This window comes from Scyliorhinus torazame, chromosome 7, assembly GCF_047496885.1.
Source record: "Scyliorhinus torazame isolate Kashiwa2021f chromosome 7, sScyTor2.1, whole genome shotgun sequence".
Lineage (NCBI taxonomy): Eukaryota > Metazoa > Chordata > Chondrichthyes > Carcharhiniformes > Scyliorhinidae > Scyliorhinus > Scyliorhinus torazame.
Genome location: NC_092713.1, coordinates 5,067,637 through 5,138,519, shown reverse-complemented (window position 1 = coordinate 5,138,519; position 70,883 = coordinate 5,067,637).

Below are 70,883 nucleotides of genomic sequence, written 5' to 3'. Positions count from 1 at the left end.
TGGACTTCAGTAAGGCCTTTGACAAGGTCCCTCATGGTAGACTAGTACAAAAGATGAAGTCACACGGGATCAGGGGTGAGCTGGCAAGGTGGATACAGAACTGGCTGGGTCATAGAAGGCAGAGAGTAGCAATGGAAGGATGCTTTTCTAATTGGAGGGCTGTGACCAGTGGTGTTCCACAGGGATCAGTGCTGGGACCTTTGCTGTTTGTAGTATATATAAATGATTTGGAGGAAAATGTAACTGATCTGAATAGTAAGTTTGCAGACGACACAAAGGTTGGTGGAATTGCGGATAGCGATGTGGACTGTCTGAGGATACAGCAGGATTTAGATTGTTTGGAGACTTGGGCGGAGAGATGGCAGATGGAGTTTATTCCGGACAAATGTGAGGTAATGCATTTTGGAAGGTCTAATGCAGGTAGGGAATATACAGTGAATGGTTGAACCCTCAAGAGTATTGAAAGTCAAAGAGATCTAGGAGTACAGGTCCACAGGTCACTGAAAGGGGCAACACAGGTGGAGAAGGTAGTCAAGAAGGCATACGGCATGCTTGCCTTCATTGGCCGGGGCATTGAGTATAAGAATTGGCAAGTCATGTTGTCAATGTTGCGGGGCAGCTCTATAGAACCTTAGTTAGGCCACACTTGGAGTACAGTGTTCAATTCTGGTCGCCACACTACCAGAAGGATGTGGAGGCTTTAGAGAGGGTGCAGAAGAGATTTACCAGAATGTTGCCTGGTATGGAGGGCATTAGCTATGAGGAGCGGTTGAATAAACTTGGTTTGTTCTCACTGGAACGAAGGAGGTTGAGGGGCGACCTGATAGAGGTCTACAAAAATATGAGGGGCATAGACAGAGTGGATAGTCTGAGGCTTTTCCCCGGGGTAGAGGGGTCAATTACTAGGGGGCATAGGTTTAAGGTGAGAGGGGCAAGGAGTAGAGGAGATGTACGAGGCAAGTTTTTTACGCAGAGGGTAGTGGGTGCCTGGAACTCGCTACCGGAGGAGGTGGTGAAAGAAGGGACGATAGTGACATTTAAGGGGCATCTTGACAAATACATGAATAGGATGGGAATCGAGGGATACGGACCCAGGAAGTGTAGAAGATTTTAGTTTAGTCGGGCAGCATGGTCGGCACGGGCTTGGAGGGCCGAAGGGCCTGTTCCTGTGCTGTACATTTCTTTGTTCTTTTGTTCTTTGATGTTTACGGGATCTTGCTGTGTCGACAATCACATTGATGTTTCTGGGACATTGTTGTGCGGACAATCACATTGATGTTTCTGGGATCTTGCTGTGTGGACAATCACATTGATGTTTCTGGGACCTTGCGATGCGGACAATCGCATTGATGTTTCTGGGACCTTGCTGTGCGGACAATCACATTGATGTTTAAGGGATTTTGCTGTGCGGACAATCACATTGATGTTTCTGGGACCTTGCTGTGTGGACAATCACATTGATGTTTATGGGATCTTGCTGTGTGGACATTCACATTGATGTTTATGTGATCTTGCTGTGCGGACAGTCACATTGATGTTTATGGTATCTTGCAGTGCGGACAATCACATTGATGTTTCTGGGACCTTGCTGTGTGGACAATCACATTGATGTTTATGGGATCTTGCTGTGTGGACATTCACATTGATGTTTATGTGATCTTGCTGTGCGGACAGTCACATTGATGTTTATGGTATCTTGCAGTGCGGACAATCACATTGATGTTTACGGGATCTTGCTGTGCGGACAGTCACATTGATGTTTACGGTATCTTGCAGTGCGGACAATCACATTGATGTTTACGGGATCTTGCTGCGCGGACAATCACAATGATGTTTACGGGATCTTGCTGTGCGGACAGTCACATTGATGTTTACGGTATCTTGCAGTGCGGACAATCACATTGATGTTTACGGGATCTTGCTGCGCGGACAATCACATTGATGTTTACGGGATCTTGCTGTGGGGACAATCACACTGATGTTTACGGGATCTTGCTGTGCGGACAGCCACATTGATGTTTACGGGATCTTGCTGTGCGGACAGCCACATTGATGTTTACGGGATCTTGCTGTGCGGACAATCACAGTGATGTTTCTGGGATCTTGCTGTGCGGACAATCACACTGATGTTTACGGGATCTTGCTGTGCGGACAGTCACATTGATGTTTCTAGGACCTTGCTGTGCGGACAATCACATTGATGTTTACGGGATCTTGCTGTGCGGACAGTCAAATTGATGTTTACGGGATTTTGCTGTGCGGAAAGTCACATTGATGTTTACGGGATCTTGCTGTGCGGACAGTCACATTGATGTTTCTGGGATTTTGCTGTGCGGACAGTCACATTGATGTTTACGGGATCTTGCTGTGCGGACAGTCACATTGATGTTAACGGGATCTTGCTGAGCGGACAGTCACATTGATGTTTCTGGGATCTTGCTGTGCGGACAATCACACTGATGTTTACGGGATCTTGCTGCGTGGACAATCACATTGATGTTTCTAGGACCTTGCTGTGCGGACAATCACATTGATGTTTACGGGATCTTGCTGTGCGGACAATCACATTGATGTTTACGGGATCTTGCTGTGCGGACAGTCAAATTGATGTTTACGGGATCTTGCTGTGCGGACAGTCACATTGATGTTTACGGGATCTTGCTGTGCGGACAGTCACATTGATGTTTGCGGGATCTTGCTGTGCGGACAGTCACATTGATGTTTCTGGGATCTTGCTGTGCGGACAATCACCCTGATGTTTACGGGATCTTGCTGTGCGGACAGTCACATTGATGTTTCTGGGACCTTGCTCTGCGGACAATCAAATTGATGTTTACGGGATCTTGCTGTGCGGACAGTCACATTGATGTTTACGCGATCTTGCTGTGGGGCCAGTCACATTGATGTTTACGGGATCTTGCTGTGCGGACAGTCACATTGATGTTTACGGGATCTTGCTGTGCGGACAATCACATTGATGTTTACGAGATCTTGCTCTGCAGACAGTCACATTGATGTTTCTGGGATCTTGCTCTGCGGACAATCACACTGATGTTTCTGGGACCTTGCTGTGCGGACAATCACATTGATGTTTACGGGATCTTGCTGTGGGGACAATCACATTGATGTTTACGGGATCTTGCTGTGTGGACAATCACACTGATGTTTCCGGGATCTTGCTGTGCGGACAATCACATTGATGTTTACGAGATCTTGCTGTGCGCACAATCACATTTATGTTTACTGGATCTTGCTGTGCGAACAATCACACTGATGTTTCTGGGATCTTGCTGTGTGGACAATCACATTTATGTTTACGGGATCTTGCTGTGCGAACAATCACACTGATGTTTCTGGGATCTTGCTGTGTGGACAGTCACATTGATGTTTACGGGATCTTGCTGTGCGGACAATCACATTGATGTTTCTGGGATCTTGCGGACAATCACATTGATGTTTACGGGATCTTGCTGTGGGGCCAGTCACATTGATGTTTACGGGATCTTGCTGTGCGGACAATCACTTTGATGTTTCTGGGACCTTGCTGTGCGGCCAATCACATTGATGTTTACGGGATCTTGCTGTGCGGACAATCACATTGATGTTTCTGGGACCTTGCTGTGCGGCCAATCACATTGATGTTTACGGGATCTTGCTGTGCGGACAATCACATTGATGTTTACGGGATCTTGCTGTGCGGACAGTCACATTGATGTTTCTGGGACCTTGCTGTGCGGCCAATCACACTGATGTTTACGGGATCTTGCTGTGTGGACAATCACATTGAGGTTTACGGGATCTTGCTGTGTGGACAATCACATTGATGTTTACAGGATCTTGCTGTGCGGACAATCACATTGAGGCTTACAGGATCTTGCTGTGCGGACAATCACATTGATGTTTCTGGGACCTTGCTGTGCGGCCAATCACATTGATGTTTACGGTATCTTGCTGTGCGGACAGTCACATTGATGTTTATGGGACCTTGCTCTGCGGACAATCACATTGAGGTTTACGGGATCTTGCTGTGCGGACAATCACATTGATGTTTACGGGACCTTGCTGTGCGGACAATCACATTGATGTTTACGGGATCTTGCTGTGCGGACAATCACATTGATGTTTCTGGGACCTTGCTGTGTGGACAATCACATTGATGTTTCTGGGATCTTGCTGTGCGGACAGTCACATTGATGTTTACGGGATCTTGCTATGCGGACACTCACATTGATGTTTACGGGATCTTGCTGTGCGGACAATCACATTGATGTTTCTGGGACCTTGCTGTGCGGACAATTACATTGATGTTTACGGGATCTTACTGTGCGGACAATCACATAGATATTTCAGGGACCTTGCTGTGTGGACAATCACATTGATGTTTACGGGATCTTGCTATGCGGACAATCACATTGATGTTTCTGGGACCTTGCTGTGCAGACAATCACATTGATGTTTACGGGATCTTGCTGTGCGGACAACCGCATTGTTGTTTCTGGGACCTTGCTGTGTGGACAATCACATTGATGTTTACGGGATCTTGCTTGGCGGACAATCACATTGTTGTTTCTGGGACCTTGCTGTGCGGACAATCACATTGATGTTTACGGGATCTTGCTTGGCGGACAATCACATTGATGTTTCTGGGACCTTGCTGTGCGGACAGGCACATTGATGTTTCTGGGAGCTTGCTGTGTGGACAATCACATTGATGTTTACGGGATCTTGCTGTGCAGACAGTCGTATTGATGTTTACGGGATCTTGCTATGCGGACAATCACATTGATGTTTCTGGGACCTTGCTGTGCAGACAGTCACATTGTTGTTTACGGGATCTTGCTGTGTGGACAATCACATTGATGTTTACGGGATCTTGCTGTGCGGACAATCACCTTAATGTTTACGGGATCTTGCTGTGCAGACAATCACATTGTTGTTTACGGGATCTTGCTGTGCGGACAATCACATCGATGTTTACATTGATCTTGCTGTGCGGACAATCAATTTGATGTTTACGGGATCTTGCTGTGCGGACAATCACATTGATGTTTCTGGGATCTTGCTGTGCGGACAGTCACATTGATGTTTACAGGATCTTGCTGTGCGGACAATCACATTGATGTTTACGGGATCTTGCTGTGCGGACAGTCACATTGATGTTTCTGGGACCTTGCTGTGCGGACAGTCACATTGATGTTTACAGGATCTTGCTGTGCGGACAATCACATTGATGTTTACGGGATCTTGCTGTGCGCCAATTGACTGCTGCAATTTCTGTATTTCATCTGTGGCTGCACTTCAAAAGAACCTCATTGGGAGGGTCAGTGACGGAGTGCGGATGCAGCTGCGTTTTCGCGATCTCCAACTCTGCTCATCTTTCAATCCATCTTTTCATCTGTGTGTACATTTTGTATTTGTCTTTTCTTGGATTACATGGCCTGCGCTATGACCCAAGATGTGTTTGTACAAAGTTCTTGCAAGAAAGAACCAAGATAAAGGGCGTGATTCAGCGTGGATCCGGGCGTACTGAGCCCCAAACCGGACTCTGAGCCGGGTACAAAACCTGGCGTGGGTCGCCCGCCCCGCTCTGCCTGGCGCAATCTGGATCTCGGCCTCGATGGGCAAGATCCAGATCGGAATATTTAAATTAACCTTGCAGCTCACCTAAATATCCAGACGCCCGATTCAACAGGTGCCCGGGACACACAGGCTGCAGCTGGCAAACCTCGCCAGGGCACCGTTTAGTTCTGGTCCACAGAATCATGCGCCAAGCGTAATTGGCCAGGGGGCCCACCCAGGCCATTGGAGACATCCGGGTGGTAGGGGATAGGGCAGGGTTGCACCCTGGCACTCCCCAGGCATCTGGGCACCTTGGCACCATTGCAATGCTACCCAGGCACCCTGGCAGTGCCACCCTGTCCAGGTGCCAGGTTGGCACTGCAGGAGTCAGACCCAGGGTGATCTTGCCAGGTAGAGGGGGGAATGAAGGGAGGGGGGGTGTTTCCAGGAGGCCTCCCCAAGGTTGGGCATTGAGGGGGGGGGGGGTCTGAAGAGCGTAGGGGACCTGATGGAGACCGGGGGAGCAGTGGGGAACATCGGGGCTGCCGGACAAAATGACTGAAGCTGCTGAGAAACATCCAGAAAACATGTCGTGAAGCGGTCTTTAACTTGTGTCCATCGAATCGCGCCCAAAATTGTAAAATCCCCATTTGTCTGTGGAGGCTGGAATGGGCTGGGGTTGGGTCCTGTTTTCAGTGACTCAGTTGCTATTGGGCAGATTCCCACCTTGGCGGTGCTGTGTCATCACAATGTTTTTGAGAGAAAACTCTCACTGATGGGAGCACTTCTCCCGACTGTTGAGATTCTGAGGCCCGACCTTTAGTCCATCCTGACGGAGTTCAGGAGCAGGAGGAGATGGAGCGGGGTATTCCCGGAACACGGCCCCTGGCAAGAGGTGGTGGAAGAGTTCCTGTGTGAGTCCAAAAACTGTGTTTCCGTGATCCTGATTTGGAGGCTGGGCATTTCAGGTTCGATGGAGAACATCCTGTCCTGACTTCGAGGCCTGGGATTGGTCTGGCCTAACAATCACTCATCCTGTTCCTGATGTTCTTCATGAGGGTTTGGATTGGGTCACCCCCTCCCCCCCACCCAGGGCTGGGGTATAGACTGTAGACCCCTGGGTGTTGATGAGGACGGCATGGTGGAAGTAATGGTGGTTTCTTCTGATGTGTTAGGCTGACTGGTTCGATGTGGACTGCACTTGATGCAGGGAAGCTAGAAGCAGACGTCTAACACTGGAGAAAATCCAACACTGTTTTATTCAGCGATAAAACTGATATACATGTTCAGCTGTGGGTCGACACTATACTGAACTGACTGGAGACCTTGTAGTAGCCTGACCAGACTTACTAGCTACCGCATGGTGTTTGCACTGTGCTAGCTCGTGGACTCTGACTGTCTCAGTGGCTGGGTCCCGAGAGAGCGGGAAACCTAGTGCCCACTGGCTTTATAGTGGTAGTGTCCTGTCTGGTGATTGGCTGCACTGTGTTGTGTGCTTACTGGTCATCCTGTGCGTCAATCACTGCCTGTCTGCATCTCATTATATACATGAGTGAATATTATGACATTCCCCCTTTTTTTTTTAGATAAAAAATACTAAGGTGTGCGTATATATATATATGCCTGACTATATACAAAAGGTGTCTCGGTGAACGTATATACATAGGAAGGTGTTGATAGCGCAGATACATGGCAAACAAAACAATATTTCCAGAGGTTAAAGCGATGAAGTCACAAAATGTACAAAAGTTCAGTCTACAGATTCAGTCTCTGTGGTGGGCGACGAATTCTTGTCGATCGCCGCAGAGGTAGATCAGGAGCCGCCTGCACTTGGATAGGTGGGATCGCTGCCATTGCGGTGGTCGCGTGGGCCGGCAGGATTGCTGGTAGATCGGTGACCTTGTGGTAGGGTACGTCCGGAGGAAGCATCGTAGGCGGCGGGCATGTCGGTCAGGTAGCGGGCGTGGAACTCTTCGCAGTGCCCGTCTGTTGCCCCGTAGCAGGGATCCATCAGCCATGCGGACAAGGAACGATCTTGGGGCCACTTGTTTGAGCACAACAGCTGTGGCTCAGGCAACTGGACACGAACATAATCATTGTGGTCAGCTCGGGTAGATCCGCGGCATGGGCATCGTATGTGGCTTTCTGTTGGGCCCATGACTGCTGCATTTTTTGTAAGACCGTGAGGTGGTCAAGGTCGGGAACGTGGATGGCTGGAACTGTGGTCCTCAGAGTGCGATTCATGAGCATCTGGGTTGGAGACAACCCAGTGGACAGTGGGGTTGTCCTGTATGCCAGCATCGCCAGGTTGAAGTCGGAGCCTGAGTCTGCAGCTTTGTGCAGCAGCCGCTTGACAATATGGACCTCTTTCTCGGCCTTCCCGTTCGACTGCGGGTAGTGGGGACTGGCGGTTACGTGACGGAAGTTGTAGGACTGTGCAAAATCAGACCATTCCTGGCTGTAAAAGCAAGGACCGTTGTCGCTCATTACCGTGAGCGGTATCCCATGCCCGGCGAACGTATCTTTGCAGGCTTTGATTACCGCCTTCGACGTGAGGTCGGACAGTTTCACCACCTCTGGGTAACTGGCGAAGTAGTCGACCAAGAGTACGTAGTCATGCCCCTTGGCGTGGAAAAGGTCTACACCTACTTTGGACCATGGAGAGGTCACGATCTCGTGCTGTTGCAGCGTTTCTTTGGGTTGAGCTGGCTGAAACTTCTGGCAGGTAGGGCAGTTGAGGACTGTGTCGACAATGTCCTGGCTGATGCCCGACCAATAGACTGCCTCCCGAGCTCTGCATCGGCATTTTTCGACCCCAAGGTGACCCTCATGGAGTTGGCCCAGCATCATAGCCCGCATGCTCTGAGGAATTACGATCCTGTCGAGTTTCAAAAGGATTCCCTCCACCACCGTCAGGTCGTCTTTTACGTTATAGAGAACTGGGGACATTGTCCCTTCTGCCAGCCATTGCTGAGGGGCTGCATCACGCGCTGCAGCAGAGGATCCTTGGCCGTCTCCTCACAAATTTGGACCACGCGTTCGTCAGAGGCCGGAAGGTTGGTGGCACACAACTTCACTTGCGCTTCTATGTGGCAGATGAAGTCACTTTGTTCAAATGGTATGGTGATGGACTGGAATAGGGCATCTGCAACAATAAGCTCTTTGCCTGGCGTATAGCCAAGTTCGAAGTCGTAGCGGCGTAGCTTAAGAAGAATTCGCTGTAACCGAGGTGTCATGTCATTTAAATCCTTCTGGATTATGTGGACTAGAGGCCTGTGGTCCGTTTCTACCGTGAATTTCGGCAGGCCACAAACGTAGTCGTGAAACTTAACTATCCCTGTCAGGAGGCCCAGACACTCCTTCTCAATCTGAGCGTACCGCTGCTCAGTGGGCGTCATAGCCCTGGAGGCATACGCCACTGGAGCCCAGGATGAGGAGTCATCTTGCTGGAGGAGCACCGCCCCAATGCTGTCCTGGTTTGCATCAGTCGATATCTTGGTTTCCTTGGTTGGGTCGAAGAACGCTTGAACCGGGGCTGTGGTGAGCTTTGCCTTCAGCTCGCGCCATTGCTCTTCATGCTTGGGCAGCCACTGGAATTCCGTCGACTTCTTGACGAGATGGCGGAGGGCCGTGGTGTGGGATGCCATATTGGGAATGAATTTCTCCAGGAAGTTGACCATCCCGAGGAAGCGGAGGACCGCCTTCTTGTCCTCCGGGGTCTTCATGGCGTTGATCGCCGAGACCTTGTCGGCATCTGGCCGCACGCCCTGCTGCGAGATGTGGTCACCCAGGAACTTAATATCCGATTGACCAAATGAGCACTTGGCCCTGTTGAGCTGGAGACCATGTTCATGAATTCTCGGAAATACCTGCTTGAGCCGAGCGATGTGTTCCTGGGGCGTTGTGGACCAGATGATGACATCGTCAATGTACACTCGCACCCCCTCGATGCCCTCCATCATCTGCTCCATGATGCGGTGAAATGCTTCGGAGGCAGATATGATACCAAAAGGCATCCGGTTGTAGCAGTAGCGACCGAACGGGGTGTTGAACGTGCACAGCTTGCGACTGGACGCGTCCAGTCGTATTTGCCAAAAACCCTTGGAGGCATCGAGCTTAGTGAAGAATTTGGCATTAGCCATCTCACTGGTCAACTCTTCTCGTTTTGGTATCGGGTAATGCTCCCGCATGATGATGCGGTTTTGATCCTTCGGGTCAATGCAAATGCGGAGCTCCCCTGACGGCTTCTGACGCAGACCATGGAGCTGACCCAATCTGTGGGCTCTGTGACCTTCGATATGATGCCCTGGTCTTGGAGGTCCTGTAATTACTTCTTCAGACGATCCCTGAGGGGCGCCGGCACCCGGCGAGGTGCATGAATTACAGGGGTGGCGTTCGGCTTGAGCAGGGTTTTGTTTCGGTACGGGAGCGTGCCCATCCCATCGAATACACTGTGGTACTGCGAGATAATGTCATCTATGTCGGCTTGCAAGTTTCCGTCTGGCGAGGCTGTCGCCGGTGATGATGACATGGTGTGGACTCGCTGAACCAGGTAGAAGAGCTTGCAGGCTCGAGCACTGAGCAGGGATGCTCTGTCGGGCCCGACGATTTCAAACCGCAGCGTCGCCTTGATCGCCTTGTTGGATACCGCTTACCACACTGTAGACACCGGCGTCCTTTTGCCGGACATTGCTGCTTTAAATGGGCGGAGCCAAAATTCAGACACGTCATGACGCTGACGTAAGCGAGTTCCATGCGCCATCGCGCATGCGCAGTGCGGTCGGTCGGCGTATGCACCTACGCAGTCGGGTTGTCGGCCTCGTCGTCCACTCGGTCATGGCGCGCATGCACAGGGACCCGGGAAAAGCGCGCGAAACGGCCACTCTCCTCAATGCTCAGGCTCCGCATTTGTGCAATGGCCTGCACCCGTTCCACCTCATGGGAGGCCAGCTTCGCAGATTCTGCCGCCCTGATGTGGGAGTAACGATTCTCAGCATGCTCATGGACAACGCACGTCTCGACAGGGACAGAGAGGGTCAACTGTTTGACTTTCAGGAGCTGCTGGCGAAGGGAGTCGGAGTGGACCCCGAAAACGATCTGATCCCGGATCATGGAATCAGCCGTCGAGTCATAGGTACATGACTGCGCTAGGATGCGGAGATGTGAGACGAAGGACTGAAAAGGTTCATCCTTACCCTGAAGCCTCTGCTGGAAAAAATACCGTTCAAAGCTCTCATTCACCTCAATGTTGCAGTGGCTGTCAAACTTCAGCAGGACTGTTTTGAATTTTGTTTTGTCTTCGCCGTCAGCGAACGTGAGGGAGTTGTAAATGTGGATGGCGTGGTCCCCCGCGGGGGAGAGAAATAGCGCAATCTTTTTGGCATCCGATGTGGCTTCGAGGTCGGAGGCCTCGATGTACAAGAGGAACTTCTGCTCCCTCCACCAAGGGGATAAGTTTCTTCCTGTCTCCTCTATCTGTGCCCCTCATAATTTTATACATCTCAATCCTGTCCCCCCTCAGTCTCCTCTGCTCCAAGGAAAACAATCCCAGTCTATCCAATCTCTCTTCATAACGAACTCTCTCCAGCCCAGGCAACACCCTGGTAAATCTCCTCTGCTCCCTTTCCAGTGCGATCACATCCCTCCTATAATGTGGATTCCAGAACTGTACACAATACTCTAGCTGAGGCCTAACCAACGTTTTATACAGTTACAGCATAACCTCTCTGCTCTTAAACTCTATCCCTCGGCTAATAAAGGCAAGTTTACCATCTGCCTTCTTACCCACTGTACCCACCAGCTCTGCAACCTTAAGGGACGGGTGTACATACACACCAAGGTCCCTCTGACCCTCGGTGCTTCCCAGGGTCCTGACACCTCGCAACAACGCCACATCCGATCTCCGTGCTTGTTCCTCAGAACCCGTTGGCACCCACCAGCACAACCCATCATGCCCATGTACAGTGCCCACACATGCCACCTGCCAGAGACCCCGCTGACCCATCAAGCGTGTGGCTCACAAAGCACTCTCTTTGTCCCCACATGAGAAGATAGCCCATACTAAGCGGGAAAGAGGCAAGTCAGGGGGAGGAGCACCCAAGATCCAGTCCTCACCTGCTGTGAGGAACGGGCCCTGCAAATTGCGGACTTGTCCGAGGAGATTAAATGTTTTTAAGCTAAAGATAGATAGTTTTTTGAAGAATAAAGGGATTAAGGGTTATAGTGTTCGGGCCGGAAAGTGGAGCTGAGTCCACAAAAGATCAGCCATGATCTCATTGAATGGCGGAGCAGGCTCGAGGGGCCAGATGGCCTACTCCTGCTCCTAGTTCTTATGTTCTTATGAGAGAGCAGTCACCGACAGTGAGGTTGGCCTGTGCAAGAGAGGTGATGGTCTACTGCCCTTTCACCCAGGTGACCTGTCTTAATTGAGTTGTTCATGTCAGTCAAAATGATCCTTCCCTTGCACTGACCACATGTCCATTATCTCGCAGGATCGCCACCTGTTCAGGCCGGGCCAACCGGAGTCGAAACCCCACCCCCTCCGCCACCCAACAGACCATCTCGGAGGAGAGCTCCGCAAAGACCACCATCGAGGTGTCGCAGCTGTCACCCCCGCCATCCCCCAGCCCACAGACACACACCTCGGTGGGCGACATTAGTGGACAGGCTTCTGGGGCACAATCTGGTGAGCACCAGATGGAGGCATGAACTTCCCAAGAGACAGCAGTCGGGGTCGGCGGGATCCCAGGGGTCAGCAGTCGGGGTCGGCGGGATCCCGGGGTCAGCAGTCGGGGTCGGCGGGATCCCGGGGTCAGCAGTCGGGGTCGACGGGATCCCAGGGGTCAGCAGTCGGGGTCGGCGGGATCCCAGGGGTCAGCGGTCGGGATCGTCGGGATCCCCGGAGACAGTAGCCGGGGTCGGCGGGATCCCAGGGGTCAGCAGTCGGGGTCGGCGGGATCCCAGGGGTCAGCAGTCGGGGTCGGCGGGATCCCAGGGGTCACCAGTCGGGGTCGGCGGGATCCCAGGGGTCAGCAGTCGGGGTCGACGGGATCCCAGGGGTCAGCAGTCGGGGTCGGCGGGATCCCAGGGGTCAGCAGTCGGGGTCGGCGGGATCCCAGGGGTCAGCAGTCGGGGTCGGCGGGATCCCAGGGGTCAGCAGTCGGGGTCGGCGGGATCCCAGGGGTCAGCGGTCGGGATCGGCGGGATCCCCGGAGACAGTAGCCGGGGTCGGCGGGATTCCAGGGGTCAGCAGTCGGGGTCGGCGGGATCCCGGGGTCAGCAGTCGGCGGGATCCCGGGGTCAGCAGTCGGGGTCGACGGGATCCCAGGGGTCAGCAGTCGGGGTCGGCGGGATCCCAGGGGTCTGAAGTCGGGGTCGGCAGGATCCCAGGGGTCAGCAGTCGGGGTCGGCGGGATCCCAGGGGTCAGCAGTCGGGGTCGGCGGGATCCCAAGGGTCACCAGTCGGGGTCGGCGGGATCCCAGGGGTCAGCGGTCGGGATCGGCGGGATCCCCGGAGACAGTAGCCGGGGTCGGCGGGATCCCAGGGGTCAGCAGTCGGTGTCGGCGGGATCCCAAGGGTCACCAGTCGGGGTCGGCGGGATCCCAGGGGTCAGCAGTCGGTGTCGACGGGATCCCAGGGGTCAGCAGTCGGGATCAGCGGGATCCCCGGAGACAGTATCCGGGGTCGGCGGGATCCCAGGGGTCAGCAGTCGGGGTCGGCGGGATCCCAAGGGTCACCAGTCGGGGTCGGCGGGATCCCAGGGGTCAGCAGCCGGGGTCGGCGGGATCCCAGGGGTCAGCAGTTGGGGTCGGCGGGATCCCAGGGGTCAGCAGTCGGGGTCGGCGGGATCCCAAGGGTCACCAGTCGGGGTCGGCGGGATCCCAGGGGTCAGCAGTCGGGGTCGGCGGGATCCCAGGGGTCAGCAGTTGGGGTCGGCGGGATCCCAGGGGTCAGCAGTCGGGGTCGGCGGGATCCCAGGGGTCAGCAGTCGGTGTCGACGGGATCCCAGGGGTCAGCAGTCGGGGTCGGCGGGATCCCAGGGGTCAGCAGTCGGGGTCGGCGGAATCCCAGGGGTCAGCAGTCGGGGTCGGCAGGATCCCAGGGGTCAGCAGTCGGGGTCGGCGGGATCCCAGGGGTCAGCAGTCGGGGTCGGCAGGATCCCAGGGGTCACCAGTCGGGGTTGGCGGGATCCCAGGGGTCAGCAGTCGGGGTCGACGGGATCCCAGGGGTCAGCCGTCGGGGTCGGCGGGATCCCGGGGTCAGCAGTCGGGGTCGGCGGGATCCCGGGGTCAGCAGTTGGGGTCGGCGGGATCCCGGGGTCAGCAGTCGGGGTCGGCGGGATCCCGGGGGTCAGCAGTCGGGGTCGGCAGGATCCCAGGGGTCAGCAGTCGGGGTCGGCGGGATCCCAGGGGTCAGCAGTCGGGGTCAGCAGGATCCCAGGGGTCACCAGTCGGGTTCGGCGGGATCCCAGGGGTCAGCAGTCGGGGTTGACGGGATCCCAGGGTCAGCAGTCGGGGTCGGCGGGATCCCGGGGTGAGCAGTCGGGGTCGGCGGGATCCCGGGGTCAGCAGTCGGGGTCGGCGGGATCCCAGGGGTCAACAGTCGGGGTCGGCGGGATCCCAGGGGTCAGCAGTCGGGGTCGGCAGGATCCCAGGGGTCAGCAGTCGGGGTCGGCGGGATCCCAGGGGTCAGCAGTCGGGGTCGGCGGGATCCCAGGGGTCAGCAGTCGGGGTCGGCAGGATCCCAGGGGTCAGCAGTCGGGGTCGGCGGGATCCCAGGGGTCAGCAGTCGGGGTCGGCAGGATCCCAGGGGTCAGCAGTCGGGGTCGGCGGGATCCCAGGGGTCAGCAGTCGGGGTCGGCGGGATCCCAGGGGTCAGCAGTCGGGGTCGGCAGAATCGCAGGGGTCAGCAGTCGGGGTCGGCTGGATCCCAGGGGTCAGCAGTCGGGGTCGGCGGGATCCCAGCAGTTGGAGGTCGGCTGGGTGTGAGCCAGATACTGAGCCTCTGGACAAGGTTCTCCCGGAGCTGAGGCAGATGATAGGACATCGCTGTGAGATTCAGGAGAGAGTGTCGGCAACATTCCAGCGAGTGCCAGGCCGATTGGTGGAGCCCCAAAGCCTCCAGGCGCTGGAGGTGACCGACAATGCGCGGCGCAGAGGCCATCGCTGCTCGGGTAGTGACCACAGTGGAAAGGGGGAATGGAAATGTCAAATGTTCATATGTTAAACCTGACACATATGGAGCCCCTGTCACGTTAATTTTCACAGCGGGCCTGTCCCCAGCCCCATCCCCTGCTGCCCTCTGCTCCCCCCAACCCCTGGCACAGTGGACCAAGACCACAAGCCCCCGATGCAGAACCAGTTCAGGTGGTGGGTGTGAGTGTTCCGTCAGCAGAGAGACAGGAGTCAGACTTCAGCAGAGCTTTCCTCATAGAGATCCTCACTCTCGACCCACTGACAGTGCGACATAGGCCCATCACCCTGGGGGCATGGCCAAAGATGTGCAGGTTCGGTGGATTGGCCTTGCTCAATTGCCCCTTAGTGTCCAAAGAGGTTGGGTGGGGTTACTGGCTTATGGAGATAGGGTGGAGGAGTGGGCTTGGGTAGGGTGCTCTTTCCAAGGGCCGGTGCAGATGCGATGGGCCGAATTGGGCTGTTTAGCACAGGGCTAAATCGCTGGCTTTGAAAGCAGACCAAGGCAGGCCAGCAGCACGGTTCAATTCCCGTAACAGCCTCCCCAAACAGGCACCAGAATGTGGCGACTAGGGGCTTTTCACAGTAACTTCATTTGAAGCCTACTTGTGACAATAAGCGATTTTCATTTCATTTTCATTTCATGGCCTCCTTCTGCACTGTAAATGTTATGATTCTATGTGATGTTGCACTGATCCTTGGAGGGTGGAACATGATAGTCGGTGGGGGCAAGTGCCGGTATGTGGGAGGGTCGGGGAATGGGGGGAGGGATTGGGGGGAGGGGGCAATTGGAGGGTGAAGGAATTGTGGGGGTACTGGAGGGATTGGGGAGAGGGGTGCGCTGATGGTCAAAGCTTGGTCCTATGAGGATTGGTCCTCCGGGCATGCCGGATCCATGCCGCTATCCTCCATCCTCCAGCACCTCCTGTGACTCCTCCTCAGGCTCAGCTTCCATCCCCTCCTGGCCCGCCTCCTCCTCCCCCTCCAGGTGAGGCCGCAGGTCCCTCCTCCTTCTCCTCCAGCATGTCGCTCGCTGCTGTGCCAGGTTGTGGAGGACACAGCAGACCACCACAAAGCGGGAGACCCCTCTGGGGGGGTGTACTGCAGGGCACGACCAGAGCGGCCCAGACATCAGAACCACATTTTCAGCAGTCCGATGCTCTATACAGATTGGGTGGCAACATGGGCTTCGTTATATCGGGTCTCCGTCTCTGTCTCCGGGATCCACACTAGCATCACTATCCATGACCTCAGCAGGTACCCCTTATCCCCCAAGAGCCAATCCATCACCTGGGGTGGTCCTCAAAGATGCCGGGATCTCTGAGTGTCCCAGGGTGTAGCTGTCATGCAGGCTCCCTGGGGGGGCTGGTCACATACGATTTGAACATTCAGGCAGTGAAACCCCTTCCTGTTAATGAAGGTTACTCCCTGATGTCCCAGTGCGTGCGAGGCGACATGCCTGCCATCAATTGCCCCCTGAGCCTCAGGCATCCCAGCGATGGGGCCGAGTCCTGCAGCCTGGGCATCTTGGCGGGCCTGGTCCAGCTCAGAGTTGAGAAAGTCTGGTGCCCGGGCACACAGAGCACCCGTGTCTCCCTTCGAGCCCTGGAATGAAACGGTGGCATTTAGGTTCAGGGCTGCTGTGACCTTCATGGCCACCGGGGGGGCGGGGGGTGGGGGGGTGGGGGGGGGGGGGGGGTGCCTGCCCTCCGTCCCCACGAGGTTCTAACTCCGCGAGGGCGTGGAACGGGTGCCGCACTGTCTCTTTTTTGAGGTGGAATCTCGTGCGGCAACGAACAATGACGCTTGTACAATGACGCTTGGTAGCGAGAAAGGATCTAAAGAGAGAGCTAAGACGAGCAAGGAGGGGACATGAGAAGTATTTGGCAGGTAGGATCAAGGAAAACCCAAAAGCTTTCTATAGGTATGTCAGGAATAAGTGAATGACTAGGGTAAGAGTAGGACCAGTCAAGGACAGGGATGGGAAATTGTGTGTGGAGTCTGAAGAGATAGGCGAGATACTAAATGAATATTTTTCATCAGTATTCACTCAGGAAAAAGATAATGTTGTGGAGGAGAATGCTGAGCCCCAGGCTAATAGAATAGATGGCATTGAGGTATGTAGGGAAGAGGTGTTGGCAATTCTGGACAGGCTGAAAATAGATAAGTCCCTGGGGCCTGATGGGATTTATCCTAGGATTCTCTGGGAGGCCAGGGAAGAGATTGCTGGACCTTTGGCTTTGATTTTTATGTCATCATTGGCTACAGGAATAGTGCCAGAGGACTGCAGGATAGCAAATGTGGTCCCGTTGTTTAAAAAGGGGAGCAGAGACAACCCCGGCAACTATAGACCGGTGAGCCTCACGTCTGTAGTGGGTAAAGTCTTGGAGGGGTTTATAAGAGACAAGATTTATAATCATCTAGATAGGAATAATATGATCAGGGATAGTCAGCATGGCTTTGTAAAGGGTAGGTCATGCTTCACAAACCTTATCGAGTTCTTTGAGAAGGTGACTGAACAGGTAGACGAGGGTAGAGCAGTTGATGTGGTGTATATGGATTTCAGTAAAGCGTTTGATAAGGTTCCCCACGGTAGGCTATTGCAGAAAATACGGAGGCTGGGGATTGAGGGTGATTTAGAGATATGGATCAGAAATTGGCTAGCTGAAAGAAGACAGAGGGTGGTGGTTGATGGGAAATGTTCAGAATGGAGTTCAGTTACAAGTGGCGTACCACAAGGATCTGTTCTGGGGCCGTTGCTGTTTGTCATTTTTATCAATGACCTAGAGGAAGGCGCAGAAGGGTGGGTGAGTAAATTTGCAGACGACACTAAAGTCGGTGGTGTTGTCGACAGTGAGGAAGGATGTAGCAGGTTACAGAGGGACATAGATAAGCTGCAGAGCTGGGCTGAGAGGTGGCAAATGGAGTTTAATGTAGAGAAGTGTGAGGTGATTCACTTTGGAAGGAATAACAGGAATGCGGAATATTTGGCTAATGGTAAAGTTCTTGGAAGTGTGGATGAGCAGAGGGATCTAGGTGTCCATGTACATAAATCCCTGAAAGTTGCCACCCAGGTTGATAGGGTTGTGAAGAAGGCCTATGGAGTGTTGGCCTTTATTGGTAGAGGGATTGAGTTCCGGAGTCAGGAGGTCATGTTGCAGCTGTACAAAACTCTGGTACGGCCGCATTTGGAGTATTGCGTACAGTTCTGGTCACCGCATTATAGGAAGGACGTGGGGGCTTTGGAGCGGGTGCAGAGGAGATTTACCAGGATGTTGCCTGGTATGGAGGGAAAATCTTATGAGGAAAGGCTGATGGACTTGAGGTTGTTTTCATTGGAGAGAAGAAGGTTAAGAGGAGACTTAATAGAGGCATACAAAATGATCAGGGGGTTGGATAGGGTGGACAGTGAGAGCCTTCTCCCGCGGATGTATATGGCTGGCACGAGGGGACATAACTTTAAACTGAGGGGTAATAGATATAGGACAGAGGTCAGAGGTAGGTTCTTTACGCAAAGACGAGTGAGGCCGTGGAATGCCCTACCAGCTACAGTAGTGAACTCGCCAACATTGAGGGCATTTAAAAGTTTATTGGATAAACATATGGATGATAATGGCATCGTGTAGGTTAGATGGCTTTTGTTTTGGTGCAACATCGTGGGCCGAAGGGCCTGTACTGCGTTGTATCGTTCTATGGTCTATGTTCTATGTTCTATGTACATCTTGGGCCGTTTCTAGCATCTCCTCCCTCTGTGTTCCTTCTCGGCCTGATGGGTGGCCGGGTCTTCAGGGTGTGCGGTGCCCCCCCCTGCACATGGGGTGCCACCTCCAGTCTGTATCGATACTGCTGCCACCTTCTCCAGCGTTGGGCCACCTGGGCTGCCACCAACAACGCGGGGACAGGCCGTACGGGACCAACATAAGCAGCCATTTTGTTATATCTGGAAGGAATTGGAGAAGAAGAGAGACGGACAATCGGTTCGGGCTTCCACCCTGGGACCCTCAACTCCCCCAACCACCCTCACCCTCAGCTATCCCACCTTCTCTCAGAGCGACATCCACCGAGACAGTTGCGTTGGTAAACCTCGCTGCACACTCACCCCCGGACACGTCAGGAGCCCCTAGACCCCAGACCTCAGCGGGGAACATGAGTGAGACCATGCTCAGCTGTCTCCCCTGATCCACACACTCACCCTCTGGTGGTGAGGATATCCGCAGTGCTGACGCCTGGCTCTGGAGTGTTTGATTGTTGGCTGCTGCCTCTGTGTGCTGACGCTTCTAGAGTTCAGGCAAACTGTTCAGGGTTCAAAGTTTAATTGAAATGCAATGCAATAATGATCGTCGGAGACAGGGCACCTCTACCCACCAGAAGCTACTTGAGAATATTTTGTTTTATAATGGTTAACAATACCTTTGGACAGGATGATGAAAACAAACTACTTAACAGTCCAAATATCACACTAACCATTAACCAGGAAGGAAAAGGCACCGTGCCTTACACACAAGCACTTTCTCACCACAGGATATCGGTACAAACTAAAACTATAACAATTCATTTGGACAAAGGAAACCAAATAAACAGTCAACAGCAATCTGCAAAAGCATTTCTTCAACACCTTCATCAAGTTGCTCATTCAGGTCAAGCTGCCTCTCGCAGATCCCAGCAGTAGACTCTCAAAAGTGGAATATCAATGTCGGAAAGTCACACTGACGCACAGCACGCCAGGAGAGAGAAAGAGCTCCCCTCCCTCTTCTCCAGTGCTGGCAGACACTCACCTTACGCCCTCTCCTTCCTTACTCCAGGCCACAAAGGCAAAGGGGCAGCAGCAAATAAACACACAGCCTCCAGGTAGCTGCATTCGGATCACGCCACCTCTCTCTCCCCCTCCCCCAGCTCCCAGCAGTAGACGCTCAACAAAAAAATCACACCGGCGCAGACCACACCAGAAGAGAGAAAAAGCATCCCTTCCCGCCATTCAGCACTGGCGACAGGCCATCTTACAGCCTTCCTATCCTGACTCCAGGTCACAGAAGCAAAAGAGGAGGCAGTAAACAAACACACGGCCTTCAGGTATTTGCAGCTACCAACGGGAGCGAACAGCAAAAACAACCTGCAGCAACACTTGGGAGCTGTGAAGTGCTCTCACAACTAACAATGCCAATTCCTCATTAGTAATAACCTTCAGCTGTGAAGCTAGAGGCTGCTCACAGTCAAAGGGAGTTAAAGTGACCTTCAGCAGGCTGTGTCCTGGAAGTGTTTAGTAGGACAGACAGGCAGCAGTTGTAGTTAGCCTTGTTATGGCTCTGCACAATATTTAAAGATAGCTTGAAGACCTCACAGACAAAAATTCCCTCGCCCCTCCATGGCCCAGGGGCAACTGCCGATCTGGAAAGTCTCAGCCCCTGACTAAGGTCAACTCCCCCGCACCCCTAAGTGGGAACTCCTACATCCCACCCACATTGAACACTGGGGCAACAGCTCCGGTGCCCATGAGCTGCGTGCCGGAAAATGAGAATGTTGCCCACCTCCTCACTTCCCCTCAGTAGCCATTGCGGGAGGATCACATCTCTGAAAAAGAGTAATAAACAACGCCCGCATGAAGGAGTAATAAACAACGCCCGCATGAAGGAGTAATAAACAACGCCCGCATGAAGGAGTAATAAACAACGCCCGCATGAAGGAGTAATAAACAACGCCCGCATGAAGGAGTAATAAACAACGCCCGCATGAAGGAGTAATAAACAACGCCCGCATGAAGGAGTAATAAACAATGCCCGCATGAAGGAGTAATAAACAACGCCCGCATGAAGGAGTAATAAACAACCCCCGCATGAAGGAGTAATAAACAACGCCCGCATGAAGGAGTAATAAACAACGCCCGCATGAAGGAGTAATAAACAACGCCCGCTGGAGGAGTAATAAACAACGCCCGCATGAAGGAGTAATAAACAACGCCCGCATGAAGGAGTAATAAACAACGCCCGCATGAAGGAGTAATAAACAACGCAAACATGAAGGAGTAATAAACAACGCCCGCATGAAGGAGTAATAAACAACGCCCGCATGAAGGAGTAATAAACAACGCCCACATGAAGGAGTAATAAACAACGCCCGCATGAAGGAGTAATAAACAACGCCCGCATGGAGGAGTAATAAACAACGCCCGCATGAAGGAGTAATAAACAACGCCCGCATGAAGGAGTAATAAACAACGCCCGCATGGAGGAGTAATAAACAATGCCCACATGAAGGAGTAATAAACAACGCCTGCATGAAGGAGTAATAAACAACGCCCGCATGAAGGAGTAATAAACAACGCCCGCATGAAGGAGTAATAAACAACACCCGCATGAAGGAGTAATAAACAATGCCTGCATGAAGGAGTAATAAACAACGGCCACATGAAGGAGTAATAAACAACGCCCGCATGAAGGAGTAATAAACAACGCCCGCATGAAGGAGTAATAAACAACGCCCGCATGAAGGAGTAATAAACAACGGCCACATGAAGGAGTAATAAACAATGCCCACATGAAGGAGTAATAAACAACGCCCGCATGGAGGAGTAATAAACAATGCCCACATGAAGGAGTAATAAACAATGCCTGCATGAAGGAGTAATAAACAACGCCCGCATGAAGGAGTAATAAACAACGCCCGCATGAAGGAGTAATAAACAACACCCGCATGAAGGAGTAATAAACAATGCCTGCATGAAGGAGTAATAAACAACGGCCACATGAAGGAGTAATAAACAACGCCCGCATGAAGGAGTAATAAACAACGCCAACATGAAGGAGTAATAAACAACGCCCGCATGAAGGAGTAATAAACAACGGCCACATGAAGGAGTAATAAACAATGCCCACATGAAGGAGTAATAAACAACGCCCGCATGAAGGAGTAATAAACAACGCCCGCATGAAGGAGTAATAAACAACGCCCGCATGAAGGAGTAATAAACAACGCCCGCATGAAGGAGTAATAAACAACGCCCGCATGAAGGAGTAATAAACAACGGCCACATGAAGGAGTAATAAACAATGCCCACATGAAGGAGTAATAAACAATGCCCGCATGAAGGAGTAATAAACAACGCCCACATGAAGGAGTAATAAACAATGCCCACATGAAGGAGTAATAAACAACGCCCGCATGAAGGAGTAATAAACAACGCCCGCATGAAGGAGTAATAAACAACGCCTGCATGAAGGAGTAATAAACAACACCCGCATGAAGGAGTAATAAACAATGCCTGCATGAAGGAGTAATAAACAACGGCCACATGAAGGAGTAATAAACAATGCCCACATGAAGGAGTAATAAACAACGCCCGTATGAAGGAGTAATAAACAACGCCCACATGAAGGAGTAATAAACAACACCCGCATGAAGGAGTAATAAACAACGCCCACATGAAGGAGTAATAAACAATGCCCACATGAAGGAGTAATAAACAACGCCCGCATGAAGGAGTAATAAACAACGCCCGCATGAAGGAGTGATAAACAACGCCCGCATGAAGGAGTAATAAACAACGCCCGCATGAAGGAGTAATAAACAACGCCCGCATGAAGGAGTAATAAACAACGCCCACATGAAGGAGTAATAAACAACGCCCGCATGAAGGAGTAATAAACAACGCCCGCATGGAGGAGTAATAAACAACGCCCGCATGAAGGAGTAATAAACAACACCCGCATGAAGGAGTAATAAACAACGCCCGCATGAAGGAGTAATAAACAACGCCCGCATGAAGGAGTAATAAACAATGCCCGCATGACCTCTCGCCAGGGACGTGTTTAATTCCTGGGAAGCCATTGCATTCAACTTCAATCTCGTTAATGAGATGGGAATTCCGAAAGACATGCTGTTAGGTGAATTGGACATTCTGCATTCTCCCTCTGTGTACCCAAACAGGCGCCGGAATGTGGCGACTAGGAGCTTTTCACAGTAACTTCATTGAAGTGTTAATGTAAGCCTAGTTGTGACAATAAAGATTCTTATTATTACAATGCAAATGGGGGTTACTGATATGCTCGCTATATTTGAGCATGATTTGGAACTCACCATCAGGAACGGGCCGGTTAGATAGCAAACTGATTCAAGCCCGGTGCAAATCTCGACTTTGACCTTCCCGCTATTTAACCGGCACTCCCAGATCCGCGGCAGGTACAACACAGTGGTTAAATCATGCCCCCTATTTCTATACTCACTCGCAGGTGGCACCAGAAGTAATCCAGAGATTACTACCTGATAGCTCGTGTTTTTTAATCTACATCCTAACTCACTAAATTCTGTTTTCAGGACCTCAGCCCTTTTTCTGCTTATATTGTTGGCACCAATGTGTAATAATAATCTTTATTGTCACAGGTAGGCTTGTATTAACACTGCAATGAAGTTACTGTGAAAAGCAAAGTGATATGTGCAACACAATATCTCTCTGTTTGTCCTCCCCCTTCAGGATGCCCTGCAGCTGTTCAGTGACATCCCTGGCCCTGGCACCAGGGAGGCAACACACCGTCCTGGAATCTCTTTTGCTGGCGCAGAAACTCCTGTCTGTCCCTCTTACAATTGAATCCTCCGACCACTATCGCCCTGACATTCCTCGTCCTCCTCCCCTCCTGTGCAGCAAACCCACCCACGGTGCCATGGAGTTAGCTGTCACTGCTTTCCCAACACAGTCATCTCCCCAAACAGTATCCAAATCGGTCTATCTGTTAGAAAGGGGGATGGCCACAGGGGACTCCTGCACTACCTACCTTTCTCCCTCTGCCTGGTGGGCACCCATGCCCTTTCTGACAGTTCAATCCTCACCTGCGGTGTGAGCACCTCACTGAACGCGCTGCCCATGACCTGCTCAGCATCGCGGATGCTCCCCAGCGAATCCACCCTGAGCCTCAGCTCCGAAATATGGTTAGATAATAGCTGCAGTTGGACACAAGAGGTCACCGGGGACAACTGAAGCTTCCATGATTTACCACATAGCACAGGAGGAGCATATCATGGGTGTGAGCTCTCCTGCCCTTATGTACTCCCTTTTTTAACAAAAAATTATGTTTATTTAAGAGTACTATTATCTTACCTCCCTTACGCTAACTTTACCTCATTACACTATTTTCTCTATTTATATTAACTTATTATAATAAGCTTGACTTGCACTTATTTGCCTTGATTCTCAGTTAGTCCCTTCTTCTAAAAAAAAACACATTTTAAAATCATGACTGCTTCACTGTGACGCTGACTGCGAGGTCACTGTTCCCAGACCCCTTCACTGTGGCGCTGGCTTCAGGACACTCTTCCCAGACCCCTTCACTGTAACGCTGACTGAAGGACACTGTTCCCAGACCCCTTCACTGTGACGCTGACTGCAGGACACTGTTCCCAGACCCCTTCACTGTAACGGTGACTGCGAGGACACTGTTCCCAGGCCCCTTCACTGTAACGGTGACTGCGAGGACACTGTTCCCAGACCCCTTCACTGTAACGGTGACTGCGAGGACACTGTTCCCAGACCCCTTCACTGTAACGGTGACTGCGAGGATACTGTTCCCAGACCCCTTCACTGTAACGTTGACTGCAGGACACTGTTCCCAGGCCCCTTCACTGTGACGCTGGCTGCAGGACACCCTTCCCAGACCCCTTCACTGTGACGCTGGCTGCAGGACACCCTTCCCAGACCCCTTCACTGTAACGCTGAATGCAGGACACTGTTCCCAGACCCCTTCACTGTGACGCTGACTGCAGGACACTGTTCCTAGACCCATGAGTCAGTATTCGTGGATTAGGATGAGGGAGTGAGGCGGGCCCTGGGTTCGTTCCTATGGTGGCAGTTTCCGCGAATTGGTTTGGATGGATGCCCGCTTCCTGGGGGTCTCTCATTTATTCTGTAATCTTGGCGACCATGGTACAGGCCCTGGTTCTAGTCTGGCCTGGAGACACAGGGAGGGCCTTTTGATGTTGGACAGGTCCTCCCTCCCAGGACTTGTTTTCGAGGAACATCTTGAAGGCCCCGCTCTCTCCGGGGACAGGTATCCTTTGGCTGGGACTGGAATGATTTTCCTACAGATATTTTGGGCTTCATGGGTGTCATGTCATTCCCCTGGGGAACGTGTTGTCTGCTTGTCGGTCGAGTGGTCTATTCCCCTTTGGTTCCTGCACGAGTGCCGGATGAGTCAGGATCTGTGCTGGGTACTGATCTCTGATTACTTGGAGCCTCAGTACTGTTGGCTCTGGCTCTTCTCGCTCCATTCCTTTCCTGTGGGAGACCCTGGGACTGAGAACACCTTGGATTTGCAGCTGCCGGTACTCTCTTCATTACTTTCAGCCCATCTGATCAATCTGGGTCCTGTTCTGGGTCTGGATGGCGGTTAGATTGCATTTTGGGCAATGTCGAGAACTTCCCATCAGATCGAGGGTTTTTGTGGATTTCTTTTGTTTTATGCTGAGCTGGGTATGATGTATAAGTTCATAGCTTTTACCTGGGGGCCATTGGCTCTGTTATCTGAGAGATTGGGTTGGGTTGGGTCTGGTATCTGAGAGACTGGGTTGGGTTGGGTCTGGTATCTTTGGTATGGGGTTGGGTTGGGTCTGGTATCTGACAGACTGGGTTGGCTTGGGTCTGGTATCTGAGGGATTGGGTTGGGTTGAGTCTGATATCTGAGAGACTGAGTTGGGTTGGGCCTCGTATCTGAGAGGCTTAGCTGGGTTGGGTCTGGTAACTGAGAGGCTGGGTTGGGTTGGGCCTGGTAACTGAGGGATTGGGTTGGGTTTGGTATCTGTGAGACTGGGCTGGGTTGGGTCTGGTATCTGAGGGATTGGGTTGGGTTTGGTATCTGAGAGGCTAGGCTGGGTTGGGTCTGGTATCTGAGGGACTGGGTTGGGTTGGGTATGGTATCTGAGGGATTGGGTTGGGTTTGGTATCTGAGAGACTGGGTTGGGTTGGGTCTGGTATCTGAGGGATTGGGTTGGGTTTGGTATCTGAGAGACTGGGCTGGGTTGGGCCTGGTATCTGAGGGACTGGGTTGGGTTGGGTCTGGTATCTGAGAGACTGGGTTGGGTTGGGCCTGGTATCTGAGAGACTGGATTGGGTTGGGTCTGGTATCTGAGAGACTGGGTTGGGTTGGGTCTGGTACCTGAGGGACTGGGTTGGGCTGGCTCAGCTATCTAAGGGATTGGGTTGGGTTGGGTCTGGTATCTGAGGGATTGGGTTGGATTGGGTTTGGTATCTGAGGGACTGGGTTCGGTTGGGTTTGGTATCTGAGGGACTAGGCTGGTTTGGGTCTGGTATCTGAGGGATGGGGTTGGATTGGGTCTGGTATCTGAGGGACTGGGTTGGGTTGGGTCTGGTATCTTTGGTATGGGGTTGGGTTGGGTCTGGTATCTGAGAGACTGGGTTGGGTTGGGTCTGGTATCTGGCGGATTGGGTTGGGTTGGGTCTGGTATTTGAGAGACTGGGCTGGGTTGGGTCTGGTATCTTAGGGCTTGGGTAGGGTTGGGTCTGGTATCTGAGGGATTGGGTAGGGTTCGGTCTCTTATCTGAATGATTGGGTTGGGTTGGGTCTGGTGTCTGAGAGACAGGGTTGGGCTGGGTCTGGTATCTGAGGGATTAGGTTGGGTCTGGTGTCTGAGAGACAGGGTAGGGCTGGGACTGGTATCTGAGGGATGGGGTTGGATTGGGCCTGGTATCTGATGGACTGGACTAGGTTGGGTCTGGTATCTGAGAGACTGGGTTGGGTTGAGTCTGGTATCTGAGGGACTGGATTGGGTTGGGTCTGGTATCTGGCGGATTGGTTTGGGTTGAATCTGGTGTCTGAGGGATTGGGTTGGGTTGGGTCTGCTATCTGAGGGATTGGCTTGGGTTGGGTCTGGTATCTGAGAGACTGGGTTCAGGTGGGTCTGGTGTCTGAGGGATTGGGCTGGGTTGGGTCTGGTATCTGAGGGATTCGGTAGGGTTGGGTCTCTTCTCTGTAAAACTGGGTGGGTTGGGTCTCATATTTGAGAGTCTGGGTTGGGTTGGTTCTGGAATTGAGAGCCTGGGTTAGGTTGGGTCTGGTATCTGACAGACTGGGTTGGGTTGGATCAGGTATCTGAGGGATTGGGTTGGGTTGGATCTGGTATCTGAGGGACTGGGTTAGGCTGGCTCAGGTATCTAAGGGATTGTGTTGGGTTGGGTCTGGTATCTGAGGGATTGTGTTGGGTTGGGTCTGGTATCTGATAGACTGGGTTGGGTTGGATCTGGTATCTGAGGGATTGGGTTGGGTTGGATCTGGTATCTGCGGTATTGGTTTGGGTTGGGTCTGGTATCTGAGGGACTGGGTTAGGCTGGCTCAGGTATCTAAGGGATTGTGTTGGGTTGGGTCTGGTATCTGAGGGATTGGGTTGGGTTTGGTATCTGAGGGACTGGGTTGGGTTGGGTCTGGTATCTGAGAGACTGTGTTGGGTCTGGTATCTGAGAGACTTCACTGGGTTGGGCCTGGTATCTGGCGGATTGGGTTGGGTTTGGTCTGGTATCTGAGGGACTGGGTAGGTTGGGTCTGGAATCTGAGGGATTGGGTAGGGTTTGGTTTCTTATCTGAAAGATTGGGTTGGGTTGGGTCTGGTGTCTGAGAGACAGCGTGGATTGGGTCTGGTATCTGAGGGATTGGGTTGGGTTGGGTCTGGTATCTGGGAGACTAGGTTGGGTTGGGTCTGGTATCTGAGGGAGTGGATTGGGTTGGGTCTGGTATCTGAGGGACTGGATAGGTTTGGGTCTGGTATCTGGCGGATTGGATTGGGTTGAGTCTGGTGTCTGAGGGATTGGGTTGGGTTGGGTCTGGTATCTGAGAGACTGGGTTGGGTTGGGTCTGGTATCTGAGAGACTGGGTTGGGCTGGCTCAGGTATCTAAGGGATTGGGTTGGGCTGGGTCTGGTATCTGAGGGATTGGGTTGGGTTGGGTTTGGTATCTGAGGGACTGGGTTCGGTTGGGTTTCGTATCTGAGGGACTAGGCTGGGTTGGGTCTGGTATCTGAGTGATGGGGTTGGATTGGTTCTCGTATCTGAGGGACTGGGTTGGGTTGGGTCTGGTATCTTTGGTATGGTGTTGAGTTGGGTCTGGTATCTGAGAGACTGGGTTGGGTCTGGTATCTGAGAGTCTGGGTTTTATCTGGTATCTGAGAGACTTCACTGGGTTGGGGCTGGTATCTGGAGGATTGGGTTGGGTTGGGTCTGGTATTTGAGAGACTGGGCTGGGTTGGGTCTGGTATCTGAGGGATTGGGTAGGGTTGAGTCTGGTATCTGAGGGATTGGGTAGGGTTGGGTCTCTTATCTGAAAGACTGGGTTGGGTTGGGTCTGGTGTCTGAGAGACAGGGTTGGGTTGGGTCTGGTATCTGAGGGATTGGGTTGGGTCTGGTATCTGAGAGACTGGGCTGGGCTGGGACTGGTATCTGAGGGATAGGGTTGGATTGGGTCTGGTGTCTAATGGACTAGGCTGGGTTGGGTCTGGTATCTGAGGGATTGGATTGGGTTGGGTCTGGTATCTGGCGGATTGGTTTGGATTGAGTCTGGTATCTGATGGATTGGGTAGGGTTGGGTCTCTTGAATGAAACACTGGGTGGGTTGGGTCTCATATCTGAGAGCCTGGGTTGGGTTGGATCTGGTATCTGAGGGATTGGGTTGGGTTGGGTCTGGTATCTGAGGGATTGGGTTGGGTTGGGTCTGGTATCTGAGCGACTGGGTTGGGCTGGCTCAGGTATCGAAGGGGTTGGGTTGGGTTGGGTCTGGTATCTAGTGATTGGGTTGGGTTGGGTCTGGTATCTGAGGGACTGGGTTGGGTTGGGTCTGGTATCTGAGAGACTTGGTTAGGTCTGGTATCAGAGAGACTGGGTTGGGTCTGGTATCTGAGAGACTTCACTGGGTTGGGCCTGGTATCTGGCGGATTGGGTTTGGTTGGGTCTGGTATTTGATAGACTGGGCTGGGTTGGGTCTGGTATTTGAGGGAGAGGGTAGGGTTGGGTCTGGTATCTGAGGGATTGGGTAGGGTTGGATCTCTTATCTGAAAGACTGGGTTGGGTTGGGTCTGGTGTCTGAGAGACAGGGTTGGGTTGGGTCTGGTATCTGAGGGATTGGGTTGGGTCTGGTGTCTGAGAGACTGGGCTGGGCTGGGACTAGTATCTGAGGGATGGGGCTGGATTGGGTCTGGTATCTGAGGGTCTGGGTTGGGTTGGGTCTGGTATCTGAGAGACTGGATTGTGTTGGGTCTGGTATCTGAGGGACTGGATTGGGTTGAGTCTGGTGTCTGAGGGATTGGGTTGGGTTGGGTCTGGTATCTGAGGGATTGGCGTGGGTTGGGTCTGGTATCTGAGAGACTGGGTTGAGGTGGGTCTGATGTCTGAGGGATTGGGCTGGGTTGGGTCTCTTGTCTGAAAGACTGGGTGGGTTTGGTCTCGTACCTGAGAGACTGGATTTGGTTGGTTCTGGTATCTGAGAGACTTGGTTGTGTTGGGACTGGTATCTGAGGGACTGAGTTGGGTTGGGACTAGTATCTGAGAGACTGGGTTGTGTTGGGACTGGTATCTGAGGGACTGGGTTGGGTTGGATCTGGTATTTGAGAGATTGGGTTGGGTTGGATCTGGTATCTGTGGGATTGGGTTGGGTTGGGTCTGGTATCTGAGAGACTGGGCTGGGTTGGGCCTGGTATCTGAGGGACTGGGTTGGGTTGGATCTGGTATCTGAGGAATTGGTTTGGGTTGGGTCGGGAATCTGGGAGACTGGGTTGGGTTGGGTCTGGTATCTGAGAGACTGGGTTGGGTTGGGTCTGGTACCTGAGGGACTAGGCTGGGTTGGGTCTGGTATCTGAGTGATGGGGTTGGATTGGTTCTCGTATCTGAGGGACTGGGTTGGGTTGGGTCTGGTATCTTTGGTATGGTGTTGAGTTGGGTCTGGTATCTGAGAGACTGGGTTGGGTCTGGTATCTGAGAGTCTGGGTTTTATCTGGTATCTGAGAGACTTCACTGGGTTGGGGCTGGTATCTGGAGGATTGGGTTGGGTTGGGTCTGGTATTTGAGAGACTGGGCTGGGTTGGGTCTGGTATCTGAGGGATTGGGTAGGGTTGAGTCTGGTATCTGAGGGATTGGGTAGGGTTGGGTCTCTTATCTGAAAGACTGGGTTGGGTTGGGTCTGGTGTCTGAGAGACAGGGTTGGGTTGGGTCTGGTATCTGAGGGACTGGGTTGTGTTGGGTCTGGAACCTGAAAGACTTGTGTTGGGACTGATATCTGAGGGACTGGGTGGGTTGGGTCTCATATCTGAGAGACTGGGCTGGCTTGGGTCTGGTGTCTGAGGCACTGGGTTAGTTTTGGTCTGGTATCTAAAGGAGTTGGTTGAGTTGGGTCTGGTATCTGAGGGACTGGGTTGGGATGGGTTTGGTATCTGAGGGACTAGATTGGGTTGGGATTGTTATCTGCGGGACTGGGTTGGGTTGGGTCTGGTATCTGAGAGTCTGGACTGGGTTGGGTCTGATATCTGAGAGATTGGGTTGGGTTGGGTCTGGTATCTGAGAGACTGGGTTGGGTTGGGTCTGGTATCTGAGGGACTGGGTTCGGTTGGGTCTGGTATCTGAGGTATGGGGTTGGGTTGGGTCTGGTATCTGAGAGACTGGGTTGGTTGGGTCTCGTATCTGAGGTATGGGGTTGGGTTGGGTCTCGTATCTGAGAGACTGGGTTGGGTTCGGTCTGGTATCTGAGGGACTGGGAGGGTTGGGTCTCATATCTGAGAGACTGGGTTGGATTGGGTCTGGTATCTGAGGGACTGGTTTGGATTGGGTCTGGTATCGGAGGCACTGGGTTGTGTTGGGTCTCATATCTGAGAGACTACGCTGTGTTGGTTCTGGTGACTGAGGGACTGGGTTGGGTTCGGTCTGGTATATGTGAGACTGGGTTGGGTCAGGTATCTGAAGGATTTGGTTGGGTTGGCTCTGGTAACTGAGAGACTGGGCTGGGTTGCGGCTGGTGTCGGAGAAACTGGGTTGGGTTGGGTCTGGTATCTGAGAGACTGGGTTGGGTTGGTACTGGCATCAGAGCGACTGGATTGGGTTGGGTCTGGTATCTGAGAGATTTGGTTGGGTTGGGTCTGGTATCCGAGGGACTGGGTTGGGTTGGGTCTGGTATCTGAGGGACTGGGTTGGGTTGGGTGTGGTATCTGAGAGACTTGGTTTTTGTTTGGTCGGGTATCCGAGGGACTGGGTTGGGTTGGGTCTGGTATCTGAGGGACTGGGTTGGGTTGGGTCTGGTATCTGAGACACTTGACTGGGTTGGATCTGGTATCTGAGATATGGGGTTGAGTTGGCTCTGGCATCTGAGAGACTTGGTTGGGTTGCCTCTGGTATCTGAGAGATTGGGTTGGGTTGGGGATGGTATCTGAGAGACTGGGTTGGGTTGGGTCTGGTATCTGAGGGATTTGGTTGGGTTGGGTAAGGTATCTGAGGGATTGGGTTGGGTTGGGTCTTGTGTCTGAGAGACTGGGTTGTGTTGGGTCTGGTATCTGAAGGATTTGGTTGGGTTGGGTCTCTTATCTGAGAGACTAGGTTGGATTGGATCTGGTATCTGAGGGATTGGGTTGGGTTGGGTCTGGTATCTGAGGGATTAGGTTGGGTTGGGTCTGGTATCTGAGGGACTGGTTTGGATTGGTTCTGGTATCGGAGGGACTGGGTTGTGTTGGGTCCCATATCTGAGAGACTGGGCTGTGTTGGTTCTGGTGACTGAGGGACTGGGTTGGGTTGGGTCTGATATCTGAGGGACAGGGTTGGGTTAGGTCTGGTATCTGAGGGACTGGGCTGGGTTGGGTCTGGTATCTGAGAGACTGGGCTGGGTTGCGTCTGGTGTCGGAGAAACTGGCTTGGGTTGGGTCTGGTATCTGAGAGACTGGGTTGGGATGGGACTGGCATCAGAGCGACTGGATTGGGTTGGGTCTGGTATCTGAGAGACTTGGTTGGGTTGGGTCTGGTATCCGAGGGACTGGGTTGGGTTGGGTCTGATATCTGAGGGACTGGGTTGGGTTGGGTCTGGTATCTGAGTGACTTGGTTTTTGTTGGGTCGGGTATCTAAGAGACTTGGTTGGGTTGGGTCGGGTATCTGAGGGACTGGGTTGGGTTGGGTCTGGTATCTGAGACACTTGACTGTGTTGGGTCTGGTATCTGAGGTATGGGGTTGAGTTGGCTCTGGCATCTGAGAGAATGGGTTGGGTTGCCTCTGGTATCTGAGAGATTGGGTTGGGTTGGGGATGGTATCTGAGAGACTGGGTTGGGTTGGGTCTGGTATCTGAGGGATTTGGTTGGGTTGGGTCTGGTATCTGAGGGATTGGGTTGGGTTGGGTCTGGTGTCTGAGAGACTGGGTTGTGTTGGGTCTGGTATCTGAAGGATTTGGTTGGGTTGGGTCTCTTATCTGAGAGACTAGGTTGGATTGGGTCTGGTATCTGATAGACAGGGTTGGGATGGGTCAGGTATCTGAGGAATTGGGTTGGGTCTGGTGTCTGAGAGACTGGGCAGGGCTGGGACTGGTATCTGAGGGATGGGGTTGGATTGGGTCTGGTATCTGGCGGATTGGTTTGGGTTGGGTCTGGTATCTGAGACACTTGACTGGGTTGGGTCTGGTATCTGAGGTATGGGGTTGGGTTGGCTCTGGCATCTGAGAGACTGGGTAGTGTTGGGTCTGGTATCTGAGGGATTGGGTTGGGTTGTGTCTGGTATCTGAGAGACTGGATTGGGTTGGGTCTGGTATCTGAGGTATGGGGTTGGGTTGTGTCTGGTATCTGAGAGACTGGGTAGGTTTGGGTCTGATATCTGAGGGATTGGGTTGGGTTGGGTCTGGTATCTGAGAGACTGGATTGGGTTGGGTCTGGTATCTGAGGTATGGGGTTGGGTTGTGTCTGGTATCTGAGAGACTGGGTAGTGTTGGGTCTGGTATCTGAGGGATTGGGTTGGGTTGTGTCTGGTATCTGAGAGACTGGGTTGGGTTGGCTCTGGTATCTGAGAGATTGGTTTGTGTTGGGACTGGTATCTGAGAGACTGGGTTGGGTTGGGTCTGGTATCTGAGAGACTGTGCTGCGTTGGGTCTGGTATCTGAGAGACTGGGTTGGGTTGGGTCTGGTATCTGAAGGATTTGGTTGGGTTGGGTCTCTTATCTGAGAGACTGGGTTGGATTGGGTCTGGTATCTGAAAGACTGGGTTGGGTTGGGTCTGGTGTCTGAGAGAAAGTGCTGGGCTGGGAATGGTATCTGAGGGATTGGGTTGGATTGGGTCTGGTATCTGAGAGACTCCGTTGGGTTGGCTCTGGCATCTGAGAGACTGGGTAGTGTTGGGTCTGGTATCTGAGGGATTGGGTTGGGTTGTGTCTGGTATCTGAGAGACTGGATTGGGTTGGGTCTGGTATCTGAGGTATGGGGTTGGGTTGTGTCTGGTATCTGAGAGACTGGGTAGTTTTGGGTCTGATATCTGAGGGATTGGGTTGCGTCTGGTATCTGAGAGATTGGTTTGTGTTGGGTCTGGTATCCGAGAGACTGGGTTGGGTTGGGCCTGCTGTCTGAGAGACTGGGTTGTGTTGGGTCTGGTATCTGAAGGATTTAGTTGGGTTGGGTCTCTTATCTGAGAGACTGGGTTGGATTGGGTCTGGTATCTGAAAGACTGGGTTGGGTTGGGTCTGGTGTCTGAGAGACAGAGTTTGGTTGGGTCTAGTATCTGAGGGATTGGGTTGGGTCTGGTGTCTGATTGACAGGGCTGGGCTGGGACTGGTATCTGAGGGTTTGGTTTGATTGGGTCTTTTATCTGGGAGACTCGGTTGGGTTGGCTCTGGCATCTGAGAGACTGGGTTTGGTTGTGTCTGGTATCTGAGAGACTGGGTTGGGTTGGGTCTGGTATCTGAGGTATGGGGTTGGGTTGTGTCTGGTATCTGAGAGACTGGGTTGGGTTGGGTCTGCTGTCTGAGAGACTGGGTTGTGTTGGGTCTGGTATGTGAAGGATTTGGTTGGGATGGGTCTCTTATCTGAGAGACTGGGTTGGATTGGGTCTGGTATCTGCAAGACTTGGTTGGGATGAGTCTGGTGTCTGTGAGACAGGGTTGGGTTGGGTCTGGTATCAGAGGGATTGGGTTGGGTCTGTTATCTGAGAGACTGGGTTGGGTTGGGTCTGGTATCTGAGGGAGTGGATTGGGTTGGGTCTGGTATCCGAGGGACTGGGTTGGGTTGGGTCTGGTATCTGAGGGACTGGGTTGGGTTGGGTGTGGTATCTGAGAGACTTGGTTTTTGTTTGGTCGGGTATCCGAGGGACTGGGTTGGGTTGGGTCTGGTATCTGAGGGACTGGGTTGGGTTGGGTCTGGTATCTGAGACACTTGACTGGGTTGGATCTGGTATCTGAGATATGGGGTTGAGTTGGCTCTGGCATCTGAGAGACTTGGTTGGGTTGCCTCTGGTATCTGAGAGATTGGGTTGGGTTGGGGATGGTATCTGAGAGACTGGGTTGGGTTGGGTCTGGTATCTGAGGGATTTGGTTGGGTTGGGTAAGGTATCTGAGGGATTGGGTTGGGTTGGGTCTTGTGTCTGAGAGACTGGGTTGTGTTGGGTCTGGTATCTGAAGGATTTGGTTGGGTTGGGTCTCTTATCTGAGAGACTAGGTTGGATTGGATCTGGTATCTGAGGGATTGGGTTGGGTTGGGTCTGGTATCTGAGGGATTAGGTTGGGTTGGGTCTGGTATCTGAGGGACTGGTTTGGATTGGTTCTGGTATCGGAGGGACTGGGTTGTGTTGGGTCCCATATCTGAGAGACTGGGCTGTGTTGGTTCTGGTGACTGAGGGACTGGGTTGGGTTGGGTCTGATATCTGAGGGACAGGGTTGGGTTAGGTCTGGTATCTGAGGGACTGGGCTGGGTTGGGTCTGGTATCTGAGAGACTGGGCTGGGTTGCGTCTGGTGTCGGAGAAACTGGCTTGGGTTGGGTCTGGTATCTGAGAGACTGGGTTGGGATGGGACTGGCATCAGAGCGACTGGATTGGGTTGGGTCTGGTATCTGAGAGACTTGGTTGGGTTGGGTCTGGTATCCGAGGGACTGGGTTGGGTTGGGTCTGATATCTGAGGGACTGGGTTGGGTTGGGTCTGGTATCTGAGTGACTTGGTTTTTGTTGGGTCGGGTATCTAAGAGACTTGGTTGGGTTGGGTCGGGTATCTGAGGGACTGGGTTGGGTTGGGTCTGGTATCTGAGACACTTGACTGTGTTGGGTCTGGTATCTGAGGTATGGGGTTGAGTTGGCTCTGGCATCTGAGAGAATGGGTTGGGTTGCCTCTGGTATCTGAGAGATTGGGTTGGGTTGGGGATGGTATCTGAGAGACTGGGTTGGGTTGGGTCTGGTATCTGAGGGATTTGGTTGGGTTGGGTCTGGTATCTGAGGGATTGGGTTGGGTTGGGTCTGGTGTCTGAGAGACTGGGTTGTGTTGGGTCTGGTATCTGAAGGATTTGGTTGGGTTGGGTCTCTTATCTGAGAGACTAGGTTGGATTGGGTCTGGTATCTGATAGACAGGGTTGCGATGGGTCAGGTATCTGAGGAATTGGGTTGGGTCTTGTGTCTGAGAGACTGGGCAGGGCTGGGACTGGTATCTGAGGGATGGGGTTGGATTGGGTCTGGTATCTGGCGGATTGGTTTGGGTTGGGTCTGGTATCTGAGACACTTGACTGGGTTGGGTCTGGTATCTGAGGTATGGGGTTGGGTTGGCTCTGGCATCTGAGAGACTGGGTAGTGTTGGGTCTGGTATCTGAGGGATTGGGTTGGGTTGTGTCTGGTATCTGAGAGACTGGATTGGGTTGGGTCTGGTATCTGAGGTATGGGGTTGGGTTGTGTCTGGTATCTGAGAGACTGGGTAGGTTTGGGTCTGATATCTGAGGGATTGGGTTGGGTTGGGTCTGGTATCTGAGAGACTGGATTGGGTTGGGTCTGGTATCTGAGGTATGGGGTTGGGTTGTGTCTGGTATCTGAGAGACTGGGTAGTGTTGGGTCTGGTATCTGAGGGATTGGGTTGGGTTGTGTCTGGTATCTGAGAGACTGGGTTGGGTTGGCTCTGGTATCTGAGAGATTGGTTTGTGTTGGGACTGGTATCTGAGAGACTGGGTTGGGTTGGGTCTGGTATCTGAGAGACTGTGCTGCGTTGGGTCTGGTATCTGAGAGACTGGGTTGGGTTGGGTCTGGTATCTGAAGGATTTGGTTGGGTTGGGTCTCTTATCTGAGAGACTGGGTTGGATTGGGTCTGGTATCTGAAAGACTGGGTTGGGTTGGGTCTGGTGTCTGAGAGAAAGTGCTGGGCTGGGAATGGTATCTGAGGGATTGGGTTGGATTGGGTCTGGTATCTGAGAGACTCCGTTGGGTTGGCTCTGGCATCTGAGAGACTGGGTAGTGTTGGGTCTGGTATCTGAGGGATTGGGTTGGGTTGTATCTGGTATCTGAGAGACTGGATTGGGTTGGGTCTGGTATCTGAGGTATGGGGTTGGGTTGTGTCTGGTATCTGAGAGACTGGGTAGTGTTGGGTCTGGTATCTGAGGGATTGGGTTGGGTTGTGTCTGGTATCTGAGAGACTGGATTGGGTTGGGTCTGGTATCTGAGGTATGGGGTTGGGTTGTGTCTGGTATCTGAGAGACTGGGTAGTTTTGGGTCTGATATCTGAGGGATTGGGTTGCGTCTGGTATCTGAGAGATTGGTTTGTGTTGGGTCTGGTATCCGAGAGACTGGGTTGGGTTGGGCCTGCTGTCTGAGAGACTGGGTTGTGTTGGGTCTGGTATCTGAAGGATTTAGTTGGGTTGGGTCTCTTATCTGAGAGACTGGGTTGGATTGGGTCTGGTATCTGAAAGACTGGGTTGGGTTGGGTCTGGTGTCTGAGAGACAGAGTTTGGTTGGGTCTAGTATCTGAGGGATTGGGTTGGGTCTGGTGTCTGATTGACAGGGCTGGGCTGGGACTGGTATCTGAGGGTTTGGTTTGATTGGGTCTTTTATCTGGGAGACTCGGTTGGGTTGGCTCTGGCATCTGAGAGACTGGGTTTGGTTGTGTCTGGTATCTGAGAGACTGGGTTGGGTTGGGTCTGGTATCTGAGGTATGGGGTTGGGTTGTGTCTGGTATCTGAGAGACTGGGTTGGGTTGGGTCTGCTGTCTGAGAGACTGGGTTGTGTTGGGTCTGGTATGTGAAGGATTTGGTTGGGATGGGTCTCTTATCTGAGAGACTGGGTTGGATTGGGTCTGGTATCTGCAAGACTTGGTTGGGATGAGTCTGGTGTCTGTGAGACAGGGTTGGGTTGGGTCTGGTATCAGAGGGATTGGGTTGGGTCTGTTATCTGAGAGACTGGGTTGGGTTGGGTCTGGTATCTGAGGGAGTGGATTGGGTTGGGTCTGGTATCTGGCGGATTGGTTTGGGTTGAGTCTGGTGTCTGAGGGATTTGGTTGGGTTGGGTCTGGTATCTGAGGGATTGGCTTGGGTTGGCTCTGGTATCTGAGAGACAGGGTTGATGTAGGGCTGGTTTATGAGGGATTGGGCTGGGTTGGGTCTGGTATCTGAGAGACTGGGCTGGGTTGGGTCTGGTATCTGAGTGACTGGGTTGGGTTTGATCTGGTATCTGGGGGATTGGGTTGGGTTGGGTCCTGTATCTGAGAGACTGGGTTGTGTTGGGTCTGGTATCTGAGGGACTGAGTTGGGTTGGGTCTGGTATCTAAGAAAATGGGTTGGGTTGGGTCTGGTATCTGAGGGACTGGGTTGGGTCTGGTATCTGAGGGATTTGGTTGGGTTGGGACTGGTATCTGAGGGACTGGGTGGGATGGGTCTCATAACTGAGTGACTGGGTTGGATTCGGTCTGGTATCTGAGGGACTGGGTGGGTTGGGTCTCATATCTGAGAGACTGGGTTGGATTGGGTCTGGTGTCTGAGGGACTGGGTGGGTTTCGTCTGGTATCTGAGAGACTGGGTTGGGTTCGGACTGGTATCTGAGGGACTGGGTGGGTTGGGTCTGGTATCTGAGGGACTGGGTTGGGTTGGGACTGGTATCTGAGGGACTGGGTGGTTTGGGTCTCATATCTGAGAGACTGTGCTGGGTTGGGTCTGGTGTCAGAGGGACTGGGTTGGTTTGGGTCTGGTATCTGAAGGATTTGGTTGGGTTGGGTCTGGTATCTGAGGGACTGGGTTGGGTTGGTTCTGGAAACTGACAGACTTGGTTGGGTTGGGTCTGGTATCTGACAGACTGGGTTGGGTTGGGACTGGTATCTGAGGGACTGGGTGGGTTGGGTCTCATATCTGAGTGACTGGGTTGGATTGGGTCTGGTATCTGAGGGACTGGGCTGGGTTGGGTCTGGTATCTGAGACTCTGGACTGGGTTGGGACTGGTATCTGAGAGACTGGGTTGTGTTGGGTCTGGTATCTGAGGGACTGGGCTGGGTTGGGTCGGGTATCTTAGAGTCTGGACTGGGTTGGGAGTGGTATCTGAGGTATGTGGCTAGGTTGTGCCTGGTACCTGAGAGACTAGGTTGTGTTGGGTCCGGTATCTAAAGGATTTAGTTGGTTAGAGTCTGGTATCTGTGGGACTGGGTTGGGTTGGGTTTGGTATCTGAGGGACTGGATTGGGTTGGGTCTGGTATCTGAGAGAATAGGTTGGGTTGGGTCGGGTATCTGAGAGAATAGGTTGGGTTGGGTCGGGTATCTGAGAGACTGGGTTGGGTTGGGTCTGGTATCTGAGGTATGGGGCTTGGTTGGGTCTGGTATCTGTGAGACTAGGTTGGGTTGGGTCTGGTATCTGAGAGATTGGGTTGGGTTGAGTCTGGTATCTGAGAGACTGGGTTGGGTTGGGTCTGGTATCTGAGGGACTGGGTTGGGTTGGGACTCGTATCTGAGGGACTGGCTTGGGTTCGGACAGGTATCTGAGGGACTGGGTGGGTTGGTTCTGGTATCTGTGAGACTGGGTGGGTTGGGACTGGTATCTGATGGACTGGGTGTGTTGGGTCTCATATCTGACTGACTGGGTTGGATTGGGTCTGCTATCTGAGGGACTGGGTTGGGTTGGGTTTGGTATCTGAGGGACTGGGTTGGGTTGGACTGATATCAGAGGGACTGGGTTGGGTTAGGTCTGCTGTCTGAGAGACTAGGTTGGGTTGGCTCTGGTATCTGAGGGACTGGGTTTGGTTGGGTCTCGTATCTGGGTATGTGGTTGGGTTGGGTCTTGTATCTGAGGTATGGGATTGGGTTGTGTCTGGTATCTGAGAGACTGGGTAGGGTTGGGTCTGGTGTCTGAGAGTCTGGGCTGGGTTGGGTCTCGTAACTGAAGGATTGGGTTAGGTTGGGTCTGGTATCTGAGAGATTGGGTTGGGTTGGGTCTGGTGTCTGAGAGTCTGGGTTGGGTTGGGTCTGGTGTCTGAGGGATTGGGTTGGGTTGGGCCTGGTATCTGAGAGACTTCACTGGGCTGGGTCTGGTATCTGGCGGATTGGGTTGGGTTGGGTCTGGTATTTGAGAGACTGAGTTGGGTCTGGTATCTGAGGTATGGGGTTTGGGTTGGGTCTGGTATCTGAAGGATTTGGTTGGGTTGGGTCTCTTATCTGAGAGACTGGGTTGGATTGGGTCTCTTATCTGAGAGACTGGGTTGGATTGGGTCTCGTATCTGAAAGACTGAGTTGGGTTGTGTCTGGTGTCGGAGAGACATGGTTGAGTTTTGTCTTGTATCTGAGGTATTGGGTTGGGCCTGGTGTCTGAGAGACTGGGCTGGGTTGGGTCTGGTATCTGAGGGACTGGATTGGGTTGAGTCTGGTGTCCGAGGGATTGGGTTGGGTTGGGTCTGGAATCTGAGGGATTGGCTTGAGTTGGCTCTGGTATCTGAGGGACTGAGTTGGGTTGGGTCTGGTATCTGAGAGACTGGGCATGGGTTGGGTCTGGTATCTAAGAAACTGGGTTGTGTTGGGCCTGGTAGCTGAGGGACTGAGTTGGGTTGGGTCTGGTATCTGAGAGACTGGGTTGGGTTGGGTCTGGTATCTGAGGGACTGAGTTAGGTTGGGTCTTGTATCTGAGAGACTGGGCTTGGTTGGGTCTGGTATCTGAGGGATTGGGTTGGGTTGGATCTGGTATATGAGGGATTGAGTTGGGTTGCGTCTGGTATCTGAGGGACTGGGTTGAGTTGGGTCTGGTATCTGAGGGACTGGGTGGGTTGGGTCTCACATCTGAGTGACTGGGTTGGGTTGGGACTGGTATCTGAGGGACTGGGTGGGTTGGGTCTGGTATCTGAGGGACTGGGTTGGGTTGGGACGGGTATCTGAGGGACTGGGTGGTTTGGGTCACATAACTGAGAGACTGTGCTGGGTTGGGTCTGGTGTCAGAGGGACTGGGTTGGTTTGGGTCTGGTATCTGAAGGATTTGGTTGGGTTGGGTCTGGTATCTGAGGGACTGGGTTGGGTTGGTTCTGGAACTGACAGACTTGGTTGGGTTGGGTCTGGTATCTGAGAGACTGGGTTGGGTTGGGACTGGTATCTGAGGGACTGGGTGGGTTGGGTCTCATATCTGAGTGACTGGGTTGGATTGGGTCTGGTATCTGAGGGACTGGGCTGGGTTGGGTCTGGTATCTCAGACTCTGGACTGGGTTGGGTCTGGTATCTGAGAGACTGGGTTGTGTTGGGTCTGGTATCTGAGGGACTGGGCTGGGTTGGGTCTGGTATCTGAGAGTCTGGACTGGGTTGGGAGTGGTATCTGAGGTATGGGGCTAGGTTGGGTCTGGTACCTGAGAGACTCGGTTGTGTTGGGTCCGGTATCTAAAGGATTTAGTTGGTTTGGGTCTGGTATCTGAGGGACTGGATTGGGTTGGGTCTGGTATCTGAGAGAATAGGTTGGGTTGGGTCGGGTATCTGAGAGAATAGGTTGGGTTGGGTCGGGTATCTGAGAGACTGGGTTGGGTTGGGTCTGGTATCTGAGGTATGGGGCTTGGTTGGGTCTGGTATCTGTGAGACTAGGTTGGGTTGGGTCTGGCATCTGAGAGATTGGGTTGGGTTGAGTCTGGTATCTGAGAGACTGGGTTGGGTTGGGTCTGGTATCTGAGGGACTGGGTTGGGTTGGGACTCGTATCTGAGGGACTGGCTTGGGTTCGGACAGGTATCTGAGGGACTGGGTGGGTTGGTTCTGGTATCTGTGAGACTGGGTGGGTTGGGACTGGTATCTGATGGACTGGGTGTGTTGGGTCTCATATCTGACTGACTGGGTTGGATTGGGTCTGCTATCTGAGGGACTGGGTTGGGTTGGGTTTGGTATCTGAGGGACTGGGTTGGGTTGGACTGATATCAGAGGGACTGGGTTGGGTTAGGTCTGCTGTCTGAGAGACTAGGTTGGGTTGGCTCTGGTATCTGAGGGACTGGGTTTGGTTGGGTCTCGTATCTGAGGTATGTGGTTGGGTTGGGTCTTGTATCTGAGGTATGGGATTGGGTTGTGTCTGGTATCTGAGAGACTGGGTAGGGTTGGGTCTGGTGTCTGAGAGTCTGGGCTGGGTTGGGTCTCGTAACTGAAGGATTGGGTTAGGTTGGGTCTGGTATCTGAGAGATTGGGTTGGGTTGGGTCTGGTGTCTGAGAGTCTGGGTTGGGTTGGGTCTGGTGTCTGAGGGATTGGGTTGGGTTGGGCCTGGTATCTGAGAGACTTCACTGGGCTGGGTCTGGTATCTGGCGGATTGGGTTGGGTTGGGTCTGGTATTTGAGAGACTGAGTTGGGTCTGGTATCTGAGGTATGGGGTTTGGGTTGGGTCTGGTATCTGAAGGATTTGGTTGGGTTGGGTCTCTTATCTGAGAGACTGGGTTGGATTGGGTCTCTTATCTGAGAGACTGGGTTGGATTGGGTCTCGTATCTGAAAGACTGAGTTGGGTTGTGTCTGGTGTCGGAGAGACATGGTTGAGTTTTGTCTGGTATCTGAGGTATTGGGTTGGGCCTGGTGTCTGAGAGACTGGGCTGGGTTGGGTCTGGTATCTGAGGGACTGGATTGGGTTGAGTCTGGTGTCCGAGGGATTGGGTTGGGTTGGGTCTGGAATCTGAGGGATTGGCTTGAGTTGGCTCTGGTATCTGAGGGACTGAGTTGGGTTGGGTCTGGTATCTGAGAGACTGGGCATGGGTTGGGTCTGGTATCTAAGAAACTGGGTTGTGTTGGGCCTGGTAGCTGAGGGACTGAGTTGGGTTGGGTCTGGTATCTGAGAGACTGGGTTGGGTTGGGTCTGGTATCTGAGGGACTGAGTTAGGTTGGGTCTTGTATCTGAGAGACTGGGCTTGGTTGGGTCTGGTATCTGAGGGATTGGGTTGGGTTGGATCTGGTATATGAGGGATTGAGTTGGGTTGCGTCTGGTATCTGAGGGACTGGGTTGAGTTGGGTCTGGTATCTGAGGGACTGGGTGGGTTGGGTCTCACATCTGAGTGACTGGGTTGGGTTGGGACTGGTATCTGAGGGACTGGGTGGGTTGGGTCTGGTATCTGAGGGACTGGGTTGGGTTGGGACGGGTATCTGAGGGACTGGGTGGTTTGGGTCACATATCTGAGAGACTGTGCTGGGTTGGGTCTGGTGTCAGAGGGACTGGGTTGGTTTGGGTCTGGTATCTGAAGGATTTGGTTGGGTTGGGTCTGGTATCTGAGGGACTGGGTTGGGTTGGTTCTGGAACTGACAGACTTGGTTGGGTTGGGTCTGGTATCTGAGAGACTGGGTTGGGTTGGGACTGGTATCTGAGGGACTGGGTGGGTTGGGTCTCATATCTGAGTGACTGGGTTGGATTGGGTCTGGTATCTGAGGGACTGGGCTGGGTTGGGTCTGGTATCTGAGACTCTGGACTGGGTTGGGTCTGGTATCTGAGAGACTGGGTTGTGTTGGGTCTGGTATCTGAGGGACTGGGCTGGGTTGGGTCTGGTATCTGAGAGTCTGGACTGGGTTGGGAATGGTATCTGAGGTATGGGGCTAGGTTGGGTCTGGTACCTGAGAGACTCGGTTGTGTTGGGTCCGGTATCTAAAGGATTTAGTTGGTTTGGGTCTGGTATCTGCGGGACTGGGTTGGGTTGTGTTTGGTATCTGAGGGTCTGGATTGGGTTGGGTCTGGTTTCTGAGAGAATAGGTTGGGTTGGGTCGGGTATCTGAGGGACTGGGTTGGGTTGGGTCTGGTATCTGAGAGTCTGGACTGGGTTGGGAGTGGTATCTGAGGTATGGGGCTTGGTTGAGTCTGGTATCTGAGAGACTGGGTTGGGTTGGGACTCGTATCTGAGGGACTGGGTGGGTTGGGTCTGGTATCTGAGAGACTGGGTTGGGTTCGGACAGGTATCTGAGGGACTGGGTGGGTTGGGTCTGGTATCTGTGGGACTGGGTTAGGTTGGGTCTGGCATCTGAGAGACTGGGTGGGTTGGGAATGGTATCTGATGGACTGGGTGTGTTGGGTCTCATATCTGACTGACTGGGTTGGATTGGGCCTGCTATCTGAGGGACTGGGTTGGGTTGGATTTGGTATCTGAGCGACTTGGTTGGGTTGGACTGATATCAGAGGGACTGGGTTGGGTTAGGTCTGCTGTCTGAGAGACTAGGTTGGGTTAGCTCTGGTTTCTGAGGGACTGGGTTTGGTTGGGTCTCGTATCTGAGGTATGTGGTTGGGTTGGGTCTTGTATCTGAGGTATGGGGTTGGGTTATGTCTGGTATCTGAGAGACTGGGTAGGGTTGGGTCTGGTGTCTGAGAGTCTGGGTTGGGTTGGGTCTCGTAACTGAAGGATTGGGTTGGGGTGGGTCTGGTATCTGAGAGATTGTGTTGAGTTGGGTCTGGTGTCTGAGAGTCTGGGTTATGTTGGGTCTGGTATCTGAGGGATTGGGTTGGGTTGGGTCTGGTATCTGGCGGATTGGTTTGGGTTGAGTCTGGTGTCCGAGGGATTGGGTTGGGTTGGGTCTGGAATCTGAGGGATTGGCTTGAGTTGGCTCTGTCATCTGAGAGCCTGGGTTGGGTTGGATCTGGTATCTGAGGGATTGGGTTCTGTTTGATCTGGTATCTCAGGGACTGAGTTGGGTTGGGTCTGGTATCTGAGAGACTGGGCTGGGTTGGGTCTGGTATCTAAGAAACTGGGTTGTGTTGGGCCTGGTATCTGAGGGACTGAGTTGGGTTGGGTCTGGTATCTGAGAGACTGGGCTTGGTTGGGTCTGGTATCTGAGGGATTAGGTTGGGTTGGATCTGGTATCTGAGCGATTGAGTTGTGTTGCGTCTGGTATCTGAGGGAATGGGTTGAGTTGGGTCTGGTATCTGAATGATTGAGTTGGGTTGGGTCTGGTATCTGAGGGATTGGGTTGGGTCTGGTATCTGAGAGACTGGGTTGGGTCTGGTATCTGAGGGACTGGGTTGGGTTGGGTCTGGTATCTGAGAGACTGGGTTGGGTTGGGCCTGGTATCTGGGAGTCTGGGCTGGGTTGGGTCTGGTATCTGAGGGATTGGGATGGGTCTGGTGTCTGAGAGACTGTGCTGGGCTGGGACTGATATCTGAGGGATGAGGTTGGATTGGGTCTGGTATCTGATGGACTGGGCTGGGTTGGGTCTGGTATCTGAGGGACTGGATTGGTTTGGGTCTGGTATCTGGCGGATTGGATTGGGTTGAGTCTGGTGTCTAAGGGACTGGGTTGGGTTGGGCCTGGAATCTGAGGGATTGGATTGGGTTGGGTCTCGTATGTGAGAAACTGGGTTGGGTTGGGTCTGGTAACTGAGAGGCTGGGTTAGGTTGGGTCTGGAATGTGAGGGACTGGGTTGGGTTGGGTCTGGTATCTGAGAGACTGAGTAGGGTTGGGCCTGGTATCTGAGAGACTGGGTTGGATTGGGTCTGGTATCTGCAAGACTGGGTTGGGTTAGGTCTGGTATCTGAGGGATTGGCTTGGGCTGGGTCTGGTATCTGAGGGATTGGGTAGGGTTGGGTCTCTTGTCTGAAAGACTGGGTGGGTTGTGTCTCATTTCTGAGAGACTGGGTTAGGTTGGGTCTGGTATTGAGAGCCTGGGTTGGGTTGGATCTGGAATCTGAAGGATTGAGTTGTGTTGGGTCTGGTATCTGAGGGATTGGGTTGGGTTGGGTCTGGTATCTGAGGGACTGGGTTGGGTTGGGTCTGGTATCTGAAGGATTGAGTTGGGTTGGGTCTGGTATCTGAGCGATTGGGTTGGGTCTGGTATCTGAGAGACTGAGTTCGGTCTGGTGTCTGAGAGACTGGGTTGGGTCTGGTATCTGAGAGACTTGGTTGGGTCTGGTATCTGAGAGGCTGGGCTTGGTTGGGTCTGGTAACTGAGAGGCTGGGTTAGGTTGGGTCTGGAATGTGAGGGACAGGGTTGGGTTGGGTCTGGTATCTGAAGGACTAGTTTGGGCTGGCTCAGGTATCGAAGGGATTGGGTTGGGTTGGGTCTGGTATCTGTGGGATTGGGTTGGTTTGGGTTTGGATATCTGAGGGACTGGTTTCGGTTGGCTTTGGTATCTGAGGGATGGGGTTGGATTGGGTCTGGTGTCAGAGGGATTGGGTTGGGTTGGGTCTGGGATCTTTGGTATGGGGTTGGGTTAGGTCTGGTATCTTTGATTCTGGGTTCGGACTGATACCTGAGAGACTGGGTTGGGTCTGGTATCTGAGGGACTGGGTTGTGTCTGGTATCTGAGAGTCTTCACTGGGCTGGGTCTGGTATCTGGCGGATTGGGTTGGGTTGAGTCTGGTATTTGAGAGACTGAGTTGGGTCTGGTATCTGAGGTATGGGGTTTGGGTTGTGTCTGGTATCTGAAGGATTTCGTTGGGTTGGGTATCTTATCTGAGAGACTGGGTTGGATTGGGTCTCGTATCTGATAGACTGAGTTGGGTTGGGTCTGGTGTCTGAGAGACATGGTTGAGTTGGGTCTGGTATCTGAGGTATTGAGTTGGGTTGAGTCTGGTATCTGAGAGACTGGGTTGGGTTGGGTCTGGTATCTGAGGGACTGGGTTGGGATGGGACTCGTATCTGAGGGACTGGGCTGGGTTGGGTCTGGTATCTGAGAGACTGGGTTAGGTTGGGTCTGGTATCTGAGGGACTGGATTGGTTTGGGTCTGGTATCTGGCGGATTGGTTTGGGTTGAGTCTGGTGTCTGAGGGATTGGGTTGGGGTGAGTCTGGAATCTGATGGATTGGATTGGGTTGGCTCTAGCATCTGAGAGCCTGGGTTGGGTTGGATCTGGTATCTGAGGGATTGGGTTGTGTTTGATCTGGTATCTGAGGGACTGAGTTGGGTTGGGTCTGGTATCTAAGAAACTGGGTTGTGTTGGGCCTGGTATCTGAGGGACTGAGTTGGGTTGGGTCTGGTATCTGAGAGACTGGGCTGGGTTGGGTCTGGTATCTGAGGGGGAGAGTTGGGTTGGGTCTGGTATCTGAGAGACTTGGCTGGGTTGGGTCTAGTATCTGAGGGATTGAGATGGGTTGGGTCTGGTATCTGAGGGATTGGTTTGGGTCGGGTCTTGTATCTGAGAGACTGGGTTCGGTCTGGTATCTGAGACCTGGGTTGGGTCTGGTATCTGAGAGACTGGGTTGGGTTGGGTCTGGTATCTGAGGGACTGGGTTGGGTTGGGTCTGGTATCTGAAGGATTGTGTTGGGTTGGGTCTGGTATCTGAGCGATTGGGTTGGGTCTGGTATCTGAGAGACTTGGTTGGGTCTGGTATCTGAGAGGCTGGGCTGGGTTGGGTCTGGTAACTGAGAGGCTGGGTTAGGTTGGGTCTGGAATGTGAGGGACAGGGTTGGGTTGGGTCTGGTATCTGAGGGACTGGTTTGGGCTGGCTCAGGTATCGAAGGGATTTGGTTGGGTTGGGTCTGGTATCTGTGGGATTGGGTTGTTTTGGGTTTGGATATCTGAGGGACTGGTTTCGGTTGGCTTTGGTATCTGAGGGATGGGGTTGGATTGGGTCTGGTGTCAGAGGGATTGGGTTGGGTTGGGTCTGGTATCTTTGGTATGGGGTTGGGTTAGGTCTGGTATCTTAGAGACTGGGTTCGGACTGGTACCTGAGACCCTGGGTTGGGTCTGGTATCTGAGGGACTGGGTTGTGTCTGGTATCTGAGAGACTTCACTGGGCTGGGTCTGGTATCTGGCGGATTGGGTTGGGTTGAGTCTGGTATTTGAGAGACTGAGTTGGGTCTGGTATCTGAGGTATGGGGTTTGGGTTATGTCTGGTATCTGAAGGATTTCGTTGGGTTGGGTATCTTATCTGAGAGACTGGGTTGGATTGGGTCTCGTATCTGATAGACTGAGTTGGGTTGGGTCTGGTGTCTGAGAGACATGGTTGAGTTGGGTCTGGTATCTGAGGTATTGAGTTGGGTTGAGTCTGGTATCTGAGAGACTGGGTTGGGTTGGGTCTGGTATCTGAGGGACTGGGTTGAGTTGGGACTCGTATCTGAGGGACTGGGCTGGGTTGGGTCTGGTATCTGAGGGACTGGATTGGTTTGGGTCTGGTATCTGGCGGATTGGTTTGGGTTGAATCTGGTGTCTGAGGGATTGGGTTGGGGTGGGTCTGGAATCTGATGGATTGGCTTGGGTTGGCTCTAGCATCTGAGAGCATGGGTTGGGTTGGATCTGGTATCTGAGGGATTGGGTTGTGTTTGATCTGCTATCTGAGGGACTGAGTTGGGTTGGGTCTGGTATCTAAGAAACTGGGTTGTGTTGGGCCTGGTATCTGAGGGACTGAGTTGGGTTGGGTCTGGTATCTGAGAGACTGGGCTGGGTTGGGTCTGGTATCTGAGGGGTAGAGTTGGGTTGGGTCTGGTATCTGAGAGACTTGGCTGGGTTGGGTCTAGTATCTGAGGGATTGGGTTGGGTTGGATCTGGTATCTGAGGGATTGGGTTGGGTTGGGTCTGGTATCTGAAGGATTGAGTTGGGTTGGGTCTGGTATCTGAGGGATTGGTTTGGGTCGGGTCTTGTATCTGAGAGACTGGGTTCGGTCTGGTATCTGAGACCTGGGTTGGGTCTGGTATCTGAGAGACTGGGTTGGGTTGGGTCTGGTATCTGAGGGACTGGGTTGGGTTGGGTCTGGTATCTGAGAGACTGGGTTGAGTTGGGTCTGGTATCTGAGGGACTGAGTTGGGTTGGGTCTGGTATCTGAGAGACTGAGTTGGGTTGGGTCTGGTATCTGAGGGACTGAGTTGGGTTGGGTCTGGCATCTGAGAGACTGGGTTGTGTTGGGTCTGTTATCTGAGGGACTGGGTTGAGTTGTGTCTGGTATCTGAATGATTGAGTTGGGTTGGGTCTGGTATCTGAGGGATTGGGTTGGGTCTGGTATCTGAGGGATTGAGTTGGGTTGGGCTGGTATCTGAGAGACTGGGTTGGATTGGGTCTGGTATCTGCAAGACTGGGTTGGGTTAGGTCTGGTATCTGAGGGATTGGCTTGGGCTGGGTCTGGTATCTGAGGGATTGGGTAGGGTTGGGTCTCTTGTCTGAAAGACTGGGTGGATTGTGTCTCATTTCTGAGAGACTGGGTTAGGTTGGGTCTGGTATTGAGAGCCTGGGTTGGGTTGGATCTGGAATCTGAAGGATTGAGTTGTGTTGGGTCTGGTATCTGAGGGATTGGGTTGGGTTGGGTCTGGTATCTGAGGGACTGGGTTGGGTTGGGTCTGGTATCTGAAGGATTGAGTTGGGTTGGGTCTGGTATCTGAGCGATTGGGTTGGGTCTGGTATCTGAGAGACTGAGTTCGGTCTGGTGTCTGAGAGACTGGGTTGGGTCTGGTATCTGAGAGACTTGGTTGGGTCTGGTATCTGAGAGGCTGGGCTTGGTTGGGTCTGGTAACTGAGAGGCTGGGTTAGGTTGGGTCTGGAATGTGAGGGACAGGGTTGGGTTGGGTCTGGTATCTGAGGGACTAGTTTGGGCTGGCTCAGGTATCGAAGGGATTGGGTTGGGTCGGGTCTGGTATCTGTGGGATTGGGTTGGTTTGGGTTTGGATATCTGAGGGACTGGTTTCGGTTGGCTTTGGTATCTGAGGGATGGGGTTGGATTGGGTCTGGTGTCAGAGGGATTGGGTTGGGTTGGGTCTGGGATCTTTGGTATGGGGTTGGGTTAGGTCTGGTATCTTTGATTCTGGGTTCGGACTGATACCTGAGAGACTGGGTTGGGTCTGGTATCTGAGGGACTGGGTTGTGTCTGGTATCTGAGAGTCTTCACTGGGCTGGGTCTGGTATCTGGCGGATTGGGTTGGGTTGAGTCTGGTATTTGAGAGACTGAGTTGGGTCTGGTATCTGAGGTATGGGGTTTGGGTTGTGTCTGGTATCTGAAGGATTTCGTTGGGTTGGGTATCTTATCTGAGAGACTGGGTTGGATTGGGTCTCGTATCTGATAGACTGAGTTGGGTTGGGTCTGGTGTCTGAGAGACATGGTTGAGTTGGGTCTGGTATCTGAGGTATTGAGTTGGGTTGAGTCTGGTATCTGAGAGACTGGGTTGGGTTGGGTCTGGTATCTGAGGGACTGGGTTGGGATGGGACTCGTATCTGAGGGACTGGGCTGGGTTGGGTCTGGTATCTGAGAGACTGGGTTGGGTTGGGTCTGGTATCTGAGGGACTGGATTGGTTTGGGTCTGGTATCTGGCGGATTGGTTTGGGTTGAGTCTGGTGTCTGAGGGATTGGGTTGGGGTGAGTCTGGAATCTGATGGATTGGATTGGGTTGGCTCTAGCATCTGAGAGCCTGGGTTGGGTTGGATCTGGTATCTGAGGGATTGGGTTGTGTTTGATCTGGTATCTGAGGGACTGAGTTGGGTTGGGTCTGGTATCTAAGAAACTGGGTTGTGTTGGGCCTGGTATCTGAGGGACTGAGTTGGGTTGGGTCTGGTATCTGAGAGACTGGGCTGGGTTGGGTCTGGTATCTGAGGGGGAGAGTTGGGTTGGGTCTGGTATCTGAGAGACTTGGCTGGGTTGGGTCTAGTATCTGAGGGATTGGGTTGGGTTGGATCTGGTACCTGAGGGATTGGGTTGGGTTGGGTCTGGTATCTGAAGGATTGAGTTGGGTTGGGTCTGGTATCTGAGGGATTGGTTTGGGTCGGGTCTTGTATCTGAGAGACTGGGTTCGGTCTGGTATCTGAGACCTGGGTTGGGTCTGGTATCTGAGAGACTGGGTTGGGTTGGGTCTGGTATCTGAGGGACTGGGTTGGGTTGGGTCTGGTATCTGAAGGATTGTGTTGGGTTGGGTCTGGTATCTGAGCGATTGGGTTGGGTCTGGTATCTGAGAGACTTGGTTGGGTCTGGTATCTGAGAGGCTGGGCTGGGTTGGGTCTGGTAACTGAGAGGCTGGGTTAGGTTGGGTCTGGAATGTGAGGGACAGGGTTGGGTTGGGTCTGGTATCTGAGGGACTGGTTTGGGCTGGCTCAGGTATCGAAGGGATTTGGTTGGGTTGGGTCTGGTATCTGTGGGATTGGGTTGTTTTGGGTTTGGATATCTGAGGGACTGGTTTCGGTTGGCTTTGGTATCTGAGGGATGGGGTTGGATTGGGTCTGGTGTCAGAGGGATTGGGTTGGGTTGGGTCTGGTATCTTTGGTATGGGGTTGGGTTAGGTCTGGTATCTTAGAGACTGGGTTCGGACTGGTACCTGAGACCCTGGGTTGGGTCTGGTATCTGAGGGACTGGGTTGTGTCTGGTATCTGAGAGACTTCACTGGGCTGGGTCTGGTATCTGGCGGATTGGGTTGGGTTGAGTCTGGTATTTGAGAGACTGAGTTGGGTCTGGTATCTGAGGTATGGGGTTTGGGTTATGTCTGGTATCTGAAGGATTTCGTTGGGTTGGGTATCTTATCTGAGAGACTGGGTTGGATTGGGTCTCGTATCTGATAGACTGAGTTGGGTTGGGTCTGGTGTCTGAGAGACATGGTTGAGTTGGGTCTGGTATCTGAGGTATTGAGTTGGGTTGAGTCTGGTATCTGAGAGACTGGGTTGGGTTGGGTCTGGTATCTGAGGGACTGGGTTGAGTTGGGACTCGTATCTGAGGGACTGGGCTGGGTTGGGTCTGGTATCTGAGGGACTGGATTGGTTTGGGTCTGGTATCTGGCGGATTGGTTTGGGTTGAATCTGGTGTCTGAGGGATTGGGTTGGGGTGGGTCTGGAATCTGATGGATTGGCTTGGGTTGGCTCTAGCATCTGAGAGCATGGGTTGGGTTGGATCTGGTATCTGAGGGATTGGGTTGTGTTTGATCTGCTATCTGAGGGACTGAGTTGGGTTGGGTCTGGTATCTAAGAAACTGGGTTGTGTTGGGCCTGGTATCTGAGGGACTGAGTTGGGTTGGGTCTGGTATCTGAGAGACTGGGCTGGGTTGGGTCTGGTATCTGAGGGGTAGAGTTGGGTTGGGTCTGGTATCTGAGAGACTTGGCTGGGTTGGGTCTAGTATCTGAGGGATTGGGTTGGGTTGGATCTGGTATCTGAGGGATTGGGTTGGGTTGGGTCTGGTATCTGAAGGATTGAGTTGGGTTGGGTCTGGTATCTGAGGGATTGGTTTGGGTCGGGTCTTGTATCTGAGAGACTGGGTTCGGTCTGGTATCTGAGACCTGGGTTGGGTCTGGTATCTGAGAGACTGGGTTGGGTTGGGTCTGGTATCTGAGGGACTGGGTTGGGTTGGGTCTGGTATCTGAGAGACTGGGTTGAGTTGGGTCTGGTATCTGAGGGACTGAGTTGGGTTGGGTCTGGTATCTGAGAGACTGAGTTGGGTTGGGTCTGGTATCTGAGGGACTGAGTTGGGTTGGGTCTGGCATCTGAGAGACTGGGTTGTGTTGGGTCTGTTATCTGAGGGACTGGGTTGAGTTGTGTCTGGTATCTGAATGATTGAGTTGGGTTGGGTCTGGTATCTGAGGGATTGGGTTGGGTCTGGTATCTGAGGGATTGAGTTGGGTTGCGTCTGGTATCTGAGGAACTGGGTTGAGTTGGGATTGGCATCTGAATGATTGAGTTGGGTTGGGTCTGGTATCTGAGGGATTGGGTTGGGTCTGATATCTGAGGGATGAGGTTGGATTGGGTCTGGTATCTGATGGACTGGGCTGGGTTGGGTGTTGTATCTGAAAGACTAGGTTGGGTTGGGTCTGGTATCTGAGGGACTGGATTGGTTTGGGTCTGGTATCTGAGAGATTGGGTTGGGTTTTGTCTGGTGTCTGGCGGATTGGTTTGGGTTGAGTCTGGTGTCTGAGGGATTGGGCTGCGTTGGGTCTGGAATCTGAGGGATTGGCTTGGGTTGGGTCTGGTATCTGAGAGACTGGGTTGCTTTGGCTCTGGCATCTGAGTGACTGGGTTTGGTTGGGTCTGGTATCTGAGAGACTGGGTTGGGTTGGGTCTGGTGTTGGAGAGACTGGGTTGGGTTGGGTCTGGTATCTGAGGTATGGGGTTGGGTTGTGTCTGGTATCTGAGAAACTGGGTTGGGTTGGGTCTCTTATCTGAGAGACTGGGTTGGATTGGGTCTGGTATCTGCAAGACTGGGTTGGGTTGGGTCTGGCGTCTGAGAGATTGTGCTAGGCTGGGTCTGGTATCTGAGGGATGGGGTTGGATTGGGTCTGGTATCTGAGGGACTGAGTTGGGTTGGGTCTGGTATCTGAGAGACTGGGCTGGGTTGGGTCTGGTATCTGAGGGGTAGAGTTGGGTTGGGTCTGGTATCTGAGAGACTGGGTTGTGTCTGGTATCTGAGAGACTTCACTGGGCTGGGTCTGGTATCTGGCGGATTGGGTTGGGTTGAGTCTGGTATTTGAGAGACTGAGTTGGGTCTGGTATCTGAGGTATGGGGTTTGGGTTATGTCTGGTATCTGAAGGATTTCGTTGGGTTGGGTATCTTATCTGAGAGACTGGGTTGGATTGGGTCTCGTATCTGATAGACTGAGTTGGGTTGGGTCTGGTGTCTGAGAGACATGGTTGAGTTGGGTCTGGTATCTGAGGTGTTGAGTTGGGTTGAGTCTGGTATCTGAGAGACTGGGTTGGGTTGGGTCTGGTATCTGAGGGACTGGGTTGGTTTGGGACTCGTATCTGAGGGACTGGGCTGGGTTGGGTCTGGTATCTGAGGGACTGGATTGGTTTGGGTCTGGTATCTGGCGGATTGGTTTGGGTTGAATCTGGTGTCTGAGGGATTGGGTTGGGGTGGGTCTGGAATCTGATGGATTGGCTTGGGTTGGCTCTAGCATCTGAGAGCATGGGTTGGGTTGGATCTGGTATCTGAGGGATTGGGTTGTGTTTGATCTGGTATCTGAGGGACTGAGTTGGGTTGGGTCTGGTATCTAAGAAACTGGGTTGTGTTGGGCCTGGTATCTGAGGGACTGAGTTGGGTTGGGTCTGGTATCTGAGAGACTGGGCTGGGTTGGGTCTGGTATCTGAGGGGTAGAGTTGGGTTGGGTCTGGTATCTGAGAGACTTGGCTGGGTTGGGTCTAGTATCTGAGGGATTGGGTTGGGTTGGATCTGGTATCTGAGGGATTGGGTTGGGTTGGGTCTGGTATCTGAAGGATTGAGTTGGGTTGGGTCTGGTATCTGAGGGATTGGTTTGGTTCGGGTCTTGTATCTGAGAGACTGGGTTCGGTCTGGTATCTGAGACCTGGGTTGGGTCTGGTATCTGAGAGACTGGGTTGGGTTGGGTCTGGTATCTGAGGGACTGGGTTGGGTTGGGTCTGGTATCTGAGAGACTGGGTTGAGTTGGGTCTGGTATCTGAGGGACTGAGTTGGGTTGGGTCTGGTATCTGAGAGACTGAGTTGTGTTGGGTCTGGTATCTGAGGGACTGAGTTGGGTTGGGTCTGGCATCTGAGAGACTGGGTTGTGTTGGGTCTGTTATCTGAGGGAATGGGTTGAGTTGTGTCTGGTATCTGAATGATTGAGTTGGGTTGGGTCTGGTATCTGAGGGATTGGGTTGGGTCTGATAACTGAGGGATTGAGTTGGGTTGCGTCTGGTATCTGAGGAACTGGGTTGAGTTGGGATTGGCATCTGAATGATTGAGTTGGGTTGGGTCTGGTATCTGAGGGATTGGGTTGGGTCTGATATCTGAGGGATGAGGTTGGATTGGGTCTGGTATCTGATGGACTGGGCTGGGTTGGGTGTTGTATCTGAAAGACTGGGTTGGGTTGGGTCTGGTATCTGAGGGACTGGATTGGTTTGGGTCTGGTATCTGAGAGATTGGGTTGGGTTTTGTCTGGTGTCTGGCGGATTGGTTTGGGTTGAGTCTGGTGTCTGAGGGATTGGGCTGCGTTGGGTCTGGAATCTGAGGGATTGGCTTGGGTTGGGTCTGGTATCTGCGAGACTGGGTTGCTTTGGCTCTGGCATCTGAGTGACTGGGTTTGGTTGGGTCTGGTATCTGAGAGACTGGGTTGGGTTGGGTCTGGTGTTGGAGAGACTGGGTTGGGTTGGGTCTGGTATCTGAGGTATGGGGTTGGGTTGTGTCTGGTATCTGAGAAACTGGGTTGGGTTGGGTCTCTTATCTGAGAGACTGGGTTGGATTGGGTCTGGTATCTGCAAGACTGGGTTGGGTTGGGTCTGGCGTCTGAGAGATTGTGCTGGGCTGGGTCTGGTATCTGAGGGATGGGGTTGGATTGGGTCTGGTATCTGAGGGACTGAGTTGGGTTGGGTCTGGTATCTGAGAGACTGGGCTGGGTTGGGTCTGGTATCTGAGGGGTAGAGTTGGGTTGGGTCTGGTATCTGAGAGACTTGGCTGGGTTGGGTCTAGTATCTGAGGGGTTGGGTTGGGTTGGATCTGGTATCTGAGGGATTGGGTTGGGTTGGGTCTGGTATCTGAAGGATTGAGTTGGGTTGGGTATGGTATCTGAGGGATTGGTTTGGGTCGGGTCTTGTATCTGAGAGACTGGGTTCGGTCTGGTATCTGAGACCTGGGTTGGGTCTGGTATCTGAGAGACTGGGTTGGGTTGGGTCTGGTATCTGAGAGACTGGGTTGGGTTGGGTCTGGTATCTGAGAGACTGGGTTGGGTTGGGTCTGGTATCTGATGGACTGAGTTGGGTTGGGTCTGGTATCTGAGAGACTGGGTTGTGTTGGGCCTGGTATCTTAGGGACTGAGTTGGGTTGGGTCTGGTATCTGAGGGACTGAGTTGGGTTGGGTCTGGTATCTGAGAGACTGGGTTGTGTTGGGTCTGTTATCTGAGGGTCTGGGTGGAGTTGGGTCTGTTATCTGAATGATTGAGTTGGGTTGGGTCTGGTATCTGAGGGATTGGGTTGGGTCTGGTATCTGAGGGATTGAGTTGGGTTGCGTCTGGTATCTGAGGGATTGGGTTGGGTCTGGTATCTGAGGGATTGAGTTGGGTTGCGTCTGGTATCTGAGGAACTGGGTTCAGTTGGGTCTGGTATCTGAATGATTGAGTTGGGTTGGGTCTGGTATCTGAGGAATTGGGTTGGGTCTGGTGTCTGAGAGACTGGGCTGGGCTGGGACTGGTATGTGAGGGATGAGGTTGGATTGGGTCTGGTATCTGATGGACTGGGCTGGGTTGGGTCTGGTATCTGAGGGACTGGATTGGTTTGGGTCTGGTATCTGAGAGATTGGGTTGGGTTGGGTCTGGTATCTGGCGGATTTGTTTGGGTTGAGTCTGGTGTCTGAGGGATTGGGTTGGGTTGGGTCTGGAATCTGAGGATTGGCTTGGGTTGGGTCTGGTATCTGAGAGACTGGGTTGCTTTGGCTCTGGCATCTGAGTGACTGGGTTTGGTTGGGTCTGGTATCTGAGAGACTGGGTTGGGTTGGGTCTTATGTCTGAGAGACTGGGTTGGGTTGGGTCTGGTATCTGAGGTATGGGTTTGGGTTGTGTCTGGTATCTCAGAAACTGGGTTGGGTTGGGTCTCTTATCTGAGAGACTGGGTTGGATTGGGTCTGGTATCTACAAGACTGGGTTGGGTTGGGTCTGGCGTCTGAGAGACTGTGCTGGGCTGTGTCTGGTATCTGAGGGATGGGGTTGGATTGGGTCTGGTATCTAATGGACTGGGCTGGGTTGGGCCTGGTATCTGAGAGACTGGGTTGGGTTAGGTCTGGTACATGGCAGATTGGTTTGGGTTGAGTCTGGTGTCTGAGGGATTGGGTTGGGTTGGGTCTGGTATCTGAGGGATTCGCTTGGGCTGGGACTGGTATCTGAGGGATTAGGTCGGGTTGGGTGGTTGGGTTAGGTCTGGTACCTGGCAGATTGGTTTGGGTTGAGTCTGGTGTCTGAGGGATTGGGTTGGGTTGGATCTGGTATCTGAGGGATTGGGTTGTGTTTGACCTGGTATCTGAGGGTTTAGGTTGGGTTGGGTCTGGTATCTGAGAGACTGGGTTGTGTTGGATCTGGTATCTGAGGGACTGGGTTGGGTCAGGTATCTGAGGGATTGGGTTGGGTTGGGTCTGGTATCTGAGGGACTGGGTTGGGTTAGGCTGGTATCTGAGAGACTGGGTTGGGTTAGGTCTGGTACCTGGCAGATTGGTTTGGGTTGAGTCTGGTGTCTGAGGCATTGGGTTGGTTTGGGTCTTGTATCTGAGGGATTCGCTTGGGCTGGGACTGGTATCTGAGGGATTAGGTAGGGTTGGGTCTCTTGTCTGAAAAACTGGGTGGGTTGGGTCTCATCTCTGAGAGACTGGGTTGGGTTAGGTCTGGTACCTGGCAGATTGGTTTGGGTTGAGTCTGGTGTCTGAGGGATTGGGTTGGGTTGGATCTGGTGTCTGAGGGATTGGGTTGTGTTTGATCTGGTATCTGAGGGTTTGGGTTGGGTTGGGTTTGGTATCTGGGAGACTGGGTTGTGTTGGGTCTGGCATCTGAGGGACTGGGTTGGGTCAGGTATCTGAAGGATTGGGTTGGTTTGGGTCTGGTATCTGAGGGACTGGGTTGGGTTGGGTCTGGTATCTGAGGGACTGGGTTGGGTCTGGTATCTGAGGGATTGGCTTATGTTGGGTCTGGTATCTGAGAGACTGGGTTGGGTTGGGTCTGGGATCTGAGGGACTGGGTTGGGTCTGGTATCTGAGGGATTGGGTTGGGTTGGGTCTGGTATCTGAAGGATTGGGTTGGGTTGTGTCTGGTATCTGAGGGATTGGGTTGGGCCTGGTATCTGAGAGACTGAGTTGGGTCTGGTATCTGCGAGACTGGGTTGGGTCTGGTATCTGAGAGACTGGGTTGGGTCTGGTATCTGAGGGATTGACTTATGTTGGGTCTGGTATCTGAGAGACTGGGTTGGGTTGGGTCTGGTATCTGAGGGACTGGGTTGGGTCTGGTATCTGAGGGATTGGGTTGGGTTGGGTCTGGTATCTGAAGGATTGAGTTGGGTTGTGTCTGGTATCTGAGGGATTGGGTTCGGTCTGGTATTTGAGGGACTGAGTTGGGTCTGGTATCTGCGAGACTGGGTTGGATCTGGTATCTGAGGAAATGGGTTGGGTCGGGTCTGGTAACTGAGAGACTGGGTTAGTTCTGGTATCTGAGAGACTGGGTTGTGTTGGGCCTGGTATCTGAGAGTCTGGGCTGGGTTGGGTCTGGTAACTGAGAGGCTGGGTTAGGTTGGGTCTGGAATGTGAGGGACAGGGTTGTGTTGGGTCTGATATCTGAGAGACTGGGTTGGGTTGGGTCTGGAATGTGAGAGACTGGGTTGTGTTGGGCCTGGTATCTGAGAGACTGGGTTGGGTTGGGTCTCGTATCTGAGGGACTGGTTTGGGCTGGCTCAGGTATTTAAGGGATTGGGTTGGGTTGGGTCTGGTATCTGTGGGATTGGGTTGGGTTGGGTTTGGGTATCTGAGGGACTGGTTTCGGTTGGCTTTGGTATCTGAGGGACAAGGCTGGTTTAATCTGGTATCTGAGGGATGGGGTTGGATTGGGTCTGGTATCTGAGGGATTGGGTTGGGTTGGGTCTGGTATCTTTGGTATGGGGTTGGGTTAGGTCTGGTATCTGAGAGACTGGGTTCGGTCTGGTATCTGAGAGACTGGGTTGGGTCTGGTATCTGAGAGACTTCACTGGGTTGGGTCTGGTATCTGGCGGATTGGGTTGAGATGGGTCTGGTATTTGAGAGACTGGGCTGGTTTGGGTCTGGTATCTGAGGGATTGGGTAGTGTTGGGTCTGGTATCTGAGGGATTGGGTAGGGTTGGGTCTATTATCTGAAAGACTGGGTGGGTTGGGTCTCATTTTTGAGAGACTGGGTTGTTTTGGGTCTGGTATCTGAGGGATTGGGTTGGGTCTGCTATCTGTGGGATTGGGTTGTGTTGGGTTTGGGTATCTGAGGGACTGGTTTCGGTTGGCTTTGGTATCTGAGGGACTAGGCTGGTTTAATCTGGTATCTGAGGGATGGTGTTGGATTGGGTCTGGTATCTGAGGGATTTGGTTGGGTTGGGTCTGGTATCTTTGGTATGGGGTTGGGTTAGGTCTGGTACCTGAGAGACTGGGTTCGGTCTGGTATCTGAGAGACTGGGTTGGGTCTGGTATCTGAGAGACTTCACTGGGTTGGGTCTGGTATCTGGCGGATTGGGTTGAGTTGGGTCTGGTATTTGAGTGACTGGGCTCGTTTGGGTCTGGTTTCTGAGGGATTGGGTCGTGTTGGGTCTATTATCTGAAAGACTGGGTGGGTAGGGTCTCATTTTTGTGAGACTGGGTTGTGTTGGGTCTGGTATCTGAGGGATTGGGTAGGGTTGGGTCTATTATCTGAAAGACTGGGTGGGTAGGGTCTCATTTTTGTGAGACTGGGTTGTGTTGGGTCTGGTATCTGAGGAATTGGGTAGGTTTGGTTCTGGTATCTGAGGGATTGGGTAGGGTTCGTTCTCTTATCTGAAAGACTGGGTTGTTTTGGGTCTGGTGTCTGAGACACAGGGTTGGGTTGGGTCTGGTATCTCACAGATTGGGTTGGGTATGGTGTCTGAGAGACTGGGATGGGCTGGGACTGGTATCTGAGCGATGGGGTTGGATTGGATCTGGTATCTGATGGACAGGGCTGTGTTGAGTCTGGTATCTGTGAGACTGGGTTGGGTTGGGTCTGGTATCTGAGAGACTGGGTTGGGTTGGATCTGGTACCTGAGGGATTGGGTTGGGTTCGATCTGGTATTTGCGGGGTTGGGTTGGGTTGGTTCTGGTATCTGAGAGACTGGGTTGTGTTGGGTCTGGTATCTGAGGGACTGGGTGGGTTGGGTCTGGTATCGGAGAGACAAGGTTGGGTTGGGTCTGGTATGTGAGGGACTGGATTGGGTTGACTCTGTTATCTGAGGGACTGGGTGGGTTGGGTCTGGTGTCTGAGAGACTGGATTGGGTTGGAACTAGTATCTGAGGGACTGGGTTGGGTTGGGTCTGGTATCTGAAGGACTGGGTGGGTTGGGTCTGGTATCTGAGAGACTGGGTGGGTTGGGACTTGTATCTGAGGGACTGGGTGGGTTGGGTCACATATCAGACAGACTGGGTTGGATTGGGTCTGCTATCTGAGGGACTGGGTTGGGGTGGGTCTGGTATCTGAAGGATTGGGTTGGGCTAGGTCTGGTATCTGAGGGATTGGGTCGGGTTGGGTCTTGTATCTGAGAGACTGAGTTGGGTCTGGTACCTGCGAGACTGGGTTGGGTCTGGTATCTGAGAGACTGGGTTCCGTCTGGTATCTGAGGGATTGGGTTGGGTCAGGTCTGGTAACTGAGAGACTGGGTTAGTTCTGGTATCTGAGAGACTGGGTTGTGTTGGGCCTGGTATCTGAGAGTCTGGGCTGGGTTGGGTCTGGTATCTGAGGGACTCGGTTGGGTTGGGTCTGGTAACTGAGAGGCTGGCTTAGGTTGGGTCTGGAATGTGAGGGACAGGGTTGGGTTGGGTCTGATATCTGAGAGACTGGGTTGGGTTGGGCCTGGTATCTGAGAGACTGGGTTGGGTTGGGTCTCGTATCTGAGGGACTGGTTTGGGCTGGCTCAGGTATTTAAGCGATTGGGTTGGGTTGGGTCTGGTATCTGTGGGATTGGGTTGGGTTGGGTTTGGGTATCTGAGGGACTGGTTTCGGTTGGCTTTGGTATCTGAGGGACTAGGCTGGTTTTAGTCTGGTATCTGAGGGATGGGGTTGGATTGGGTCTGATATCTGAGGGATTGGGTTGGGTTGGGTCTGGTATCTTTGGTATGGGGTTGGGTTAGGTCTGGTATCTGAGAAACTGGGTTGGGTCTGGTATCTGAGAGAATGGGTTGGGTCTGGTATCTGAGAGACTTCACTGGGTTGGGTCTGGTATCTGGCGGATTGGGTTGAGTTGGGTCTGGTATTTGAGAGACTGGGCTGGTTTGGGTCTGGTATCTGAGGGATTGGGTAGGGTTTGGTCTGGTATTTGAGGGATTGGATAGGGTTGGGTCTATTATCTGAAAGACTGGGTGGATTGGGTCTCATTTTTGAGAGACTGGGTTGTGTTGGGTCTGGTATCTGAGGAATTGGGTAGGTTTAGGTCTGGTATCTGAGGGATTGGGTCGGGTTCGTTCTCTTATCTGAAAGACTGGGTTCTGTTGGGTCTGGTGTCTGAGACACAGGGTTGGGTTGGGTCTTGTATCCCAGGGATTGGGTTGGGTCTGGTGTCTGAGAGATTGGGGTGGGCTGGGACTCGTATCTGAGGGATGGGGTTGGATTGGATCTGGTATCTGATGGACTGGGCTGGGTTGTGTCTGGTAGCTGTGAGACTGGGTTGGGTTGTGTCTGGTATCTGAGGGATTGGGTTGGGTTGGGTCTGGTATCTGAGGGATTGGGTTGGGTTGGATCTGGTATTTGCGGGATTGGGTTGGGTTGGGTCTGGTATCTGAAAGACTGGGTTGTGTTGGGACTGGTATCGGAGAGACAAGGTTGGGTTGGGTCTGGTATCTGAGGGACTGGATTGGGTTGGGTGTGGTATCTGAGGGACAGGCAAGGTTGAGTCTGGTATCTGAGGAACTGGGTGGGTTGGGTCTGGTGTCTGAGAGACTGGGTGGGTTGGGTCTGGTGTCTGAGAGACTGGATTGGGTTGGAACTTGTATCTGAGGAACTGGGTTGGGTTGGGTCTGGTATCGGAGAGACAAGGTTGGGTTGGGTCTGGTATCTGAAGGACTGGGTTGGGTTGGGTCTGGTATCTGAGGGACTGGGTGGGTTGGGTCTGGTGTCTGAGAGACTGTGTGGGTTGGGATTTGTATCTGAGGGACTGGGTGGGTTGGGTCACATATCAGACAGACTGGGTTGGATTGGGTCTGCTATCTGAGGGACTGGGTTGGGTTGGGTCTGGACTTCACTGGGTTGGGTCTGGTATCTGAGAGACTGGGTTGGGTCTGGTATCTGAGAGACTTCACTGGGTTGGGTCTGGTATCTGGCGGATTGTGTTGAGTTGGGTCTGGTATTTGAGAGACTGGGCTGGTTTGGGTCTGGTATCTGAGGGATTGGGTAGAGTTGGTTCTGGTATCTGAGGGATTGGGTAGGGTTGGGTCTATTATCTGAAAGACTGGGTGGGTTGCGTCTCATTTTTGAGAGACTGGGCTGTGTTGGATCTGGTATCTGAGGAATTGGGTAGGTTTGGGTCTGGTATCTGAGGGATTGGGTAGGGTTCGGTCTCTTATCTGAAAGACTGGGTTGTGTTGGGTCTGGTGTCTGAGACACAGGGTTGTGTTGGGTCTGCTGTCTGAGAGACTGGGATGGGCTGGGACTGGTATCTGAGAGACTGGGTTTGGTTGGGTCTGGTATCTGAGGGAATGGATTGGGTTGGGTCTGGTATCTGGCGGATTGGTTTGGCTTGAGTCTGGTGTCTGAGGGATTGGGTTGGGTTGGGTCTGGTATCTGAGAGACTGGGCTGGGTTGGGTCTGGTATCTGAGGGATTGGGTAGGGTTGGGTCTCTTGTCTGAAAGATTTGTTGGGTTGGGTCTCATATCTGAGAGACTGGGTTAGGGTTGGGTCTGGTACCTGGCAGATTCGTTTGGGTTGAGTCTGGTGTCTGAGGGATTGGGTTGGGTTGGATCTGGTATCTGAGGGATCGGGTTGTGTTTGATCTGGTATCTGAGGGTTTGGGTCTGGTATCTGAGAGACTGGGTTGGGTTGGGTCTGGTATCTGAGGGACTGGGTTGGGTTGGGTCTGGTATCTGAGGGACTGGGTTGCGTCTGGTATCTGAGGGATTGGCTTGTGTTGGGTCTGGTATCTGAGAGACTGGGTTGGGTTGGGTCTGGTATCTGAGGGACTGGGTTGGGTCTGGTATCTATGGGATTGGGTTGCATTGGGTCTGGTATCTGAAGGATTGAGTTGGGTTGTGTCTGGTATCTGAGGGATTGGGTTGCGTCTGGTATCTGAGAGACTGAGTTGGGTCTGGTATCTGTGAGACAGGGTTGGGTCTGTTATCTGAGAGACTGGGTTGGGTCTGGTATCTGAGGGATTGTGTTGGGTCGGGTCTGGTAACTGAGAGACTGGGTTAGTTCTGGTATCTGAGAGACTGGGTTGTGTTGGGCCTGGTATCTGAGAGTCTGGGCTGGGTTGGTCTGGTAACTGAGAGGCAGGGTAAGGTTGGGTCTGGAATGTGAGGAACTGGTTTGGCCTGGCTCAGGTATTTAAGGGATTGGGTTGGGTTGGGTCTGGTATCTGTGGGATTGGGTTGGGTTGGGTTTGGGTATCTGAGGGACTGGTTTCGGTTGGCTTTGGTATCTGAGGGACTAGGCTGGTTTAATCTGGTATCTGAGGGATGGGGTTGGATTGGGTCTGGTATCTGAGGGATTGGGTTGGGTTGGGTCTGGTATCTTTGGTATGGGGTTGGGTTAGGTCTGGTATCTGAGAGACTGGGTTCGGTCTGGTATCTGAGAGACTGGGTTGTGTCTGGTATCTGAGAGACTTCACTGGGTTGGGTCTGGTATCTGGCGGATTGGGTTGAGTTGGGTCTGGTATTTGAGAGACTGGGCTGGTTTGGGTCTGGTATCTGAGGGATTGGGTAGTGTTGGGTCTGGTATCTGAGGGATTGGGTAGGGTTGTGTCTATTATCTGAAAGACTGGGTGGGTTGGGTCTCATTTTTGAGAGTCTGGGTTGTTTTGGGTCTGGTATCTGAGGAATTGGGTAGGTTTGGGTCTGGTATCTGAGGGATTGGGTTGGGTCTGGTATCTGTGGGATTGGGTTGGGTTGGGTTTGGGTATCTGAGGGACTGGTTTCGGTTGGCTTTAGTATCTGAGGGACTAGGCTGGTTTAATCTGGTATCTGAGGGATGGGGTTGGATTGGGTCTGGTATCTTTGGTATGGGGTTGGGTTAGATCTGGTATCTGAGAGACTGGGTTCGGTCTGGTATCTGAGAGACTGGGTTGGGTCTAGTATCTGAGAGACTTCACTGGGTTGGGCTGGTATCTTGCGGATTGGGTTGAGTTGGGTCTGGTATTTGAGAGACTGGGCTGGTTTGGGTCTGGTATCTGAGGAATTGGGTAGTGTTGGGTCTGGTATCTGAGGGATTGGGTAGGGTTGGATCTATTATCTGAAAGACTGGGTGGGTTGGGCCTCATTTTTGAGAGACTGGGTTGTGTTGGGTCTGGTATCTGGGGGATTGGATAGGGTTGGGTCTATTATCTGAAAGACTGGGTGGTTTGAGTCTCATTTTTGAGAGACTGGGTTGTGTTGGGTCTGGCATCTGAGGAATTGGGTAGGTTTGGGTCTGGTATCTGAGGGATTGAGTAGGGTTCGTTCTCTTATCTGAAAGACTGGGTTGTGTTGTGTCTGGTGTCTGAGACAAAGGGTTGGGTTAGGTCTGGTATCTCAGGGATTGGGTTGTGTCTGGTGTCTGAGAGACTGGGATAGTCTGGGACTGGTATCTGAGGGATGGGGTTGGATTGGATCTGGTATTGAGAGCCTGGGTTGGGTTGGGTCTGGTATCTGAGAGACTGGGTTGGGTTGGATCTGGTATCTGAGAGACTGGGTTGGGTTGGGTCTGGTATCTGAGAGACTGGGTTGTGTTGGGACTGGTATCTGAGGGACTGGGTGGGTTGGGTCTGGTATCGGAGAGACAAGGTTGGGTTGGGTCTGGTATCTGAGGTACTGGGTTGGGTTGGTTATTGTATCTGAAGGACTGGGTGGGTTGGGTCTGGTATCTGAGCGACTGGGTTGGGTTGGGTCTGGTATCTGAAGGATTGGGTTGGGCTAGGTCTGGTATCTGAGGGATTGGGTCGGGTTGGGTCTGGTATCTGAGAGACTGAGTTGGGTCTGGTATCTGCAAGACTGGGTTGGGTCTGGTATCTGAGGGATTGGGTTGGGTCGGGTCTGGTAACTGTGAGACTGGGTTAGTTCTGGTAATTGAGAGACTGGGTTGTGTTGGGCCTGGTATCTGAGAGTCTGGGCTGGGTTGGGTCTGGTAACTGAGAGGCTGGGTTAGGTTGGGTCTGGAATGTGAGGGACAGGGTTGTGTTGGGTCTGATATCTGAGAGACTGGGTTGGGTTGGGCCTGGTATCTGAGAGACTGGGTTGGGTTGGGTCTCGTATCTGTGGGACTGGTTTGGGCTGGCTCAGGTATTTAAGGGATTGGGTTGGGTTGGGTCTGGTATCTGTGGGATTGGGTTGGGTTGGGCTTGGGTATCTGAGGGACTGGTTTCAGTTGGCTTTGGTATCTGAGGGACTAGGCTGGTTTTAGTCTGGTATCTGAGGGATGGGGTTGGATTGTGTCTGGTATCTGAGGGATTGGGTTGGGTTGGGTCTGGTATCTTTTGTATGGGGTTGGGTTAGGTCTGGTATCTGAGAGACTGGGTTCGGTCTGGTATCTGAGAGAATGGGTTGGGTCTGGTATCTGAGAGACTTCACTGGGTTGGGTCTGGTATCTGGCGGATTGGGTTGAGTTGGGTCTGGTATTTGAGAGACTGGGCTGGTTTGGGTCTGGTATCTGAGGGATTGGGTAGGGTTTGGTCTGGTATCTCAGGGATTGGGTAGGGTTGGGTCTATTATCTGAAAGACTGGGTGGTTTGAGTCTCATTTTTGAGAGACTGGGTTGTGTTGGGTCTGGTATCTGAGGAATTGGGTAGGTTTGGGTCTGGTATCTGAGGGATTGGGTCGGGTTCGTTCTCTTATCTGAAAGACTGGGTTCTGTTGGGTATGGTGTCTGAGAGACTGGGATGGGCTGGGACTGGTATCTGAGCGATGGGGTTGGATTGGATCTGGTATCTGATGGACTGGGCTGTGTTGGGTCTGGTATCTGAGAGCCTGGGTTGGGTTGGGTCTGGTATCTGAGAGACTAGGTTGGGTTGGATCTGGTATCTGAGGGATTGGGTTGGGTTGGATCTGCTATTTGCGGGATTGGGTTGGGTTGGGTCTGGTATCTGAGAGACTGGGTGGGTTGGGTGTGGTGTCTGAGAGACTGGGTGGGTTGGGTCTGGTGTCTGAGAGACTGGATTGGGTTGGAACTTGTATCTGAGGGACTGGGTTGGGTTGGGTCTGGTATCTGAGGGACTGGGTGGGTTGGCTCTGGTATCCGAGAGACTGGGTGGGTTGGGACTTGTATCTGAGGGACTGGGTGGGTTGGGCCACATATCAGACAGACTGGGTTGGATTGGGTCTGCTATCTGAGGGACTGGGTTGGGGTGGGTCTGGTATCTGAAGGATTGGGTTGGGCTAGGTCTGGTATCTGAGGGATTGGGTCGGGTTGGGTCTTGTATCTGAGAGACTGAGTTGGGTCTGGTACCTGCGAGACTGGGATGGGTCTGGTATCTGAGAGACTGGGTTCCGTCTGGTATCTGAGGGATTGGGTTGGGTCGGGTCTGGTAACTGAGAGACTGGGTTAGTTCTGGTATCTGAGAGACTGGGTTGTGTTGGGCCTGGTATCTGAGAGTCTGGGCTGGGTTGGGTCTGGTATCTGAGAGACTCGGTTGGGTAGGGTCTGGTAACTGAGAGGCTGGCTTAGGTTGGGTCTGGAATGTGAGGGACAGGGTTGGGTTGGGTCTGATATCTGAGAGACTGGGTTGGGTTGGGCCTGGTATCTGAGAGACTGGGTTGGGTTGGGTCTCGTATCTGAGGGACTGGTTTGGGCTGGCTCAGGTATTTAAGCGATTGGGTTGGGTTGGGTCTGGTATCTGTGGGATTGGGTTGGGTTGGGTTTGGGATCTGAGGGACTGGTTTCGGTTGGCTTTGGTATCTGAGGGACTAGGCTGGTTTTAGTCTGGTATCTGAGGGATGGGGTTGGATTGGGTCTGGTATCTGAGGGATTGGGTTGGGTTGGGTCTGGTATCTTTGGTATGGGGTTGGGTTAGGTCTGGTATCTGAGAAACTGGGTTCGGTCTGGTATCTGAGAGAATGGGTTGGGTCTGGTATCTGAGAGACTTCACTGGGTTGGGTCTGCTATCTGAGGGACTGGGTTGGGTTGGTTCTGGACTTCACTGGGTTGGGTCTGGTATCTGGCGGATTGGGTTGAGTTGGGTCTGGTATTTGAGAGACTGGGCTGGTTTGGGTCTGGTATCTGAGGGATTGGGTAGGGTTGGGTCTATTATCTGAAAGACTGGGTGGGTTGCGTCTCATTTTTGAGAGACTGGGCTGGGTGGGGTCTGGTGTCTGAGGGACTGGGTTGGGATGAGTCTGGTATCTGATGGACTGGGTTGGGTTGGGTCTGGTGTCTGAGGGACTGGGTTGGATTGAGTCTCGTATCTGAGGGACTGGGTTGGGCCTGGTATCTGAGGGACTGGGTTGGGCCTGGTATCTGAGGGACTGGGTTGGGTTGGGTCTGGTATTTGAGAGACTGTGCTGGGTGGGGTCTGGTATCTGAGGGACTGGGTTGGGTTGAGTCTGGTATCTGGGGGGCTGGGCTGGGTGGGGTCTGGTGTCTGAGGGACTGGGTTTGGTCTGATATCTGAGAGACCGGTGTTGTGTTGGGCAGGTGATGCCTGTGGTTGTGTCAGAGCCCGAGGGTTTGTGTGTTGGTTTGGGCCCAGTCTGGCTGCGAGTAGAGCAGTGTGAGAGGATGTGCACTGTCCTGTCATGTTTTTATGACTTTATTGCGCTCTTCCCTTGGTTACTGCTTTGATCTTGGGAGTATTTGGTGTTGCGCAGTGTCTGCACCGAGCCAGTGGTGATAATGTTCTCCGATTCCATTTTGTGCCCATGTTTGTTGAGCCAGTTTATTTTTGCTTCCTTTATTTGTGGTTTTATTTGGTAATTTTGTTGTGCCGTTTCTAAAATGTAAAATCCTCAGAAATATACTTTGCAAAAATAGTTTTTCTTCCTTACATTCGAGTTCCTGAGTCCACAGGAGGCCTTTTCTACAAAGTGTCTCAGATCAAACCTCTCCCTTCCCAGCCGTCAATGTGAAATCTCCCTGAATTAACTCATTTCCATTGGCAGGGTTGTTCACTGAGGATGATAAGGTTCTTTGTAGACACAAAAACAAAGCTCTCTGCGACCGCCAGTATCTGAACATGCTCAGATTACACTTCATACATCCCGATATGATGGCAGTTTAATACCTTGGTCACGGAGGAAGCACAGATTGAAAGATTGTTCTTGTAAATGTTGCCGACACAGAGCTTAACATTTCTATTAACCAAAAGCTGCTATTTTATCCTGCCTGTCTAATTAGCCAATGGCTGGTGTCAGGGTCAGTGTGGTCCAAACCGATCAATAAATGAGGGGAGACTGAGTGAGTGAGATACAAATGTACATTCAGTCTGTGCGCTTCCTCCGAGTGAATCCAACCTCCCTGATTGCAGTCTGGGAAGATCTGAGGCTCGGGATTGAAAGCGAGTGATTTGAGATTCCTCACTCACGCGGAGACCTTTCTCAAACTGTACGAGGGAGCGGCAGTGAGCTGACATTACTCTGCACCATCATTTTCAATTGATGGGGTAGAGAGAGAGAAACTTTCCCCATTGGTCAGGGGGAGACTAGGGGCAGAAGCTTAAAATCAGAGCCAGGACGTTTCGGAGAGAAATTGGAAACATTTCCTGACACAAAGGATGGGAGGAATGTGAAACTCTGACCAATAAAGAGCGATCAACATTGGAGGTCTGTTAATAATCTGAGACTGAGAGGGTTTTACCAGCCAATGATATTGGCGGATTTGTGGAGAAGGCGGGGAAATGGAGTTAGAATACAGCTCAGCCTTGATCACAATGATTGGTGGAACAGGTTGGAGGGGCTGAATGCCACCCCGCCCCCCCCCCGTTCCAATGTTCCTATTTACTAACAGCAAAGAGTGAGATTGACGGTGAGCCGGGTTTATGAATATTCAATATTTCTCCTGTGAGGGCGGGTAACACAGAATGGGGAATAACGGGAATGAAATGAAACACAAATTAAACTCACAGAATCTGAGTTTCAGTCCTCAGGAAGATTAAAATAACGAGAGGATGGAATGAGTGTGTCAGTGAAAGAATGAAATGGAGAAAGGGAATGAATGGGATGAAATCCTGACTGAGGAATCTCCAGCTCAGATGGTTATGATCGACTTACGTCCTCGCTCACCGGGTGGATTACTCATGTCTGGAGATCGATGATAGGATCGGATCAAACAACAACAACTTGCATTTATATCGCGACTTTCACTGGGGAAATCAAGAATCAGACAACAATGGCCACCCAATCACATTGGGCAATGTCCAGACCGGTGATCAAAGGCTTGGTCAGGTTTTAATGAGCATCATCGAGGAGGTGAGAGAGGTGGAGAGGTTTCGGGAGGGAATTCCTGAGCTTAGGATCCAGGTAGCTGAAGGCACGACTCCTAACGGTGGAGTGAGGGGTGTGGGGGATGGACAAGAGGCAGCGGGGGAGAAATTAAGAGATTTAGGGTGGCTGTAGAGTCCACAAGGAGATCAGTGACCCCTGACCCTCCCAGAAGGGGCCGGAAATCCAATTCTGTTTTTGTTCATCTTCGTTCAATGTAAAATGTGATTGGTACCCTGAGACAGGAATGTTAACCGGGGAGATCTCTCTGCTCATCTTCCAATAGGAAAACAGGATGATTCCCACTGGCCACTGTCTTCTTCTCCCATGATGGTGATTGGCTGTGGGAGCTGGGAGTTTGTGGAAGGAACTTTTCTTCCTTTGATGAAGAGTTTAAGAGAAGCCCCTGATTGAGCTGTACTCCCAACTCCAGCCTCCTGAGCTGGGCTCAGCAAAGTGCTGCTCTTTATTCCATCACTGTCAGCTCCAACCCATCCTTAACACTTCACCTCACTTCACACTCTGACACCAGACAGATGAACAAGCTCACCCTCAGTCCTGGGCTTCACACACTGAGCAACAAGGACAGAAAATCATTGCATCAAAACATCACAACCCAAGGTTATTATCATCACAAATTAAATCAGTCACCTTGAGAGGAAAGAATGGAGCTGCTGAGTTTGGAATATGAAGGCATCAATGACTTGACACCCGTCAGATTCAATATGGTCGATTCAGTGGGAGAGAACAAACAATGAGTCGATTTCGGCGGGAGAACAGCTGGTGAGTCAGTTTCAGCGGGAGCATTGCGGAAGGAGGTTGCTGGGAGGTAAGTGTGTCCTTTAAAAGCACTTGTCTTTGCAGGGGCAGGCCAGTCGATTTCGGCGGGAGAATCAGCTGGTGAGTCAGTTTCAGCGGGAGCAGTGCGGAAGTGGTTGCTGGGAGGTAAGTCTGTCCTTTAAAAGCACTTGTCTTTGCAGGGGCAGGCCAGTCGATTTCGGCGGGAGTGGAGCTGGCTGGTTAGTCAATTTCAGCAGGAGCTGAGAATTTTTCTTTTTTTTAAATTATTTTTTTAGGCGGGAACAGGAAGTCGACCCGCGGACTTCTGGGAAGACCCTCACCAATAAATTCTGGTGGAGAGGAAACCCGAGACATTACACGTGTAGTGTCTCCCACCCGCCCTCCTCCTCTAACCTAATAATAAGACCCATTGGTCTGAGGTAAGTACCATATTTTTATTATTATATTATTATTTTTTATAAAAATTTAATTTAGTTGTTAGCCCGATCTTGGTAGAAAGTTAGAGGAATGGCAGGGAAGGGAGTGCAATGTTCCTCCTGCAGGATGTTTGAGGTGAGGGATGCAGTTAGTGTCCCTGCTGATTTTACCTGCAGGAAGTGCTGCCATCTCCAGCTCCTCCAAGACCGAGTTAGGGAACTGGAGCTGGAGTTGGAAGAACTTCGGATCATTCGGGAGGCAGAAGGGGTCATAGATAGCAGCTTCAGGGAATTAGTTACACCAAAGATTGGAGATAGATGGGTAACTGTAAGAGGGACTGGGAAAAAGCAGTCAGTGCAGGGATCCCCTGCGGTCGTTCCCCTGAGAAACAAGTATACCGCTTTGGATACTTGTGGGGGGGACGACTTACCAGGGGTAAGCCATGGGGTACGGGCCTCTGGCACGGAGTCTGTCCCTGTTGCTCAGAAGGGAAGGGGGGAGAGGAGCAGAGCATTAGTAATTGGGGACTCGATAGTCAGGGGCACAGATAGGAGATTTTGTGGGAGCGTGAGAGACTCACGTTTGGTATGTTGCCTCCCAGGTGCAAGGGTACGTGATGTCTCGGATCGTGTTTTCCGGGTCCTTAGGGGGGAGGGGGAGCAGCCCCAAGTCGTGGTCCACATTGGCACTAACGACATAGGTAGGAAAGGGGACAAGGATGTCAGGCAGGCTTTCAGGGAGCTAGGATGGAAGCTCAGAACTAGAACAAACAGAGTTGTTATCTCTGGGTTGTTGCCCGTGCCACATGATAGTGAGGTGAGGAATAGGGAGAGAGAGCATTTAAACACGTGGCTACAGGGATGGTGCAGGCGGGAGGGATTCAGATTTCTGGATAACTGGGGCTCTTTCTGGGGAAGGTGGGACCTCTACAGACAGGATGGTCTACATCTGAACCTGAGGGGCACAAATATCCTGGGGGGGAAGATTTGTTAGTGCTCTTTGGGCGGGTTTAAACTAATGCAGCAGGGGCATGGGAACCTGGATTGTAGTTTTAGGGTAAGGGAGAATGAGAGTATAGAGGTCAGGAGCACAGATTTGACGTCGCAGGAGGGGGCCAGTGTTCAGGTAGGTGGTTTGAAGTGTGTCTACTTCAATGCCAGGAGTATACGAAACAAGGTAGGGGAACTGGCAGCATGGGTTGGTACCTGGGACTTCGATGTTGTGGCCATTTCGGAGACATGGATAGAGCAGGGACAGGAATGGATGTTGCAGGTTCCGGGGTTTAGGTGTTTTAGTAAGCTCAGAGAAGGAGAAAAGAGGGGGAGGTGTGGCGCTGCTAGTCAAGAGCAGTATTACGGTGGCGGAGAGGATGCTAGATGGGGACTCTTCTTCCGAGGTAGTATGGGCTGAAGTTAGAAACAGGAAAGG